Genomic DNA, 72,089 nt, shown 5'->3' on the forward strand with positions numbered 1-72,089 from the left:
ACATGACTTATCAATCATACCTCAAAATTTTGTAACTCCCCTTAAGTTGTTTGTTCTATTCTAAATCTAAAACTGAATACTCATGTTGAGTAGATCTACTTTGATGGCTCTGTTTTTGTAGTCTCCCCCAAAAATTATTCATTCTCCCCCTTTTTGACACTTATGTCATGGGTGGTACATGAATAGTGTGTTTGTCTAAGAATGATTTATGGACCTCCATCATAATCTTTAGTGCTACATCCCAATTGTCACACGCTATCTCTAAAGATTTAATTTGAATATCCAACGTGATTGCAAGGTTGACTTGGCCTAATGTAGCCCTAGTTTTGGCATCTTGAGCTTAGAAAACTACTAACTAACCTTGTTTTGACAAACAATTTCTAAAATGAGATTGACTTTGACCAAGAGATTGTTGTACAATATTACCTATTTGCTTTAAATCTCCCTCCAGGTGGTCAATGTGTCTCTACACTTCTTGTGTGAATAGGGGAACATTAGGCAACTTGGTGTAAAGAGATAAAATATTCTCCAACATCTTCTTCACACCATCAATTATAGTTGCTAACTCAACCCAATGTAGTGTAATGACACTAGATATCTTTTCATTCACCTTGGTTTGAAATTTATTTTTAGACCATTCTAGTAATTTCACATTTGTGTCCAGGTCTTCATCATTGATCTTCTCCATAATATTTACCAACTGCTCAATGATTGTATTTTTTTCATCAGGTGCAGGTAGGCTGAATGCATCAAGAAATATGTCCTTGATGTCATGTAATTATTTTTTTTTCCTATGCTCCCTTATGAGTAGTTCTTGGTGTTTCTTTCTGTCTAGAGCATCCTACAATATGTTCATTTTCTCTATGGTGATTGATGCAAGATCAAGCTTTTGTAGTTCAATCATGTCATCTAAGTTGATATCACCATAATATGTAATCCCATCAACCTTAGATGTAATAGGTTTGGGCCTTGATGTTTGCAATGGTGTAGCTTCTGCACTTAGTCTATGAAGTGCTTGACTAGGAATAAGAGTAGTAGTATCTTGTAGGATAAATAGTGTCTGAATTGCTAACTATTCCTCTGGTTTTGTAGTCGAGATTGAATATTTATTCCTATAACTAGTACATTTTGGAAAATATGTGACAAAAAAATTAGTCACACAACTAACACTCTTAGTCATGTGACTAAAATTGATCACATTCCATTATTTCTTTACAATTTATAGGTATAGGAGACTAACTAGGTGACTAATTTGGTCACTAGGTAGAATCACAAGATCAATCATATAGAAGATACTAAATAAACTACCAAATAAATGAATAAATAAGTGTTTGGATAATTAGTCACAAAAAACAAGTCGGCTCACCATAAGTGACTAAATAGACTGCTAAATAAGTGACTAGATAATTACTCACTAATAATTAGTCATTTGTACTTTCTCTCTTCACTTTCTCTAAGATTTATTTATGAATGGATCATGTTAATTTTATTTTTCATAACTCATTCATGACCCTTCTCTTTCTCAGACCAATTGTGGTTTCACTTTTCACCTTTCCAAATACTAGACACTTTGTTAAATGGCTTAGGAGATTTCATTCACCATTTTGGACTCTTCGATCAATTTTGTAAACTACTTTAGTTTTCCTCTAAGAGGTATATCCACAAATGGGTGGATTAATAATTTTTTTCTTAAATTAGTTTTCTTTTATTTATTTTACTCATTTGGATTCTTAATCATTTATTCCATTATTCATAATTTAAATAATTATTTATTTGTAATTAATTATCTTGTACTTTAGGAAGGACTTGGCAATATGTGAGGTGGAAAATGAATTTATTCCACAATGAGTTTGAAGTGAATCAGGCCTTCTAAAATAGAGCCAAATATGGGGACACCCTCAATAATGATTTCAATTATAATTTAAATATTTAAATTTAACAAATTTGATAAATTAATAATAGATTAAATATTTGATATAATAAATTTAATCTAGCAAACATTAATTTTTTAATTTTTAAAATGAAATAATAAAATAAAAATAATATCAAATTTTAATATTGTAATTAAATTTTTACCTTCAAATCAAATTATCTTGGTAATTTTAATATTATTACTAAAGTTTTCTTTATATTTATGACATAAGTGTTGAGATTTGATTGAAAAGATCATTGCTGAAAGAGATTGTTGAAGTAATATGTGTTTCAATCATTGTTTTATCACTGATGTCAAACCTGTTATTTTTTGGTGAGGCAATTGCTTATAAGATCCAAGAACTATCATTTAGTTGATTAATGAAGAGGATTTAATCAATAAGATGTAAAAACAGTACCTAGAGGAAAGGTTGAGTTATGGTAATGTAATGAAGTACAAGGATCAATTAAGACAATGGTGAAAAGATGTATTGATAATCTACTTGAAGTTACAAAGGTTTTCAATACTTAGAAACTTTAGAAGAATAAGAGATACTAAGACTATCTGCAAAGCTTGACCAAGTTGATAGTAGGTGTCGAGCAAAGACAAGTCATGTTAAGCAGAAAATTAGTTGGTGCCAAGTAAAAGCAAATTCTAGTATATGTCGAGTAACATAGTTAATGTCAAGCAAAATATAATAGGTGTCGAGCATTAGAAAAATGTAGTTGATTCCAAGCTACACAGTACATGTCGAGCATCAAAAGATTGATAATGTCGAGCTGCTACATTATTTTAAAGATCATGAATTTGATGAATATAAGCTGAAGAGTTTGTTTTCTTGTATTTTGTGAACCAAGTGGAAGATAAAGATGGTGAGATAGTGGTACAAAATTCTAGGTAAACCATTTTTGGGAAAATTCAAATGGATTCTAGAGGAAGTTTCTAGAATAGATATGTAATATGGGGTAGATACATTGTATCCTAGCTAACCCATCTTAACCCTAATTTTGATGATGGAGAATGAGCAGAAAAATATCTTAATTTCCTATTTATAGGAATGTCGAGTCATGAAGCATCATTATCTTTTGCAAGAACCCAAGGGAGACAGAAGGTCAAAGGGTTTTGCTTCATCAAGTGAACTAATAGAATAGTTTGCAAATGGCATGTTAAGAAAGAAGGCTTAAGGAGATATATTCTTGAAGGGTGAACAAGCTATCAAAACTACAGAGTCAAATGAAACCCAAGCAGAATGCAGAATTGAATAGAGATCTGTAATCTACAAAGTGAAGTTGTAAGTTGTGTCAAATCAAATACTCTAGTACTCTCTCTAATAATTGTATCATTTAGGGTAAAATATTTTAGACTAAGGTTGACTTAATAGTCATTAGAAAATCCTTTAACAAGGTGACATTCCAAGTGAATGGCCCAAAGTCCTTTAACCAAGCTCACGTCTAATAGGGTGATTGAAATCCCTTAACCAGGTCACATTTAACAGTGTGCATTGTAACCTTTAATAGGGTTGGCCTTTCATAGGGCATCACTTCAAAAGAGTGAAAAAGGAGTAGCATGTTACTAGTGGTTTTTCCTAAATTGGGTTTCCACGTTAAACCACTGTGTCAAGTGTGTGGATGAATTTTTATGTTTTATTGCTACATGTTGATTTAACATTAACTTGCAAGTATTGGTAATAAGTTTTGATACATGTACTGATATGAATGTTCAAATGGGTTCACTAAGCTAGTGAAAAGTTTTATTGGTACATCTAGACCTTGAATAAATGATTCACCCCACCCCCACCCCCACCCCCTCTCAATTATTCTAAAGAATTCTAACAATAACGTGTTTTTGAAAAAGAGAAACATTAATATATTATTATTTTAAAAAGGTTAAATTAAAAAGTTCAAGATGTAACTTCAAAAAAGGGAATGTGAAAAATAATTTTTTTTTTTTATGGTTATATTCCTTTAAACAAAAAAACACATTGGAAGTAAATTTAGAGGTAAAAACTTTCATTTCATTTTATGGTGCAATATTATATGCTTGAATGACAAGTTGTAGTAAAGCTTTTGTAGACAAACACATGATTTCACATGATGAAAAGTTCACTTGAATGATATCAAGGGGAATTTTCTTTATTGATCAAGGAAATATATTTGGATTCCTTTGAACTTTGGATAGATGAAGAGCATTTGAAAAAACTTGTATAATTTGTGGAGGCTTTTGTTGATCTCGATCAACTTGATAATAATGGAGAGTACATGAGCTTAGCTAGTTGGGTTCTTAGTCTCATGAAACTTAATAATGAACAAGATGTGGTGGAATAAAAAATTTAAAAAGCACATCATAAAGTAGAATATGGTTTGGATGTTCATGTTGACAAGGATTTCTCATGGAAGGGAGGATTTTTTTAACGGGAGTTGTAGATCCGCACTGAAGAGTGAGTTCTTGATTGATGAATCATCAAAGGGATTTTATTAATGTGAGATTAGAAGTACCCTTACAGTGCAAAGATATATTTATCAAAAAAAATTATTAGTTTTATTGTAAGAGGTAAGGTTTCAAACCATAGGCTTACAAGATTCAACTTCGACATCTTATTTTTATGTTTGTCTTGTTTGTATCAAATTTTCTTCTAGATGGATTTCTTATTATTTAGTTTTTATGAGAGGGGCTTTCATGTTTACCTTTCAAAGTATAATAGATTTTAGAAGAGGTTTTATTGTTGTCCCTTAAAATTTTATTGATGACTAATAATATTGTTGTCAATTATACCCTCAAGAATAATCTCATAGCTCCATGCCCTTTTTTAATAAGTGATATAAATCTAATAGGTTTATGTCATTTTCAAACTCGCACAACTATTAAATACATGATAAATAGTTTTAGATATTATCTCTTCTACACCTCAAGGTATTTTATGACTCAACAATATATTGAAATCAAATTAAATTAAAATCAAAATAAATCTAATAGGTTTATGTCATTTTCAAACTCACACAACTATTATCAATACATGGTAAATATTTTTAGATATTATCTCTTCTGCATTTCAATGTATTTTATGACTCAACAATATATTGAAATCAAATTAAATTAGAGTTGCTATTTATGACCTAGAAACCTTACTTGGTTGATGCTATACCTATGCTGAGTCTTTGAATCTTCTAAAATTGCTAGAATATCTTAGAAAAAACCTCTATCAATAGTTATCATATTTACTATATTTATATATTTATTTAATTAAATTCTTATATATTTTATGTTGAAAAAGACCAAAAATGGCTTCTATTCATCAATTACAATATATTAAATAATAAAAACTATTGACTACTTTTTCAATTTGCCATTAAAATGATTGATTATACACTTTGGAGGGGGAATAGAGAAAATTTGGAGGGAATTTTAGCCAATTAAAAAAAACAAAACACATTTGCTAATAATGCTTTCTTTTGTTGGCGGATTATTGTGTAAATGAAAAAAGCCCTAGACGCTTTGAAAGTAGAAACCCTGGTAGCTGACCCATTCAAAAGGGTTGTTGTTGCTACAATTGTAGGTGCACTTCCAAATACCAACAAGTAATACATTTTAAAAAGACTATTCTTGCTATGGTTTCTAGAAAGTGAGAGGTGAGTGATAGATTTTCAGGTATTTTTTATTCTATAGTATTCTAAGTTTATTATTTGATTCTATCTAGAGTGAGATGGTAGAAAAAGGTCTATTTTTCTGTAATCAAAAGATTTATTACCTTTTTCCAATACCATCACTAGTGTAATACTAATTATTCCATTTATAAGAAAAATAATTTGATATTTAATGTAAGGGAAAGGGAACTTAAATCTTGCATATCTTAAAGAAGCCTTAAGTGATTATCTGTACATTTCCCTTTTTTTTTTAATAATCAATGTGAATATTTAGAAATAATTTCATTTCTTGCAAAAAGTAAATGTTATTGAAGGGTTGATTAGAATTGGATACATAACTTTTCTATAGGTCCCAATAGAAGTTAAATTGTTTGAGTAAAAGAATGCCTCCTGAGATTTGTGATTTGTGATATCAATTGCTTTTTCTTCAAATAGAATGGTGATGGCTTTTTTCCAATTCTTGATTTCAATGTCATTTTATTAATGTAACTTAGCAACATTAATTTCATCCACAGGGTATGATTTTAGTTGCCACAATAATCACAAAATTTATAGAACACTAAGTTAAAATTAGGATCCAAAGTATGTGTATCCTTAGGAAAACTCATAAAGAAATAATCTAAAATACACTAGAATACAAGATATTGTTGGATAGAATTGATTAATTGTGTGTTGTCCTTGATGTTACACAAATGTCATATTAGTTTCTATCAGTGAATGTCAAGCTAACTTGGGCCATAAAGATAGTTTTCTATGTCTACTGAGCATTCCTATGTTTGCCAAGTTTAGAAGGTAGTGTCTACCGAGTTCACTTCGGAGACAAAGGAAACTGTGCTGAAGATGAGTGTTAACTGAGCTTACTAGGTTAATGAAAGAAAAGTTGGATGGAACTAGTGCTAACCGAGCTCACTTGGTTGCCAAAGGATTTTCATAAGTTTTTAGTATTAACTGAGCTTATGTTGGTTAACACAAGAAATCATCTCTAAGTTAGTGTCTATTGAGATGAGTCAAATAATGAAGGATTTACTTATTTTGGCATATTAATCTTAATTGATTTAACTATTGATTCTAGCCGATTCAGATGATGAATATTGATTATTCTAAGTTATATTTTAGCTGACTTGACAATGTGGATGATATAAGTATAAGGTCAAGTTGTCAATGTAAAATATGGATGTATGGAAAATGTGCATGTGTGAATTGAAGATATGATAATAAGTAGAAGAAGCTAAGGATAAGCAGAATATCCTTGTGGAGCTAACAAGATATATTTGATTGGAGAGGATCAAGCATAAGCCCGAACAAAGATCTATAATCAGCAATTTAGTTGCATTCAATTCAAGTCATCTCATTGTTACTTTCTTACCATTGTAGTAGTGATCTAAATCTCTTAATAGAGTTGGTTTAATAGCCATTTATAAATCCTCTAACAAGGTGGCAATTCTATTGAACTGTCTCAAGACCTCTTACAAGGCCATTCCTAATAGGGTGATTAAATCCTCTAATAGGGTCACACCTAACAATGTGTTTTGTAACCTTTAATAGGGTAGGCTCCTAATAGGGCTCACTTCAAAAGAGTGAAAAATAGTAACTAGTTGCAATTGGTGGTTTCCCCAAATTGGGTTTCCATGTTAAATCTTGGTGTCAAATGGGTTCATGTTGTTTACTTTTAGATGTTTGCAACTAAGTTAAAGTAATAGTAATCATAGATAACATCTAAATATTTTCATGTTTACCATGCAAACATAGTGTTTACCAAGTTACAACATTTTCATTGTTTATTGAGCATTAGCAATATTCAGCTTCTAGAGTTTGTTTTAGCACTGACATCTAAGGGATCTAGGATTTATTTTAGTGGTAACTAATTCACCCCTCCCCTCTTAGTTACTCCTCTTATATTTCCAACAATTGAAATCAAAGCTTTTGGTGCTTGCAAAGAAGGTTTCAAGGGCCTAAGCTAAAGATCAGGATGTCTTGCAGAAGAGAGATTCCCAAGCTAAACATAGACAACTTTGTAGCATGGAAAGGACTAATGAGACTACATATAGGTAGTATCAGTGATTCAAGTTGCAAATATCTTGATGCTGAATACAAGACTCCCATTGGAACATTATCACTTAAAGATATTGCTCAAAAGAAGAGCCATAACATCATAATGATTGGCATTTCATCTGTTCTTAGTTATACTGAATTTGATGAGGTAAGGGACTACAAAATTGCTTTTGAAATGTGGAACAAACTGAAAGATATCTATGGATGAGATGACAATGTAAAAAGAGCCAAAGCAAAAAGCCTTAGAGGACAATTGGATCAAATGAAAATGAAAGAATATGGAAAAATTGCAAAATATGTGGAAAGAATCAAGGCTAGTGTAAGTGCAATCAAGGCATCAAGAGGAGACATCAAGGAGGAAACTGTTGTAAGTTAAGTGCTCAAAACTCTTCTTCCTATTTATGCAATTAGAGTATCTACTATTCAAGAAATGAGATGTGATGCAAATTGTAAAATGTCATTGGATGCTCTAGTTGGAAGATTGACAGATTTTGAGTTAGATAATTTTGATAACTATGTTCCTGCTTCAATGAATATTGAGTCTACATTTTAAGCTAAACTTGCACTCAAGAAAAAGGGTAAAAATTCAAAATCTAGTCAATCAGGAAGTGAAGAAGATGGAACATCAAAAGAAAGTTCAAATAGTGATCTTGAAGTTGTTGAATCCCTACTTGCAAAAAAATATTCCAAAGGTAGAGGAAAGTACAAAGGTAAAGTTCCTCTAATCTACTTTTCTTGTGAAGAAGTTGGTCACATTGCTACAAGGTGTCCAAATAGGGAAAAAAAAAAGATGAAAAAAAAAGTCATAAGTACAAAGGCAAGAAGGATTTCAAGAACCACAAGGACAAAGGTAAGAAATCTTGTTTTATGGCTAAAGATTTTGATAATAGTGAAGATGAAATGGTATACATTGCTATAAAGGATGAATCTGATGATGAAGGAGATAAGATGGCACTTATCTCTCATGTTAGCAGAAATGATACATGGATTATTGACAATGGATACTCACATTGAATATGACTAGAAATAAAACAAAATTTGAGAATATGGAACATTATGATGAAGGTAGTGTAAGATTTGAAAACAATGAACCTTGTTGCATAAAAGGTAAAGGGTGTATCTTATTGACCAATGAACTTGTATGTGACAGTGCTTATTGGGTTGAGGGATTAAAAAATAATCTACTGAGTGTGGCACAATTGAACAACATTGAATTCAAGGTAGAATTCATAAGAGGCAAGGCCAAACTACTGGATGGAAAAGGAAGTCTGGTTGGATCTGGCAAACAAACAAAAGGTAAGTTATTTTATTTTGACCTCAACGAAAGTTCATGTTTTATTTCTCAATTAGAAGAAAGTTGGTTATGGAACAAAGGACTATGTCATGTAAAATTTAATAATATAGTTAATATTAGCAAACATAAGAAAGTAATAGGTCCTCCTAGTTTGAAGAAACCTAACATGGGTCTATGCAAGAATTGCCAAATTCGTAAGATGGGAAAGATTAGTTTCAAAAGAAAAAACTATCAATCTAAAGAAGTCTTAGATATTATCCATTCTAACTTATGTGGTCCTATTGGAATAGAGAGTTACAATGGAGAAAATTTTTTCTTTCTTTTTGTTGATGATTATTCTAGAATGATGACTCTAATGTACTTAAAAGAAAAATTTGAAGCTTTTCAAAAGTTCAAAGTGGTATCTGGGAAGAGTAGAAAAATAAACTGGAAAGAAATAAAAAAATGTTTAAGATCATATAGAGGTGGTGAATTCATCTCCAATGAATTCAATAATTTCTAAATAGAAAATGGAATCAAAAGATAGGTATCAACACCTAGTACACCTCAACAGAATGGTATAGCTGGAAGAAGGAATAGATCCATCATGGATTGTGCAAGAACATTGATGATTGAAAACAATGTTGCTCTCAAATATTGGAAGGAAGCTATCAACACTACAGTTCATACCTTAAACATAGTACAGTTAAATAAAGACTCAAACCAAATTCCTTATCAGCTATCATATGGCTACAAACCTAATGTAAGTTACTTGAAAGTATTTGGTAGCAATTGTTATATCTTGAAAGAATCTAGAAAAGGAAAATTTGATGTAAAAGGTGATGAAGGCATATTTCTAGGATACTCCTGCAGAAGCAAAGAATATAGGTGTTTGAATCTATCTACTCATAAAATCACAAAAAGTGCACATGTAAAAATTGATGACTTTGTAGAAAAGAGTGAAGAAGAAAGCTACAAAGAGCCAAAGGATTATAGAAGATTTGTTTACTATGAACCTGATACTTTGCCAAACACATCTGAATGAAATAATGCTTCACCTCCCAAGTCCCCAAAACCTCCAACAACTACCAAGTTGTATATAGTGCAACTTTAGTCATTGTCTAAAGAACCTGAGTCACAATCAGAGGCTACTGAGCTAGTTCAAACTAAGTCTAATGGACCTAAGTCATAGAAAGTGGGATCTGAGCTTGACATTGAAGTTCATGATGAAATCAATGAAAGTCATTCATTATCCAAAGTGCCCATGTTAGCAAGATATGTCAGAAGGCATCATGCACCTGATCAGATCATTGGAGACAAATCTGATGGAATAATGACAATAAGTAAATTGAAAGGTGCATCTTTATTTTCTAATTTTGAACCTAGAAATGTTAAATATGCATTAGATAATGAAAGTTGGTTTGAGGCAATGAATGATGAAATAGAACAGATTAAGAAGAACAAAACATGGACTCTTGTTCCTAGACCCAATGATAAAAATGTAATTGGTACAAAATGGGTGTTTAGAGATGAGTTGAGTGAACATGGTGAAGTTTCAAGAAATAAATCAAGATTAGTATGTAAAGCCTATTCTCAAGAAGAAGGTATTGATTATGGTCAAACGTTTTCTCCTATTGCAAGATTACAAGGTGTTAGAACTTTGGTAGCATATGTAGCACACAAAGGTTTTAAAGTATATCAAATGGATGTTAAATCTACATTTTTGAATGGAATTATTGATGAGGAAGTCTACATTGAAAAACCAAAAGGTTTTGTGGATCCTAATAAGAGAGATATGGTTTGCAAATTACACAAAGCATTATATGGTCTCAAGAAAGCTCCCAGAGCTTGGTATGAAAGACTACATAACTATTTGTTATAGATTGGTTTCCAAAGAAAAAATGATAACAATAGTTTTTATATCAAAGAAGGGCCAAAAAAAAATATTGTATTGGTAGAAATATTTTTTGATGATACTTTGCTCACAGGGAATGATGACTTATGCAAGGGATTTTTAGAAGAAATGAGCAAAGATTTTGAGATGTCTATGTTTGGTGAGATAAAATTCTTTGTTGGGTTGCAGATAAAATAGAATAAAAATGGTATCTACATCACTCAATCTAAGTATATCAAAGAGATACTCAAGAAATTTGGAATGGAAGATTCAAAACTAGTTGGAACCCCCATGTGTACTGGACTTAAGCTTACCAAGGATGATGACTACAAAGAAGTTGATGAGACATTATACAGATTAATGATTGGGAAATTATGATATGTAGTACATACAAGGCTTGATATTGCGTTAGCAGTTGGGATAGTGGCAAGATTCTTAGCAAAACCCAGAGAAAACCACATGATGGCAATAAAAATAATCTTGAGATATCTAAAAGGCATTGAAAACTATGGCTTATGGTACAAACTTGGAGGTAATCTTGACTTAAAAGTATTTACTAATGCTGATTGGGTAGGGAATCTTGATAACAAAAAAAGTACTGGTGGTGGAGTATTCTTTCTTGGCAAAAGACTAGTATCTTGGACAAGCAAGAAGCAAAATTGTACATCTCAATCCATAGCAGAGGTAGAATATGTGGTTGTAGTAGTGAATTGCTTTAACATTGTTTGGTTCAAACAATTGTTGGAAGGAATGAAGGTTGAAATCAAAGAGCCAGTTGTCATATATTGTGATAACACTAGTGCAATCAACATATCAAAGAATCAAATAATGTATTTTTTTTAAAAAGAACATCGCTATAAAATATCATTTCTAAAGAGAATTGGTGCAGGACAAGGAAGCCAGATTGGAATATGTGAATATAAAGGATCATATTGCAGACATATTCACGAAGCCATTACCCAAGGATGCCTTCTTGTATCTAAGAGGTAACCTAGGGGTTATTCCCCTATCAGAAGCTCACTAAATAAAGTTTAGTGATGCATCAACCAAAGCATGTTGAAATCAATTAGTTGATGCAGAATTATCAAAGGCTCATTGCAAATGAATCAGTAATTGAGGTACATTGATATAAATAGAGATGTTCTCTTTGGCATGTGTTGTTAAAGAGGGAGAAGTTATACTATCATATTTCATAAGAAATTTCTCTAAGAGGGAGAAGTTTGTAGTAAGAGGGAGAATAAACTTGGGCAGATGGAATTTTTATGACAGAGGGTGAGATCTAAAGACATGAAAGGAGCTCACATTGATAGAGGGAGTTCTCATGTTGAGAATCAGAATGAAACTAAGGATATGTTTGATAGAGGGGTAGTGTAAGATTTGAAAACAATGAACCTTGTTGCATAAAAGGTAAAGGGCGTATCTTATTGACCAATGAACTTGTATGTGACAGTGCTTATTGGGTTGAGGGATTAAAACATAATCTACTGAGTGTGGCACAATTGAACAACATTGGATTCAAGGTAAAATTCATAAGAGGCAAGGCCAAACTACTGGATGGAAAAGGAAGTCTGGTTGGATCTAGCAAACAAACAAAAGGTAACTTATTTTATTTTGACCTCAACGAAAGTTCATGTTTTATTTCTCAATTAAAAGAAAGTTGGTTATGGAACAAAGGACTATGTCATGTAAAATTTAATAATCTAGTTAAGATTAGCAAACATAAGAAAGTAATAAGTCTTCCTAGTTTGAAGAAACCTAACATGGGTCTATGCAAGAATTTCCAAATTTGTAAGATGGGAAAGATTAGTTTCAACAGAAAAAAATATCAATCTAAAGAAGTCTTAGATATTATCCATTCTAATTTATGTGGTCCTATTGGAATAGAGAGTTACAATGGAGAAAAGTTTTTCTTTCTTTTTGTTGATGATTATTCTAGAATGATGACTTTAATGTACTTAAAAGAAAAATCTGAAGCTTTTCAAAAGTTCAAAGTGGTATCTAGGAAGAGTAGAAAAATAAACTGGAAAGAAATAAAAAATGTTTAAGATCAGATAGAGGTGGTGAATTCATCTCCAATGAATTCAATAATTTCTACATAGAAAATGGAATCAAAAGATAGGTATCAACACCTAGTACACCTCAACAGAATGGTATAGCTGAAAGAAGGAATAGATCCATCATGGATTGTGCAAGAACATTGATGATTGAGAACAATGTTTCTCTCAAATATTGGAAGGAAGCTATCAACACTACAGTTCATACCTTAAACATAGTATAGTTAAATAAAGACTCAAACCAAATTCCTTATCAGCTATCGTATGGCTACAAACCTAATGTAAGTTACTTGAAAGTATTTGGCAGCAAATGTTATATCTTGAAAGAATCTAGAAAAGGAAAATTTGATGTAAAAGGTGATGAAGGCATATTTCTAGGATACTCCTGCAGAAGCAAAGAATATAGGTGTTTGAATCTATCTACTGATAAAATCACAAAAAGTGCACATGTAAAAATTGATGACTTTGTAGAAAAGGGTGAAGAAGAAAGCTACAAAGAGCCAGAGGATTATAGAAGATTTGTTTACTATGAACCTAATACTTTTAAAACACATCTGAATTAAATAAGGCTTCACCTCCCAAGTCCCCAAAACCTCCAACAGCTACCAAGTTGTATATAGTGCAACTTGAGTCATTGTCTAAAGAACCTGAGTAACAATCAGAGGCTACTGAGCTAGTTCAAACTAAGTTTGATGGACCTAAGTCATAGAAAGTGGGATCTGAGCTTAACATTGAAGTTCATGATGAAATCAATGAAAGTCATTCATTATCCAAAGTGCCCATGTTAGCAAGATATGTCAGAAGGCATCATGCACCTGATCAGATCATTGGAGACAAATATGATTGAATAATGACAATAAGTAAATTGAAAGGTGCATCTTTATTTTCTAATTTTGAACCTAGAAATGTTAAATATGAATTAGATAATGAAAGTTGGGTTGAGGAAATGAATGATGAAATAGAACAGATTAAGAAGAACAAAACATGGACTCTTGTTCCTAGACCCAATGATAAAAATGTAATTGGTACAAAATGGGTGTTTAGAGATGAGTTGAATGAACATGGCGAAGTTTCAAGAAATAAATCAAGATTAGTATGTAAAGGCTATTCTCAAGAAGAAGGTATTGATTATGGTCAAACGTTTGCTCCTATTGCAAGATTACAAGGTGTTAGAACTTTGGTAGCATATGCAGCACACAGAGGTTTTAAAGTATATCAAATGGATGTTAAATCTACATTTTTGAATGGAATTCTTGATGAGAAAGTCGACATTGAAAAATCAAAAGGTTTTGTGGATCCTAATAAGAGAGATATAGTTTGCAAATTACACAAAGCATTATATGGTCTTAAGAAAGCTCCCAGAGCTTGGAATGAAAGACTACGTAACTATTTGTTATAGATTGGTTTCCAAAGAAAAAATGATAACAATAGTTTTTATATCAAAGAAGGACCAAACAAAAATATTGTATTGGTAGAAATATTTGTTGATGATACTTTACTCACAGGGAATGATGACTTATGCAAGGGATTTTTAGAAGAAATGAGGAAAGATTTTGAGATGTCTATGTTTGGTGAGATAAAATTCTTTGTTGGGTTGCAGATACAATAGAATAAAAATGGTATCTACATCACTCAATCTAAGTATATCAAAGAGATACTCAAGAAATTTGGAATGAAAGATTCAAAACCAGTTGGAACCCCCATGTGTACTGGACTTAAGCTTACCAAGGATGTTGACTACAAAGAAGTTGATGAGACATTATACAGATTAATGATTGGGAAATTACAATATGTAGTACATACAAGGCTTGATATTGCCTTAGCAGTTGGGATAGTGGCAAGAGTCTTAGCAAAACCTAGAGAAAACCACATGATGGCAATAAAAATAATCTTGAGATATCTAAAAGACATTGAAAACTATGGCTTATGGTACAAACTTGGAGGTAATCTTGACTTAAAAGTATTTACTGATGCTGATTGGGTAGGGAATCTTGATGACAAAAAAAGTACTAGTGGTGGAGTATTCTTTCTTGGCAAAAGACTAGTATCTTGGACAAGCAAGAAGCAAAATTGTACATCTCAATCCATAGCAGAGGTAGAATATGTGGTTGTAGTAGTGAATTTCTTTAACACTGTTTGGTTCAAACAATTGTTGGAAGGAATGAAGGTTGAAATCAAAGAGCCAGTTGTCATATATTGTGATAACACCAGTGCAATCAACATATCAAAGAATTAAATAATGTATTTTTTAAAAAAAGAACATCGCTATAAAATATCATTTCTAAAGAGAATTGGTGCAGGACAAGGAAGCCAGATTGGAATATGTGAATATAAATGATCATATTGCAGACATATTCATGAAGCCATTACCCAAGGATGCCTTCGTGTATCTAAGAGGTAACCTAGGGGTTATTCCCCTATCAAAAGCTCACTAGATAAAGTTTAGTGATGCATCAACCAAAGCATGTTTCAAAATCAATTAGTTGATGCAAAATTATCAAAGGCTCATTGCAAATGAATCAGTAATTGAGGTACATTGATATTAATAGAGATGTTCTCTTTGGCATGTGTTGTTAAAGAGGGAGAAGTTATACTATCATATTTCATAAGAAATTTCTCTAAGAGGGAGAAGTTTGTAGTAAGAGGGAGAATAAACTTGGGCAGATGGATTTTTTATGACAGAGGGTGAGATCTAAAGACATGAAAGGAGCTCACATTGATAGAGGGAGTTCTCATGTTGAGAATCAGAATGAAACTAAGGATATGTTTCTTACTTTATTATTGCTCTAGAAATTTCACTATGCTATGACATGTTGTTTTGCCATCAATTCCAAAGAGGGAGATTGTTGGATACAATTGATTAATTGTGTGTTGTCCTTGATTTTACACAAATGTCATATTAGTTTTTGTTTGTGAATGTCGAGCTCACTTGGGTAGTAAAAATAGTTTTTTGTGTCTACTGAGCATTCCTGTGTTTGCCAAGTTTAGAAGGCAATGTCTACGGAGTTCACTCAGGAGACAAAGGAAACTGTGCTGAAGATGAGTATTAACTGAGCTCACTCAGTTAATGAAAGAAAAGTTGGATGGAACTAGTGCTAATTGAGCTTACTTGGTTGCCAAAGGATTTTTGTAAGTTTTTAGTGTTAACTGAGCTTCTATTGGTTAACATAGGAAATCATTTCTAAGTTAGTGTCTATCGAGCTGGGTTAGCTAATGAAGGATTTTCTTATTGTGGCATATTAAGCTTAATTAATTTATCTATTGATTCTAGTTGACTGAGATGATGAATATTGATTATTCTAAGTTATATTTTAGTTGACTTGACAATGTGGATGATATAAGTATAAGGTCAAGTTGTGAATGTAAAATATGGATGTATGGAAAAAGTGCATGAGTGAATTGAAGATCTGATAATGAGTAGAAGAAGTTAAGGATAAACAAAATATCCTTGTGGAGGCAAAGAGATATATTTGATCAGAAAGGATCAAGCACAAGCCCAAATAGAGATCTGTAATTAGCAATTTAGTTTTTATTCAATTCAGGTAATCTCATTGTTACTTTCTTACCATTGTAGCAGTGATCTAAAGCTATCAATAGAGTTGGTTTAACAACCATTTATAAATCCTCTAACAAGGTAGCAATTCTATTGAATTGACTCAAGACCTCTTAAAAGGCCACTACTAATAGGGTAATTATATCCTCTAATAGGGTCACACCTAACAATGTGTTTTGTAACCTTTAATAAGGTTGGCTCCTAATAGGGCTCACTTCAGAAGAGTGAAAAATAGTAACTAGGTGCAATTGGTGGTTTTCCCAAATTGGGTTTCCATGTTAAATCTTAGTGTCAAATGTATTCATGCTATTTTCTTTTATATGTTTGCAACTAAGTTAAAGTAACAATAATCATAGATAATATCTAAAGATTTGCATGTTTACCGAGAAAACATAGTGTTTTTAGAGTTACAACATTTGATTTGTTTGTCGAGCATCAATAGTATTCCATTTTCGGAGTTTGTTTTTGTACTGACATCTAAGGGATCTAGGATTTATTTTAGTGGTAACTAATTCACCCCTCCCCTCTCAGTTACTCATCTTATATTTCCAACAAATATGTCATTCTTTATTTCTCATTTCAAGGCTTTTAAAGCTAATTTCTTTTAGGCCATTTGTGGGTCTTTGATTTTGCTAACAAAATTGGTTGCCTCTTGATTATTCACCACTTTTCATAAATCATAACTAGCAATACTTAGAAACTTTTCTTTTGATTCAATGTCCTATACCCTCACATTTGGATCTAACCATAGATGTGACTTGAGAATCCTATCTCAAATGTCCCCAGGAAAATTTGAAGTGAAACCACCACTATCCTTAATGCTTACATGTTTAGTACTAGGCTCATGATCAATGGAGAGATGAATAGCTCTTCCTCTTTAGAAAATAAAAAATCTAAAGTCACTGACATTTGCAACCAAAGATTTATGGCATCTATTAAGATGACTATGATAGCAAGGGAATCTCCTCAAGAAATGTTCAGAATGCATCTAAGAATGGCCTTATCTCTATTATTATAGGCTTTGGTTATGTCCCCAACAAAATAAAACCATATTTCTTCCTCACATGAGTGTGAATGCATGGACAAAGAGTTTTCTAGGTATGAGAATAGCCTTAACTAGTGAGCTTGATACAAAATATGAAATGAATTACTCTAGAATGGAAGCCAATAGGCTTTCATATGTATGTGAAACATATCTAACAACAATATATCCATCATTTTTTATAGCTATGTTTTTACTAGAATCCTTCTTCTCTACCAATGGCTACATGATTTGACCTCCTTTGGAATAGAAGCCAAAATAATAGGTTCTTCACTAGATTCATATGCATGTAAACTTGCTTCAAGATTAACCACTGGGAAGACCAAGTTACCAAAAATGAATTCTTTAACATACTTTCCATGCTTATCTAATGAAACATCTCCATCAAGAGTATTTAGGTAGAGGGTTTCTCAATCTTGAACCTCATCATCAATGGGAAGACCAAGTTAAACCAGTATGAAGACCAAGTTACCAAAAATGAATCCTTTAACATACTTTCCATTCTTATCTAATGAAACATCTCCATCAAGAGTATTTAGGTAGAGGGTTGCTCAATCTTGAACCTCATCACCAATGTCAAAGAGGTATCAACACAATATGAAAAATATGTGAGGCTTTAAAGAATCAACCAAGGCACCAATTTTTTCTAGTGCACTCACAACACTTTCCCTAATTGTTGGGTTTTAAGAATAATTCTATTGTATATATAATGAATATACTTGCTAGGGTCTATAGTCTTTGATCCTTTGTGAACAATAAAATGAAGAATGTGTGTTGAAAGATAGGTGAATTCACTATCTTCAATAAATTCACAAAGATGATACATGCCACTTTACTTTGCTTCTAAAATATTCCTTATATGAATAAGAATAGAATCTATAATAGCTTTCTTATACTCAATCCATTTTCATGGAGTATATTACTCAAAAAAATTTATTAGTGTGTGGTATTTCTTTGGGAATTTCAAGCACAAAGATGTAATAGCTTCCACAACAATAATCTTGATCTCATATTCCCTATCAGACATGAAATTTCTAATTTTGTTCATCAAATGATCCACACTTGATTCATTTCTTCTTTTTAATAGTGTGGTAATAGCTAGAGTGGTTTTGAACTAGTTTTCGTCTAAAATTAGTCTCTCGATATCAATTTTGTAGTTTGTAACTGCAAACAAATGTGTCATTACCACCTTGTTTAAAGTACAAATAGTTGAAAACCAAAGAACTATCTTTGATGAGCTTAAAAATAGTTGTAAAATAGTAATAGCTAGTGTGAACTCTTGAATTGTCACCCCATTCAATTCAATTATATACCTTGTAGCTTTAAATATGACCATTTCCACGTTGTGGTACAAACATTCTTCTAAATAATCATAGAGTGAATGTTGACTAGTTTGTGAATTTATATTTGTTTCTTATATAATGTGGTAGGTGTAATAGATAAAAGAGGCATTGAGCTAAAGGTGAGTGAATTGCTCCTCTCATTAGACTAGTCACAAGCTTTATTATAGCTAAGTAGCCATTTTGTCAAATGGAGCAAGGCTAGTGCATGCAATTTTACAAGAGAAATATTGGACTGAATTACTTCTTGTACCTTGTTATTCAAATGATTAACAATATATCGAGTGGTTTGATGTAAATGAATTCCACTAATAAGAGAAGTACTAGAGACAACCTTTTTCTTTTTCTTTTTTATCAACAATGACTTGTTTTAGATATCTCTTAATTTGTCTCCTTGAGAAATAGCAGCTAGGAAAAGTTTATTCTTAGCACATATCCATCTATATAAAAAAAAATTACATTTGGCAATTTTTACAACTTTTTGGCAAAATCTGTATAGAAATGTTTTTACATTAGCAATTTTGATTTAGGCTGCCTTCATCTATCATTATGATGAAATGATTTGTTGTGTACAAGTATTTTTAAAACTATTTTAGAAGTAACATCCTTTGATCCCTTTATGTAGGTACCAATGAGTTGTTTCCTAACATTGTAGAAGGTTTCAAGGCCTTCGTGTCAAGATTTGCATTGTTGATGGTATGTTATTTCTTTTGTTTAAGCACCCAAATGCTCCAATATTGTATACAAATTTCCTTGATGAGTGTTTCACATGTTTGTGTAAATTATGAGAATATTTGTATATCATAATTGTAATTTAAAAAAAAAATCTTAGAGAATAGCATAAGTAGTTTTAATGTAGTTGTGAGTGGTAACTTTGCATGTGATAAAGATCTCATATTGTCTATAATACTCCTTTTTCACATGTTGCCTTTTTGATAGAATACTCATAAGGGATTTATGATGCAATTATTCTAGATTATTTTGATCCTATAGGTATGATTTTTGGTATGTATATAGTACTATTTATTATAATTTTGTTTGAAATACCCTTTCAAAATAAAAAGTAAAGTGAAATAAACATTTTTTAGTTTCTATGATAATTGTGTAGTGTGACTTGAGTATTTCTAAATGGACATAGGTATAGCATGTTTGAAGTGAGGGATTGAAATATTTTCAAAAAAATCATTGCAAAATACTCTCATTGTCAAAGATGCACAAGAGCTGGATCATTTCAAGATTTCCAAGCATATAATGTGACTATTGCAATTTCAGCCAACACACAAAATGAGACTCTACCATTATGGGCCATCTTTTCACAAATGATTAGTCCCCATTAAAACCAATATTTTGTTAATGAAAAACAATGAACTAGCACAATTGAAATATTTTATGTCCAGGAAAGTAAAATATAAGATAGGTGTAGTAAAATATGTTGGAAAAAAGTCAGGATGCCCACATGGCATAGATCTATATATGAAATTCTTATTTATATGGAAGCATTTTTTTTATACTTTCATTTCCCGTCAATATTGAGTTTATATGTTCTATGCAATTAAGAATTGAATTTCCTAATCGAATCTACTAGTACTTAGGACTTAGGTGCAAACCACTACATAAGCTCATCCAATTTGGGACCATCCTCTCCACTAATTAAATGATGTTCAACTACAATAAATAAGGTAACTTGTTGCACTACTTACATTATTTCCATTTGTGAGACAAAGCATCCCATTTCTCAGGTGTTTTCAAAGGAAGATAAGGGACTTGACAACTAGGGGACTTGAGCTAGTATGCTATACATTCTTATGAAATGCTTCTTGTAGGATATTAATTACAAGGTTTAGCCTCTGTTGCATGACTTTGGTCCGATATAGTGGCCATCTCAATTAGTTTATCCAATCATATTGCCATAGAATTGCTTGCTGCTCAAATTTATGATAGCGATAAAGATAAAGTAGTTCAGGGTAAAAATGGAATTTGGCTAGTTGCATATTATTATTGTTTCCTAACTTTAATTTTAGGATTATCATTTATTTCTATAAAGGGTAGTTACCTCTAGAAAATTCATTCATGATAATCTTAGTAGCATGATTCATTCATTTCTCTTTGGAAACGATAACACCAAGGTCTATACCATTTGGGAGACCTACAAATCTAAGGCTCTTAAATCCTGGTTGATTGTAGCTTGCATTTGTCAACTTGAATATGTGTTGGGTAGGAAATATTTCAATGTTGGAGTCGGAATGGTTGTGAAAAATTGTGTTGGTGTCTTTATTACCAAGGTTATATGTCTTAGATATCATTTGCATGGTCCACTCCCATTGTTAACCCTTCATTTATTTTCATTATTTCTATATGGCTCGCTGTAATATACATATAGTATTCCATAGTCCTTCATTTTAGGGGCTCTAACATTACCTTTAACTTTCACTTTGTCATTATATCTATTTTTATTATAACTAGTTTATCTAGATTACCAAGTTTTCATTTCCATTTTTGTGGTCTCATATATGGTAACCTTGCAAAAGGATAACTTTGAAATACAAGATGATAAGTACTTCCAAAACATATCCTGGTTATGAATCTTATCAAGAATATGTGAGCACTTGACACATCCTTGCCAGTGTATCTTTTAAAAATGCAAAATTTGTGAGAGTATATAGGGTTGTCTAATGAAATAATAGTAAAAAAATATATATTAAATTTTGCATTCTTAATACTAAGTTTCTGGATTAGATTGTGTAAAGATTTTTTTCATCAACGTTTTGAACCACACTACGTGATCCATCATTAGGATGAGAGAGCACGAGGTGTAAAAAAATGTTTACATTGTTTTACACCTCTTGTTTTACATTGTTTTACACCTCTTGCTCTCTCATCCTAATGATGGATCACGTAGTGTGATTCGAAAGGTTGATGAAAAAAATCTTTACACAATCTAATCTAGAAACTTAGTATTATGACTATCATGGATTGTGGAAATTTGATCACATTAAATTTTGTATTATTCAGGTACATATAAAATGAAAGTCTAATTACAAAAGATAAATAATTAATTAGAAGCTGTCTTTGTTTCTGAACTTCAAATGAAATGGTAACTGAAATTTTCATAAGATTTTCACTATTTTGTATATAATTCCACAACACATCAACATCATTTCCTATCATTATCTCATTTTTAATTCAATTCTTGAAGCAGACAATCTTATAACTATATTGTTTTACATAGTATTGGACTCTATAGGTTTTCCTTGCGAAAATAACATAATCTCTAAAAGTGTAGGCTAAAAGAGGAAAGAATAAACCTTTTATACAAATCATAGATTGAAGCATAAAACAAACTTAAATTCTTTTTAAATAGGAGAATGAAAGACACTGATGTACATGTTGCATGTGCAAATTATAAAATTATGTTTTAGAATTAAAAGAATTGGTCTTTGTACAAGCTATAACTGCTACAGTGGCAGAGAAGAGAAACGCTATAGGAGGCAACATTGTTGAAAATGTAATAGGAAATTTAATGTTATGTTTTAAATGCTTTTAGTTTTTGAAGTTTGTAATAACGTCCTACATGTGGTGGCATACCTAGAGTAGCAGTTCGATAAGCTCTCTAGATATAGCCACCTAGGACCAGGTGTGTGGATCTTAAATTAGAATAGTTTTTAATTCGTAGGTGGAGTGTTTAATGATTTTCAGAATCCAATAATAGGTAGTAGGCAGTTTTTTGGAATATTCTTGATTTAGACTGTCTAATATTGGTAGGAAAAGAACGTTTTAGATTCTTATCCTTTTTCTGGATAGAAGACATTTTTCTTTTCTAGATAGAAAGAAAACGTTTCACATCCTTTAATTAGGAAAAAGAAAGTCAGTTTTAAAAGAAAGCCGATCGGCTATGTAAGAGAGGAATCGAATTTGGAGAGATATGGAATATTTTTTCATTTTTTCTTTGTGCAAGTTTTCGATGGTCTGAGTTTTGAACAGATTTTTCTTATCTTCTCACTGGAAACAAGTTGATAGTTTGCAGAAGATTAAAAAGTTTTAGTTTTGGGTCGAATTCGGTATGTTTGCAGAAAATTAATCTCAGTGCGTGGGTAATATTTCCCAAATACACCATTGAATTTTCATGAGCTTTGGATATGTTATTATAGGCCTAATTATGCCCATCTTCATTAGAGGGATCGAAGAGTTTTGATCTGGTTCAAAAGTTATACATGTCTGTTCACAGGTCTATCTAGAGACAGCAAGAAGCAATGTTTTATAGAAAAATGTACTCTGATGCGGGGTCAATATCTCAAGTTTGAACCGTTGGATTTCTCTAAAAAAATTATATGTTGTTTGAAACCTAGTTATGCAAAATATTAATGGTTGGATTGAGAAAATATTGTCTGGTTCAAAATTTATACATGTATGTTCACGGGTCTATCTAGAGATAGCAAGAAGCAATGTTTTGCAGAAAAATGTACTCTGATGCGTGGTCAATATCTTGGGTTTGAACCGTTGGATTTCTCTAAAAATTTTATATGTTTTTTGAAACCTAGTTACACCAAATATTAATGGTTGGATTGAGTAAATAGTTTTTGGTTCGAAAGTTATTCATGTCTGAGTGCAGGTCTATCTGGAGGCAGCAAGAAGAAATTTTTGTGGGCATTTATTTTCAAAGTTTTTCTTATTGAATCTAGTGGATGGTTATAGGAGTCTTATGAGTTGAGTCTAAGGTATCTCTGGTTGTGTTCTCATAATAATAATAATGATAAGAATAGTTGGTTCAAATCACAATGGGTGGTTATAATATATCCTGTGTGATCCTGAAGGTTGTAGATACCCCTTGAAGCAACTTAGTTGAGTGAGTTTTTTCCTCCTGAGTTTTCCAAGGTGTGGCTCTGCATCAATAACCAAGGTCAACCAAAACCAATCCTAGCTAATCAAATATATATTTCAATTCAACTACTAATATGGCTTGCTATTCATACCTAATGATACTTATGCACATCATGATTCTCTATAAGAATTGGTAGCTCAATAGTAAAGAAGACAACTCATCGTATCTAGTTTTGGATAACTTATATAAGCTTCACTTGAGCATCAAACATTGAGAAAAGAAATATTTTTGACATGTTTCCATATGTCAATAAAAAATTCCTAGCATGCAATGCTATGATAAAAGTGTTGGTGGAGAAAGAAGAAAATTAAAACAAAGCTTATACCCCAAATGATCAGGTGTAACTGTGACCTTTCAAGAGTATGAATATTTTTTAGAAACATGAAAGGTACAATCCTCATATACAATTAAGTAGGTGGAAAGAAACAATGTTGCTAAGGTGAAAGCAATTTAGATACGACTCAAGCTCGCTAAAATAAAAGTATCATTGAGGTTAATAAATGAAGGTCACTCCCAAGTTATAATCAAAGCAATTGCGAAAAGACCAAGTCACAAATAACATCGCGAAAAAATTGTACAGGAGTGAATTTTTTTTGAAATAGTAATAACAAAAAACAATTATATTCACTTAATGGGCTAAAAACAAATTTCCTCATTTTTAATTATTTAGCTAACATTGGTATGAACAATAGGTATTGGATTGGCCTAGTAGCAAATGTACTCATGGAAAGTGCAATTATAAATATCTAGCTTTAAATGATGAAGTTTATATTCATAAATTAGGGTTCCCTAAAAATCCTCCTCCATGCAATCATCATAATAAATTTCACAAATGAAAAATCCTCCCCACACTTTGTCTACTAGTTACTTTAACTCTATTCTCAATCACAAGAAAAGGAGAGTCTTAGATACAAAAGAAAGAAGCATTGTTTAATAAATTGTTTTTTGTAGACCATTTTTGAAATACCAGTAAGAATCGACTCTCCAATTCTTTTGACTTTTGCATTGAAATATTAGAAATTGTATTTTTTTTGTGTTGGTAAGTTGCTTAAATTAAAACATGAGAGGGAAGTTGACATTTTTAGCACAAGGAATATTGGGTTCCTTCTAGAGATTTTTTTCTTTTTCAAAATCTATATCCTTGCTCTCACTTGATCATTTACTCTTTTGATCTTTCTCCATGGATTCCTCTTCATACTGACACTTCAAAAGTAAGGGGTTGGGAATCCTTTTATACTATTTTTACTAGCCTCTCCTACCTTAGCTTTTGTCAGGGGGTTAGGAATTCAATTTGATGAAGAAACTGGATTCCCTTAAATAAAAATGACAGGTTCAACATGATTCATGTATCTTTTATGATTCAATGAATGTCCATACCATTTTACAATTTCCTAATTTGGTATTGAAAAGGAGGATGCTAGAATATGTTGAGCAATTTGGTTTTACACTTGCCAATTCCATTTGTCTTAAAATTTTCTAAAGCTTTTTTGAAAAACCCCCTTGTACTTATCCAATAATCATTGAAGTCCATGAGACCACATTTATTTGAGGCATTTTTAAAATAGTTTATGTGCCTTGTCTATGTTTCCACATTTTTTATCCATGTCTAGAATGGAAGTTGTAACTACAACATATGATGAATATCCTCTATCTAGTATTCTTTGATGAATGTCAATACCCTGTTCTAAATCTTCCATGTTGGCACTAGCAAGAGACTAATTTTACAGCTACCAATTGCATTTTACTAGTTTGTAGTGGCAGTGAAAGCATATTCACCATGATTGATTTTCTATGTTCTATGGTGACATGTCCTTGACTTTTTTGGACACATCCTTGAATTGATGACATTTTGGGGATGTGGGGAAGACTTAGGACTCCCCCACCCCCACCCCCCCTTACCACCCCCCACACCAGTTATTTTATTTATTTTAATCTCACCATGTTAAACATATTTTTGCATTGATCTTATCATGTTAAACAATGAAAGTCTTCCATATTTGATTTTTTAATTTTTAATGCAGGTTAAGGACAAAATTTCCAATTATAGTATCTACTTATGTGCCTTCTTATGCTCGTGGAAAATTTGTATGCCTTCCTATGTAGCTCTAATTGATAATGAAATTATGAATGATGGGAAAAAAGGTTGTAGAATATGGCCTTGGGTTTTTCAATTGCATTAACTTGAAAGTCTCTATATATTTTCACCAAATCCACTTTGTGCACATGCTGCATTCATTTCTTTTCATTCCTTGCAATGACATTGTCAAATAGTTGTATTATTTATGATTTCATATTCATTATACCACATTCTTGTGAGACACTTTAACAAATAGTTTTCTTGCATTATACTACTCCAACTATACCTATCACTACTCACATCACCATGACCATGGCTCCCATAGTCACATTGATGACACCAGTCATAACTCCTGTTACTACACCAATCACAATGTCCACCACTCTTGCAACTCATGTAACAACACTATAACATCCCCCACCAATGCAACAACACTGACAACTAGATCAACTTGGTGCATAACAAAGCTTGGTGTTGCATATAAAAGCTTGCAGCTTGCCATAGATTATGCCTATGGGCTTGGAGTCACAAACTGTTCAACAATACAACAAGGAGTTGCCTACTATAATCTAGAAATTTTTGCATCTCACACCTATACTTTTGATAACTACTACAAGAAGAACGAAACAACTCCTACTAGTTGCAACTTTGGTGGAAATGCAAAGATGACTACTCAAGATCCAAGTAAGCTTCTCATTTAAAAAATAAAATCAACAAGCATATGGTATCAATCTCTATTTCCATCCAAAAATACATGATAATCAAAATATGTCCCCATGATGAGTAATTATCTCCAATAGTAAACCACCATTCCAAATGGTCAAATATAGTTCCCAGGTAATATATTTTTTGATCCGCTCCTAAAATTAATTCTTTAAAAGTAGAAAGACCATGAAAGAATATATTCACCTAGATTTTCCATTACAGGGCATCCTAGTTCACTAGCTTGCTACCACAAAATCCTACATTATAATAGAACCTTTAAAGAGATTTTTTTTTAATTTTGAGATGTTCTAGTTGTTTCAACTTGGCCATTGCTTTAAGAACTTGAACTTGAATTTGTAGTGACAAGATTTTTAGTTAGATAGTGTGATGGTTGTTTATATCCATGATTTGTATTATGCTCATTTCGTGGCTGCCCATAGCTGACCAACTCATTGTAGGGATGTTGACCATAACCTTGTTGCCCACATGTGCCATATGCTTGTTGATTGGCTCCATGTTTCATGTAAGTAGGTTGGGTAGAGACATGTTGTTGAGTATACCCAACAGGTGATGAGAGTTGTTGCTCGTACCTTCTTCATGTTGAATCCTACTGACCATAGCTAGGTTGAGTTGTGCCTAAATGGGCATATTCCTATAAAGAGATTTGTGGTCCATAACTTGCCTACGTCAACCCTTGCTATGGATATATAAGTTGGGTTCATTCTTGTTTCCCATAGCATAGTCAAGAAGATAGTTGTTATCCAAATCCTAATAGTGGTATAGGTTGTTTTCCATAGGCAGTTTGAGATGGTGTTTATTATCCATATCCAAACTATGAAGCCCCTTGTTGAGGATAGCTAAACAAAGCAGGTGTTGATGAAGCCCCTTGTTGAGGATAGCTAAACATTGCAGGTGTTGATTGGCTATAACCCTGCTAGGGTGTAATTGGATATCATTTTCCTTGTGGCATACTCCCTCGATTTGAAGAAAATTGGGGTGGTCCATATTCTTGTGATGGAAGTCAGTCTTATTGAGTAGCTGCAGTTTGTGTAATTCTCGACGGGCCATAACCTTGATTACAATAGGCTTACTGATCATATCCTTGTTGTACATCTACCTATTGTCCATATCACTGCTGCGATGTGCCTTGATTCCAATAGGCTTGGTTCTCATAACCTTGTTCAAGATAGCCCTGCTAGCCATATGTACTTCCTATTAGTTTGTGGTGACTTATTAGGAAAGTACTATACATACTTCAAAAATTCTTTGGGGTTCGAGGCATCAACCCCAATTTTTTTTTTGGCATGTGGCTAACATTGTGGTTGACATACAGTAGACGTGTTATAACCTAAAGTGGCATAAAATTACTTATATAAAAGGGCTTAGGGTTAGGTATTTTTATTAAGTTGTGATGAAAAATTGGTTCTTGTGGTGGCATTGAGCTGTAAGGGATTACAAACTATAATCAAGTTATAATAACTGGATTGTAATAATATCGAACTTGCTATTTGGTGGATGTAGCTTAGGGATTGGGTAAACCACGTTAAATCTTGGTTACTTGTGTTCTTTTTTGTGCGATCTATTATTTTCTATTATTGGTTATAGTTGCATGTAATTGTCATTTTCTATCCATGGTTTAATCCTAACAAGTGGTATCATAACAAGGACATTTTTTAGCTATCCTCTACAGGAAAGTCTCACAATTAAGTGGGAGTCTCATGGTTGAGTGGGAGCGATGGTAGACAAGGGTAAGCTGAGGGTTGACAGGTTTAACGAGTAGAACTTCTAGTTATGGAAGATGCAAATGGAAGACTATCATTATTAGAAGGATTTATGGAAGTCGTTCAAAGGAAAAACCAAGAATAAGGGATCTATCTCAAATGATGAATGGGATCTTTTAGATAGAAATACACTCAAAAGAATTTGGTTATGCCTAGCACCATCAATGGCATTTAATATTAAAAAGAAAAGATGATAGAAGATTGATGCAAACCCTAGCAAAACTAAATGAAAAGCCCTTCGCTTCAAACAAGGTATTTCTCATGAAGCATTTATTTAATATGAAAATGGTAGAAGGTGGATCTATTGTAGATCATTTAAATGAGTTTAATACTATTACTAAGTAGTTATGTTCTGTGGGTATCAATTTTGATGAAGAAATTAGGGCTCTCTTGATTTTTTGTTCTTTGCCTGAAAGCTGGAATGGCTTGGTAATGGTTGTGAGTAATTTTGTTCCTAGATCTAGTATCCTAAAATGTGATGATGTGATTGGTGTTCTTTTGAGTGAGGAAACTTGTAGGAAAACCTTAGGTGGATCTACATCAGGAAGTGCTTTGAATGCACAAAGTAGGGGCAGAATGACTAAGAGAGGAAGTAACTCTAGAAATCATGGGAAATCAAGAGGAAAGTCAAAGGGGAGGAGGTCTCAATCAAGAGGACCGAATGAATGATGGTACTATGGGAAACCAGGGAACAAAAAGAAAGATTGTTGGAATCGAAAGAAAAATGAAGGAGATAAACTAGATGGAGACAAGGAGGCAAATGTGGTAAGTGAAAAATCCAAAGAGGATGCTTTTCTTTTGTCTTTAGAAAGTGTTGATGATTCATGGGTTTTAGATTCTGGTGCTTCATTTCATGTTACACCTCATAGAGGTTATTTCATTGATTATGTCCAAGGGGATTTTGGACTTGTTTTTCTGGGGGATAATGAACCTTATTAGATTTTTGAAAAGGGAAAAGTTAAGATTAAGTTGCAGAATGGGAATCATTGGCTACTACATGAGGTAAGACATGTTCCAAGGTTGAGTAGGAATTTAATTTTAGTAGGGCAACTCAGTGATGAGGGTTGTGTCACTACTACATTTGACCTCAAATATCTACCAAAATTTTGACCATCAATTAAAAAGGTTTTGGTTGGTCAAATTGTAAAGGAAAATTTTCATTTTTTTAAATCTAAGCCTGTGTTGGTTGAAATTTCAACCAACACGGGCTTAACTTTGAAATGAAAAATCATTTTTGATTTGATTGTTGGAGCGAGCGAAGGAGCTAGTGTAAGGGTTTTCTTAATTTGGCATTTCATTCACATTGTTTTCTTCTACATTTTTTACTTGTGCCCCCCAACTTCTCCCTTTTTCTCGCTATTGGGGTAGTTGCATGCATATCACTAGAAGCATTCCTTCATCTTTAAATCAAGAAAAAATGAAAAGTTACAAATGAGAGTTTTAGGGGTTTTACTAGATCTCTTCCATTTCTAGATGATAAGATGAGAGATCGCATCTCATATTTTTTGAAAGCTTTGAAACTTTATATATGTATTGTAAGCTTAAGGATAGATGCAACTTGCAGAGTTTTGTATCTCTTAAATTTGAAGTTTGGTACTAGGTGCAAGCCAAGTACTGTGCCATTTTCCTTGACTACTATTTACTGATTTTTTAAAACAATATTATACTAAATTTAAGGAGAGTATTAAAAACAATGTGGAAGTAGTTACAACTCTAAATAATGTGAAATTTAGCAAGCCAACAATGAGCATAATATAAAATTAATTACAAGATGCTTGATTTTTTCCCATGACCTTCCCAAATGTGGAATGGCAAACCATGTTGGGGAGGAAACTCAAACGCATGGCAAAGATAGAAAATAGCCATTGGAACTATAATACAGGATTAGTTGCTACTAGAGAAAATAGGATACTGTTAATTATTCCTCGTATGCAACAAGAGCTAACAAGATCCTTCTGGGACAACTATGGAAGACAAATGCAAAGTACTATCAAAATGTACCAGCTCATCACAAAGGAAATACCAATTATTCAAAAGTTACATCATAATAATGGCCTTTAAAATAGCAAACCTAGTTCAATGGGCAGCTCCATCCATACACCATTATTTGCAATATTAAAAAGATTAGCAATCTAAAACCCTATCCATGGTGGTAGCATTTCAAAAGTAATTAACTGGCATTAAAAGAGGAAACCCCTCAGAAGTCCCCATAGAAAGTTCCAAAGAGGAGATTACATTGCATTTATCATCCACATTATTGTTATATAATCTAGATGGAATCCCTCTAAAAAGCATGGGATATGTACCAAATGGAGTAGGAAAGGGCAATCAATAGATGGTATTGTGAAATGGTGGAAACATATGTTCCCAAGCTAGGTAAGTATCACTCTACTCTTGCAGGTAATTTTTAATAATAGATTGCAAAAAGGAATCAATGAAAAATGAATTTCTAAGTGGAAAACCAATGTTTTTTGAAGGTGACAACTTCCTATTTTTAGACTGGCAATCCAATTTTAATACTAAAGTATTCAAAACAAGTAAATCTCCAAAATGAGTTACAATAGCATATTTTCTCATAGAACTATTATCTAAGAAGCCAAATTTGTCCCCTATTGCCTAGATTTGAGTCTAGGTTCACACAAGTCTGAATGCGCATCCAGGTTTATTGCAAGTTTGAGCAGGGTCCTTAGTTTGGATTGCAGGTTCATGCGAGTCCTTGCTAGAGTGAACCTGGGTGAACCCATAGCAAACCCAAGAGGACCCAAGATAGTAGAGTCCAAAATGTAGCTAAAAGATGAGAGAAACTTCACTAGGTGTCCTTTTAAGTTTGAGAACATGTGGCTGAGAGATGAGAGTTTCATCAAAATAGAAGAACAATGGTGGAAAGGATAAAAGTTGGTGGGATCCAAGATTTTTTGTTTTAAATCAAAACTAAAACCTATGAAGAAAAATATGCTCATCTAAAATTAAGAATAGTTTGACAAATATTTTTGAATTAAAAGAACAGATTGAAGAAGACATAGAGAAGTCAAACAATGAGGTAATAAAGAAAGGTATGGATCAGACTAAGTAGCTAAAAGAAAAATTAACTCTGAAATAGATATGAAGACATATTAGCCAAATAAGAATTTTTTTAGACACAAATATCTAGAGAACCTTGGCTAGAGGAAGGAAAAAAAGAAGGAACATGAATTGAATCAATAAGACAAGCCTTTAGAGATAACCAAAGAGATGGTGTATTATTACCAAAATATATTGAATGGGGAAGGGTCGGATCTAGAAGCCAAAAAGGACATGTTATCAAATATCCACAAGGTAAAAATAGTAGAACAAAACAAGATGCTCAAATAGAAATTCATAAAATTAGAAACAGAAAAAGTATTGAATCTAGAGAATCAATTACATCTAGAAAAAGCTCCAGGCCCCCAATGGTTTTCTAGAATTCTTCTTTCAAAATCTTGGAATTTCTAGGGGATGAACTAGTAGAAGTGATAGAAAATATGAAAAATTTAGGGAGAATTCTAACAGAGATCAATAATACATTTATCACCTTAATCCCCAAAAAAGAGAAATCTAAACAACTTGATGACTTAATACCAATCTCTTTATGGAACACTATAAAATAAGATTCACTAAAGCCCCAGCCAATAGAATTGAGAAAATTCTTGGAGAAAAAATTTCTTGTGAACAAACAAGATTTGTCCTTGAAAGATCCATCTTTGATGGAGCAATAATAGCACATGAAGTAATCTACACCATTCAAATAAAATTAGAAGCCTAGTATATTAATAAAATTAAACATTACAAAAGCCTGTGCTAAAGTAGAATGGCACTTCCTTTGTGAATGCTTAGACTTTTGGCTTTTCAAAACAATGGCTAAACCTTAGTTATAAATGAAATACTAGCCCAAGAGTTTACGTTTTGATTAAGGGATCATTAGAAAGCCACTTTGGTATATCTAGAGGATTAAGGCAACGTGATCCAATTTCACCCCTTTTATTCATCATAATGGTAGAAGCACTAGGAAAATCTTAAGCTAGAGCTTAGAAAAGAAATCAAATTAAGGGGATAAAAGTGACGAAGGAAATGGCACCCATTACTCATTAGCAATTCACTGATGACACAATGGTGTTCAGGGAAAGAGGGGTATAGGATGCAAAAGAGCTCAAAAATATGTTAAACAAGTACTCAAGTCTCATGGCAATGGGTTAGTCCTAAAAATTAGAAGTTCTCTTTTTCAATTCAAAACCCAAAATAGAAAACATAAGTGATATTAAATGTTCTAAACAATAGAAAAGGATAAATTCCTTGTAAATATCTAGACCTCTCTCTAGATAAAGGAAACTGATAAAAATATTTATGAAACCAAATATTGTCCAAATTGGCCAAATATAAACAATAGTTGGATGAGCACCAATGCTAAAAACAATTATTTCAACGATATTGATTTACCAAATGTCATGTATTTCCCTCCCCTCTAAAGTGAATGTGGAGATAGAACAAAATTTATTGATCTATCATGCATTACATCTCTCATGCATAAATATACATTCTCATAATAAAAGCAAAAACAAAATGACCAATTGTATGTTTTATCATGGAAGAGTGTCCAAATAAATATTGTATTTAGTACATAAGTGTAATAGAAATATTTTAAAAATTAAAATTACTCTACGACATTCTTCATTGTTCCTATTTATAATTTAACCAAGCAGACTTTTAAGAATCCTAAGTACCAAAATAAATTGGACTACATTTTTTTGAACAAGTGCTAAATGAATAGCTGAAGTAAACCTGCAAAGTAGAAAAAGAGGAGATATTTGCACACTAATCCAATATGAATGATATAGGTAAGGCAAGGCTGAACTATATGATTATCCTTTATCAAAACAAAATTATGCAATTCAAGATGCCCTGATGACTATTGGTACTAACTCCATAGTAAAGAGAAGAAAAACGTTTATTGTTCAAACTATCTACAAATAGAACAACATGCTTTTCCATAGTATAGGTACATATGACATTAAATATGTTTTAATTCTCAAGGTTCAATTGATAACCTTCAATCACATCATCATAAGATGAAGCCACAATTGAGGATATGACTTTTTTATTTCTTGATTTTGCAAAAATGGATGAAAACAAAAAAACTTGTGTGAAGGAAACATACTGAGTTTCTATTTCTATTGCAAGTTCAAATAAATTATAAAACCTAGCCTGTTTGTATGCTTGGCCTTCACTACTATTCAATTTCAATATAATTGACCTTGAAAATTCCTAGAAGAGTGGTCCTAAAGAAGAGTAGAAGAAAAAATGCATGAAATTATAGTGTTATCGTGATACATTATGTTTTGCCAATTACATTGTTTGGTTAAATTGTCATGTTTTTATTGGTTCTTCTGCTAAAAGGTAACAATATTTCTAGGAAAAGTTTAACTTTCTATTGAAAATATATCCATACTACTCTCTTTTTATTTGTAAATTTAATGGATAATTATCACCAATTGATGGAAATTCTTTTGTAATCAGCACCGAGACATTTGACAATTTAAAGGCTGCTATGCTACTACTAGTCAATGTCAAGAGTTTGTTAATAAATTCTCATCTCTATCATAGGATATATCTGTTGACATGCAGCTGAATGACATTATAAATTTTATCTTTTTGCATGTAAGAGATTTTGACTATAAATGCCTTCATACTAAAGAAATTGAAAGAGCTTTGACCATGGTTTGACTAATAGGGGTGATTGGGAAACTGAGCATTAAGATTTCCCAGACTAAACTTGGTTGGGACCCAATAATTATTGCTTTGGAAGATGTATTCATATGCACTTGAAAAAGAAGTGATTCAGAGGCGTTGTTTGATAGATTTTGCATTGTAACTTTGTGAAAGTATTGATACATTTGGAATAATTTTCTTGTATGGAAGTGTAGATGTAATAGTGCTACAATATCCTAGATACAAATCTGTAGTAACTACCAATGATCCTGCTAGGTTAAAGACTAGGAATATGTCAGATTCTCATAATGTTTCTCAATTACATTTGTGATTTTTGGAATGATAATAGTGGGGTGTAGAGGTTGTAGAGGTTAGAGAATGGGCTAGAAAGAGAGAAAATCTTTTAATAGTAGACCTTGCAAAGTTGTCAAGACATGTTTGTGGTAATTATTACTTTGGTCTATTGGCCATTGCTTTAAAAAAGGTCTAGTGTGCTTGACAAAAGCTATTGAGGTGCCCATAATGCATTTTATTTTCTATGAGAAAATCTATTTTCATTGAATTAGCCATTTTTATGGAAAATGAGAATGACTCTACAACTTATTGAATTTTAACATTCTTCTTAGTGAGGATAAATTGTGGTTGATTCATAGCTCCAAAAGGTAGTGAAGTTATGAAATTAAATCTATGAAGGTATTGGGTTAATAATATAGGTGATAATACATAATGTTCTAATACCTATTTTACTTTTGAGAAGATCTTTAATTTTTTTGTTTGATTGTATCAAATAATCAAGTTGGCCGATCTTTCATTTCCCAACATTCAGTAAAGGTGAGTTTAGGACTTATGCTTATTCATTTTTGACAATTTCCATATAGTATGTGAGCAAAAATAATTTCTGGTCAACATTGCTTTAGTTTTGAGACACCACTTATTTCTTGGAACATTTTGTGCTATCTAAATATTTGATTGTCTTCAAGGTTTATTGCTGATTTATGTTTATGCATCTTGGTTAGATTATTGACAACATTCCAGTAAAAATCAAGAATGTTCACATTCGATATGTCGATCAAGATCCTGCTTCTAAGGCAACCTGTGCTTATATGCTAATGATTGCATTATGTTTTTCATGGATTGATTATTAAGTGTACTTTGGAGGGTGCTTGCATAGAATGTATTGAAACTCAGATACAAAAAAGCTTTTGATCACTTTGGAATGGCATTTTGTGACATTCCCTAGTAGAAAATTCTAATTCCCAATGAGTAATCGTATGTCACTATGCTTTTAAATAAAATTAAGGAACAATCATTGATTCATAATACATATGTCCTAATTCATTACTTCTCTCCTAGTCACTAATCTTAAGAATGATGATAGATTTACTATGTCAAGGGGGCATGAAATAGCCTACAAGCAGGTTCCCTCAAGGCTCTTACCTTCATATATTAGTTGATGGTATACTGAAACCATTGTTTTTCTCTTTCCTTTGAATGCGATTTGTGATGGATATTTTGTAGTTGGCTTTAGACTTAATGCAAAAAGGCTCAATTATGGAGAAGATAGATATAATTAATGGTGCTTTGGAATCCCCTGGACTAGGTGTTCTTGATGGTTTTTTTGCAAGTTTGTCTATGATCATTGTTAGTGAGGTAGTATTCTTATTTTGAACATTTTTCTTTTAAATTGAATTCACTAGGATCATTGCACCATAATTTCTTCTTGTAGAATGACTTTTAAGACTTCTAGTATGTTGATTACATATTTTTTTCCCTACAAGATTGGAGATGAGACTTTCATTATTGTTGCACTCATGGAAATGTGTCATCCAAAGTCCATTGTCTTGTCTAGTGCTCTTAGTGCACTTGTTGTTATGACTATAAGTAAGGTAGTTACTCTAGTATTATATATTTATGGCTTTAGTTGTGGAATACAGTGTTCTTAATGGAAGTGATTTTGGTAAAGACATCTTTGTCTCATTCATATGGGGTTGGGCTTGAGCAAATACTGAATTGATTCAATTTTTATGATGTTCTGAGTGAAGGTGCTATCAACTGGATTAGGGTGAATAGTTCCAAATTTGATCTCGAGGAAGCACACAAATAGTGTTGTTATAGGTAGGGAAGTGTACATACTATTCTGATGAGATACTATTCGACTTTCTTTTTGCATAGAGCTTTTTAAATATTTTATCATATTAGAATCTCTTAGTGCCCTGAATTACAACCTCACCATGTCCAAAGATTTGTGATACTCAGTTCTCTATTATTTGTTTGGTTGTATACTATGTGTTCCTTACTTATTTGATATTTCCTTTAGAAATCTTAAGACATCTATGTCCTATGGTATTCATCATTTTCCATTTGAATGCAGTGGGTGTTAGAGGATCACAAATATAATCATAGAGTAAACATTTTCCATCAAATTCCAGTAATGAAACTAGAGTGCTAAGTGTTCCATTTATTCTCATGAGAGATGGATTCATGTTGAATCACTACTCATGAAACATGGGTCATTGAGTTTGACTCAAAAATCACACAGTTAAATCCTGATATTCACATCACAATTTGACTAGCTGTGGAAATCATCTCCTACTTATCAATGAAACTAGAGTTAGAAATTGGTCAGACGTAAACTGTGACAGTGGCGTGCACATGCACACACACACACACACACACACACACACACACACACACACACACTATATATATATATATATATATATATATATATATATATATATATATATATATAATGGAAATGATGATAATAAAATAAATAAATTATAATCTACAATATATAATAATGGTTAGTAAAAATGATAAATATGTATTACTATTATATAAATTTCCTACCAAAAACATTGTACAAGATGATGTGCATGCACTTGAAGCTCTATGGATCTATGGAACACTCCAAGCTATCTAGATTTTTTTTTTCTACACCTTATATGTAAAGAAGTTTGTGCACTAAGTATTCATTTGTTTATATTTTGAGCATTCCACTAGTCTTTCCTGAGTATTCTTTTCTCTTTGCTATTCCACATCATATCTAGCTCCATGCACCAATATTACACACTTTCAAAAGCAACTATATTATCATATTGATTAAAGATTTATTTATGAATATTATCATTAGCAGAGGGCACCTCAGAAATATCGAGCCTCTTTGAGGAACACATCCCATAATAGGAGATGGCATTTCCTTGGCATATTGGCCTTCTAAGGATCCCCTCCTGTTGGAAATAAGAAGATTTAGGGATCATGTATCCCTATGGAACACTGCTATTAAGGTTACTTGAATTGGTAAAATTGCAAAGAATTTTAGTAGCTACCAGTAGTATTCCTATAAATATTAAGGCTAGGTATATCTAAGATGAGGAATTATGAGTGTTGGTTATGGGAGAGTCAATAATCTCTACCCAGATAGAAACTAAATCAAACTAGAAATGTTTTTACTCTCTTATCTCCAGCTCTTAATCTCATCAGTTCTAGGTTCACAATTTAAGTGACACCAATGGGCCATAACAATAGAATTCAAGAAAGTACAAAATATTTAAGTAATCAAAGTTTAAAATAAATTAAATATGAATGAGAAACAACATAACATAAATATTTGGTGCATATACCTTAAGCTTACTTTATGTGGACATAAAAATGTTGAATTAAGTATACATATACTATTTAGTATTTACAATTGATATTTTCATATCAAACTAAAGTTCAATGCATCCACTTAAATCAAGATAACTACTCAAAGATATCACGCACCTCATCTTAATAGTTTCTTCATCACATAAGTATGCACGAGGAACAATTGTATCCCTTATATGATTCTCAATGGAATCAAAAGGATCCAGAATAACACTAATACCACATTGTGCACAATGACTACCACAGACCCATGTTTTGCAACTTCAAGAGCATACCTAAGACTAGCCAGTACACTACCAATGATAGAAAAGTCAAAATATTTGACAGGATTGCCCCTTGACACAAAAACTTGATTTGACTTTGAATGATTTTTCACTCCATGATCAAGTGAGGCATCTATTCTTCTAGTACATCAGTGGTTCATTCAAGTTCCTTGAGTCCATGAGTAAAATTTGCAAGACATGTAGAAAAATATATTGATCACAAATTTTTTTTTTTTTTTATCATTCTATAGTTTTTTTATATAATTATAATAGTATTATATCATCCAAGTAATAAAAGTGTAGCCAAATTTATACATATAAACTGATAAAACCTCTAAGAATCATACATGCTATATTTTAAATTCAGCTTAAGCTATGCCATTGTACTTCTCAATAGAGTGGTTAAACTTGATATCTTGTGGAGCCCACTAAAAGAATTCAAAAAGCAAAGAAACTTTTCTAAATCAGATATTAATAATCAGAGCAATTTTCCCCTACCACCAAATCATCCTAGCTAACTATACAAACCTTTAAGAAGCGATTTCACTTTCTTTTTGCCTATAGAAATATTCCGATAAAGTTGTGTATACAAATATAAAGCATATGTAGTTGGTACCTCACTGCTTATTGTGTTTTAGTTGTGTTTCACAAACCATCGAGATGACTTAGTTAGAGCACTTGTCTGTAGGATTCTAATGCTCCTTTATGTTTACATAAAATTAGTTAGGTTTAATTGAATTTGATATATTTTCACATATGCTTGGTTAGCAATTTTGTATGGGTTATTGTTGCCTATAATACTATTGCAAATCTATTATTTTTCCTATGAACTTGTACTAATATAGGACTACCCTGTACTTGTAAGAGGCATCTAATCATTACTACAAAGGAAAAATACAAAGTCTTCTACCATTAGAATAAAGAGTGATAAAATGAAGGTTCAAAAGAACATTTGCACTACCTTAGTCCCTAAAAAATTTCTCCAAACATGTGATTTCCAATGGTACAACAATGTTTGATATCATCTTTAACAATAGGAACATGGCTTCTCTAAGCTATCATGAGTGGTCACTCATACAATGTTCCATCTCTAATGGGCCTAGTTCCTTATTATCTATGCATCCTAATATCATATTTGACATTAACCCATATCTCATTTAGTATTTAAGTTAGTGTCTATAACCCATATCTCATGGGTTCATTCCAATGCTCTTTCCATTCCTAATTCTTCGCTATTTTGCAAATCTCTCCATGTTGATTGCATTGTACCTAGGGCATGAACTAATTTCCGAGCCAGTCAAATAATCTACCTCAAGATGTTAAACAAGTTTTGTGATGTTTGAATAGTTCTTCATTTTCTTTGTAGGCATTTGGAAATCTTCCTATAAAGCATTATATAACAAAATATAGTATCTTGTAGTTCTGAAAGAGCTCACCACATTCAATTCCAGTTGTGCATGGTTGGTGTTGATTACAATCTGCAGGTGACTTTGACAAAATGGATCTTCTCTATTGTGGTCACATGGCTGAATGGAAAGAGACATTGCAGTTCTACCCTCCTCTACCCCCTCGAAGGCAATCTCTTGCAAAGGAATATTAAATTAGTAAAAAATTAGGCAAGATGACTTTTTTGCATCCTTTCTTGTCTTCATTATCAGGTTCAAAGTGCTATTTTGTTTATCATACAAGCATGTTGTTGTAAAAATTGGTGTCAGAGCTTATGGCAAGGTGGAAAATTTGAAGTGAACGATTAGAAGAACATCACCATGGTCACAAACTATGAAAAAGAAGTGGAAGATCATATACAATGTAATTTCAAAGACAAACCTTATAGAAGAAAGTTTAAAAAGAAGAAACATTCTGGAAAAGATGAGGAATTCATTTTTCTAGCTCAACAAATCTTAATTTTAAATTAATAAATTGAGCATCTTGACAAATTCTATAACATTTGTTGATACTAGTAGCCAAAAGAACCCTAAATGAAAATGTGATGACCCATTAGAAATATTTCGTCAACAAGAGATAATTGTAGAAAGTTGTGATGCAAGTACTTTTCTTTTTCTGTATTCTATTTCATTACAATGGCAAATTGAAATTCATAATTAGAAAAACAGGTCAATACTAAATAATGCAGGAAGAGCTTGAAATTAGAGTAAATATTGTTGTGTGCATTTGGAAAGTGAATATTGTTGTGCACTTCAGCTATGAGTTATTTCTTCAACCTATGTATGTGATAGTGTTGTTACTGTAGCTTGTAGTGACTTCCATAGTTGGTCTAATTCATAAGTTTTGCACACATGTTGGATTTGTCAAGTTTGTCTATTTGGCAAATTGTGCAAGAAATTCAAGATTGCTAGCCTTAGTTTGCATTATCTTCTTTCCTCTTCCTGTTGTACTATATAATCTTATGCTTAGATTAGGATTAGTTAATTACAGTTTTGTTTCAATTTTATGATTTTTAGTGTTAGGTTTTCAAAGAAACAAAATGATGACTATTTTTTAATTTGAGCACAAAAAATGATTCTGTTGTTTATCATGAATCTTAATCATGCTAAGTTAATGGGTTTGTCTTATTTTTTTAGAAATATATAGTTTAGTTTATTCATTGTGGAAAGAAGTTCGTTCGGATCAAAATCTACGAAATTTTTGTTGTTTAAATACAACTCTGTATACTTTTGGATGACACAACCCTGCTTTGTTGTTCAAGCATCATATAAATTTGTAAACTTTCATAGCTCTATGGATTTAAAACCTTTTTAGGGTAACTTCGGATGTCCAACTTGGTATGTCAAAATGTGCAACAGGATATAAAATAGATTTGGAAACAAATTCTAGGCACATCAACTTAGGTCCACTGTGAGACTTCTCACTATGTCTCAAATCTGTGATACCATAGACACTTTTCTTCAATACTTGGTCACTCAGATCCAAGCATATCAATATGCAGCAAACAAAGGATCCTATGTGTAGGTACACATTGGAAATCAGTAAGAATAGATGAGTCATTCAATTTATGATCCTCAAACCAACAAAGACTATCCTCATCTAGGAATTAGTGAAGTACTTCAGTGACCTATAGGATTTAAATTTTTTATCTTATGTTCTTATTAAACATAGGTTTAAAAAATTTAAAAAAATTGTTGGTGAATGCCCATTTTCTCAAATGACATGTAGAATAGCTTGCGCTTTTATTGCTGGCAATGGTATGTCTCTCTAGATCCTAAGATTGGTGTTTTTTTTTTTTGAAATTCTTTTTACAATACTGATACAAATTTCTTACATGGAGGGTTTTGTGAAAACAATAGTCTTGATTTGGATGGATCAACAGTTTATGCCAAGCTTTTCATCTAGAGAGCGTTCAATTTTAGAAGTAGATGCTTGTGTTATGATGTGTAACAAACTAGATTTGATCATGGAAAGTGACACAATATTATTAATTGATTTAAAAATTCTATTCATATAGGTAGGATTTTCATATTTATATTATTTTGTACGTGAAGAAGATGAAAGGGTTGAAGTAGAAGAAGGCTCACCTGATGGAAATCTAAGTAAATGGTGGAACAATCCCAGAAAAAGTAGATTATGCATACAACTTTTTTGAGGAGGTACCCATTGATGCTCTTTTCTAGAAAGATGAAATAATTAATATCATTAGTGTTACAAAGGGCAAAGGGTATGAAGGTGTTGTAACTAGGTGCGGTGTATCAAGGTTGCCTTGTAAACACATAGAGGTTTGCGAAAGGTTTCCTGTATTGGTGCTTGGCATCTAGCTAGAGTTTCCTTTACTATTGTCAGGGCTAGGTAAAATGGATACCAGCATCATATTGAAATGAATAAGAAGATCTATAATATTGGCAAGTGAGACCAGGAATCTCACACTACAGTCACTGATTTTGACTAGACTGAGAAGGATATCACTCCAATAGGTGGATTCCCTCACTATGATATTGTGAAGGATGATTATATCATGATCAAAGGATGTTGTACTAGTCCTAATAAGTGAGTTGTGACTTCGAGTTAAGGTATTATCCACAACTGGTTAAGGTATTTGTGTGTATAAGTAACCAAGAATAGTTTTAGGGTAGCCTAATCATTTTATAGAAATATAGGATCCATCCACAACTAGTTAAGATATTTGTGTGTATAAGTAATCAAGAATAGGTTGAGGGTAGTCTTTACAAGATAGCCTAAATGATCTTATTAATTTATTATGTTTTCTATAGTGATTTGGCTTTATAATATTAAATTTTTTGTAGTTGATGTAATGTGCGTGCACTATTATTATCTAAAAATTTGTTTTCCATGTTGAAGCATTCTTCACTATTAAATCACTTATTCTAAACTTACAATCCCATGGGAACTCTGATATAGGATAAAAATGATTTTTGCATTGATGGAGGAATGGCTGCAGAAACTTTTGAACCCAATTTTGCATTGTTTAAAAATCATGTCACAAATATACTAGGTGTTTAGTTACCAGAAGTTGAGGTAAGTGAGCTGATATTCACCTATTTTTAATTATTTTTAATTTTTCTTGACTATCAATTGTTTTTCTTTATATATGAAGTGATTTCTATTGAGACCATACAAGTTACCATCATAATCTTTTGATTTTCTGTTGTCCTCAATTAAATATGAAGTTGGGAAAGAAGCCTATGGCTTAGTATTGTTCATTTGGATGTCTTGGTTATCATTTGCTGAAATGTATTCTTCACAAGTGGGGAGTTATCTCCTCAAGTCATGCTCTCAAGTCTCTATAATATTAATAATAAAAGTAGAGATTTGGTGGTTTTAATGTTTTTAATTGTGTTTCATTTCACTAGTAGTTTAAGCATTTGTTAATGGCAGCTATTGGCATAAAAGGTATTGGAGGCATTCTTTTCATCTTTGGAAGCAGTCTAGCAACTTATTTTCTAGTTTTTCTTTCTTTTAGTGTGCCTCAACTAGATTCTAACTATGGATCAATTCCTACATTTTTTTCCAGACATTATGTTGAGTAGTATTTCTTTTTGACTTCCTTGCAGCTCATTTACTTAGCAGTTGTGACACCAATTATTTATGACTTCTACAACTATGACATGGCCTCATCTAACTATGTAACTGATTTCATTGAGTTCTTGAAGGTATGTACTTTTAAAATCACATGTTTCTAATCTTTAATTTAATGCATGATTTCATATGCAGTTTGTCTTAATGAGATGCAATTTGGATATGAGTTGTTTGTAATGAAGTTTATATTTTTGCAAATCACACGTTGCTATGCAAAAATAATTTATTTTGATAATTTTGATTATGGGATTTTTCCTGGTGCTGCTAGTTATTTGTGGCATCTCTAGGATTTTCTATTATTTATGCTTTCTACTAATTTCTCCTACCTTGCACTTTCTTATCCTGATGATGGATCATGTAGTGTGATCCGAAACATTGATGAAATAAACAAACACAATCAAATCCAGAAAACTTAGTACTTTACAAATGGATTGTGGAAATCTGTTACTGTTAATTAATTTCTCCTTGTTCATGCCAATTAAAAATCATTTCTATCCTTAGATTTTTTATTAAAGTTTATCTGATTTTTCTTGTGCTTGACTATGGAATAGGGCATTCTTTCAGATGGTAAATTAATAGTAGTGAAGCAACTGTCATCTAAATCTAAGCAAGAAAAATGGGAGTTTATAAATGAAGTAGCTATAATATCTGTAGTGCAACATAAGAACCTTGTTAAATTGCATGGATGTTGTGTAGAAGGAGATCATCGTATTTTCATCTATGAATGTTTGGAAAATAACAACCTTAATGCACAAGCTTTATTCGGTAACAATATACAGTCACCCCACTTACCTTGAGTTGTAAGCATTATTTTGTATCCACTCACATAGTATCAATGCAAATTAGAAGGCAATCAAAGATCTAACATCCACCTAGACTAGCCTACTCGGCTCAACATCTACATCAGAACTGCATGTGGGCTTCCTTATCTTCATGAGGAATCTAGTGCCTAAATACTGCATTGAGACATCAAAGAATGTAATATCCTATTGGATAATTGTTTGAGCCCCAAGATAGCAGATTTTGTGTCATTGGATCTCAAGCTAGTCAAAGATGCTATCTTTGGGTTCTCTTTCAATCACCATGACTTTGCTTTATTGCTACACTTTTATCATTGTGCATTTGAAAGTAAATATTTTGCTAATAAAACTACAGCCAAGGAACAATTTGTAGTGGTTGAAATACCCTTTTATTACCTCTTAATCAATTCTTCAAAGGACTAAACAATCTATCTTAAGAAAACTACTAATAAAAACTTCAAATGAGTGTGAATGAAATCTGAATACAAAGACAATAGACCATGGTTATCTCAAAGTCAAGTCCTGCTAATGGACCAAAAAAATGTGGTTTTGTATTTTGATTCTCTTATCATCAGTTATTGTGATTTATTTGTAACATTATGGATTGTGGAATCTTGAAGTGTCTGAGTATTCATTTTCCCAAAATACTACTCAAAATACATCCACATCCTTGCAAATGTCAAATTCTCCATGAGATGGTTCCAATATCATAGACACACTTTTCTTCTTTGTTCCATGCTATATCAAGCAATTGTTTCTTATCCAAGCCATTTAATTTGCAACCTTTTAAATCTCTACAAAGATAAACTTGGAGCAAGAGATTTTTTCTTCTCAAAGGTGTCTTCTAATTGTAAAGCGTCCATTCCATTATCTGTTGAACTAGATATGTCTTGTTCATTGAACAGATAATGGAATGGATGCTTTACAATTAGAGGACACCTTTGAAAAGAATTTTTTTTTGCTCCAACTTTATCTTTGTAGAGATTTAAAAGATTGCAAATTAAATGGCTTAGATAAGAAGCAATTGCTTGATACAGCATAAAAAAGAAAATTCGACCAAACATTGGTGGAAATTTCGATCAATGCTTGTTAGTTTTCTACGTAACATTTTTCAAAATTTCCATCAACTAAAAAAAATTTTGACCAACCATTGGTGGAAATTTCCACCAATGCTAAAAAAATTCGACCAAACATTGGTGGAAATTTTGACCAATACCTGTTAGTTTTCTACCAAGCATTGGTCAAAATTTCCACCAATCAAAAAAAAATTGATGAATGGATTGGTCGCAATTTTGACAAATGGATTGGTCAAAATTTCGACCAACATTGACAAATCAGGAACACCAAAAATTAAATTTTTTTGACAACTATATTGGTCAAAATTTTGACAAGAAAAAATTCAACGAATATCTTGGTCAAAATTTGGACCAACCTGGATGGAAATTTTGACCAGAATTTGTTGAAAATTGAGTTCAAATTTACTAGTGTAGTTACTTTGAATGATAAAAACTGGAAGGTTTCAAAAGGTGTGAAAGTAGGCACCTTATATCTTTGTACAGGTCATATTGTTCCTTCTACTTTAATTGTTCTAGAGAAAAATGAATGTTCAAGAATAGTTGTTGTCGTTGAGCAGGGATAAAAATTAGCTGCTATAAATTCTAAAACAATGATGTGGCACAACATACTTGGGCACATGAGCGCGTAATGTATGATAGTACTTCATTAAAAGAAATTTTTTCTAGGTCTAAAATGTGTTAATATGGATTTCTGTGAAAGTTGTGTGAATGGAAAACAAAAGAGACTGAGTTTTGTGAAGACTGGGAAGGAAAACAAAAAGGAGAAATTAGAGCTTGCGCATACTGATGTATGGGGACCGGCTCAGGTATCTTCCTTTGGTGGCTCTCATTATCATGTTATATTTATTGATGATGCAACTACAAAAATATGGGTTTATTTCCTTAGAAAAATATGATGTATTTCAAACTTTTAAGAAATGAAAGTACTTGGTTGAAAATAAGCCTGGTAAGAAATTAAAATGTCTCAGATCTAATAATGGTGGTGAGTATTGTAGTCATGAATTTGAATATTATTGCTCCACTAATGGTATTCATATATAGAAAACTATTCCATGGATTCCACCGGAAAATGGAATGGTTGAATGCATGAACATGACTATAATGGAACATGCAAGGAGCATGAGGTTTCATGTTGGGCTGCCCTTACACATGTGGGCAGAGGCTATCAATACTATTGTACATTTGATTAATAGAGGTCCCTCTACTCCTTTGGGCTATGGTACTCTAGAGGAAGCATAGATTGGTAAGAAGGTGATGTATTCTTTCCTCAAAACCTTTGGTTGTGAAGCATTTTCTCACATAGATTCTGAAAATAGAACCAAGCTAGAAGCTAAGTCAAAGAAATATGTATTTTTTGGATATGGCATTAATGAATTTAGTTATAGGCTTTGGGAATTTGAAAATCAGAAAATTGTAAGAAGTAGGGATATCATATTCAATGAGAAAGTGTTGTACAAAGATCTGTTGCAGCAACATGAGAAGAAAGAAGATGATTATGTAGTGTTGGATGATACTCCACAAGATGATGTTCCAACCATTCCTCATGATGTGCAACAACCACAACCACAAATACCACACACACTAGTACATGTTAGATGGTCAACAAGGAAAGTTAGACCTCTAGAAAGATTTTCTCCCTCTTTGTATTCTATTTTATTAACAGATGCTGGTGAACCTGAATGTTATGATGAAGTGCAGGTGGATACTAAGATCCAGTGGGAGTCTACAATGAAAAATGAAATGGACTCTTTGCTAAAGAATAAGACATGAGATTTATGCAAGTTGCTTGTAGGTAAAAAGGCTTTATAGAATAAGTGGGTTTATTTGTTGAAAGAAGAGGAAGGAGGTAAGAAAATATTTAAAGCTAACTTAGTTGTAAAAGGATATGCACAGAAACAAGGAATCGATTTTGATGAGATATTTTCTCTTGTTGTTAAAATGACTTCTATCCATAATGCTTTAAGTATTGCGGCTACTGAAGATTTTCATTTAGAGAAACTTGATGTTAAAAAAGCCTTTCTTCATGGTGATTTGAATGAAGAGATATATATGGCTCAGCCTTGGGGATTTGAGGTCAAAGGTAAGGAGAACTTAGTGTGCAAATTGAAGAAAAGTTTATATTGCTTGAAGCAAGCACCTTGGCAATAGTATCTAAAATTTGACAGTTTTATGCATGAGCATGGATACAATAGGTGTCATTCATATCACTATGTTTAATTTAAGAGGTTGGATGATGATAACTACATTATTTTATTTTTATATGTTGATGATATGCTTGTAGCTGGGTCTTACATGGATCACATTAAGGGGCTGAAATGCCAGTTAGCACATGTATTTGCTATGAAGGATTTTTGGGTAGCAAAACAAATCCTTGGTATGAAGATTTGCAAAGATAGGAAGAACATTAAATTGATGCTATCTCAGGCTGATTATGTTGAGAAGGTGTTGCAACATTTCTCTATGGATAATGCTAAAGTTGTCAACACAGCTTTACCTAGTCTTTTGAATTTGACTAAGGAGATGTGTCCCAAGACACAAGAAGAGGAGGATAAGATGTCCAAGGTGTTGGCATTAAGTTATTATTTCCATTAGTGACAACACTTATCTACATTAGTGTAGCCACTAAGCATTCTAGTGTTAACTGAGCTCTGTAGTTCACATCGAGCATTCTAGTGTTAACCGAGCTTTGCAGTTTACACCAAGTGTCTACAGTGTATACCAAGAATTCAGTGGTTACCTTGTAGGCTCATCACTTACCAAGCATTCATGAAGCTATTGAGTGAATAAGAAATCCAACAGTGTCTACTGAGTTTACAGTATTCACTGAGCTTCATAGCATTTACCAAGTGTTGAAAGTACAGTGTTTACCAAGTAACGAAAGTATAGTGTTTACTGAGTGAAATCAAGGTAAATGAAGGATCCAATTTTTACTGAGTGACACTATATCTACTGAGTCTCTAATGGTTACTGAGTTCCAAGATACGTTGTGTGGTTAGTATGGACCGAGCCTCTACTTCTACCGAGTGCATGATGATGCCGAGTAATGTAGTGGATGTCGAGTATCAGAAGGTCACCAAGTCAGCTTGAAGAACATGAGTTTTCTACTATTTGACCAACTTAGTAATGTTTTTTTCACTTGTGTTTTAGCTGACCTTGCAATTGTAATTATTGGAATGTTATATATGTAATGTAATATATCATTTACAGAAGAAGAGATGTATGTGAAGGTATGGATATGAAAAGCTTTGAATGAAAATGAATCAGTAGAAGAGCAGAGTATTCAACAAGGTCTACAAGGAGTAGTAAAGACTCATCAGTCACAAAAGGTGATCTATATTTTAAGGATCTAATCAAGTTGTAAGTAGATCCACTGTTTCATCCTAACAAGTGAATCAGTTTTGTAAATCTTTTAATAGGATAGACTTAATAGTCTTTGTATAAATCTCCTAATAGAGTGCATACTTCAATGTATATTTGTAAATCATCTAACAAGGTGGACGTAGCAATCCTTTGTGCTCCTAATAGGGAAAATCATCAGAAGTGGTCAATGTAAGCCTTAACAGGCCAACTTCATACTGTAGTAACGAAGTTTTGTGGGTATCATCCCCACCCTAGTTTTACTTTCTATTTGGAAGGTTTATGGGTCACCAAATCACTGTGTACATGTGTTATAAATATTTTTTCTCTCACATATGTAGTAGATTAGATGAATGAATGGTGAATAGTATATATGATTAAAGTGTTGAATTACTTTAAAGTTTTTGAGGTTACTGATTCACCCCTCCCCTCTTAGTAACCTATCATATCTTGAATATTTTCAACAATTGGTATTAGAGCTTAGTTTGGTTCTCAGGACAAAGCTTGACAGCTTGAGCAAAGATCAAGAACAATGGAGATATTTAGACTTGACAAAGCTATTGAAAATGAAAAGCCAGATCTAGAAATGGCCAAGACTCAACTCAAAGAAGCTAAGGAGCATCTTTCTCAATCCCTGAAGAGAAGGAAGGAACTTCCAAGACAAATGAATGACCATCAGTATGTTGAAGAGAAGATTGAAGACCTTTTACCATCAAGTAGCTCAAATGAAGCTAATGAGGCTATCAAGGAACTCCTAGCAAAGAAGGGCTCTCTGTAGAAAGAGGTAAGAAAGCTTAAAAGAGAACAAGAAATGCAATGAATTAGGCTATGTGAAGCTTTGGAATAGAGAAACAAAGAAAATGAAGACTTAGAGGCAAGAAATAATCAATTCCTTCAGCATGAAGATCTTGTAGATCAACTATCTAATGCAAATGAAGAAGTTAGGAATATGAGATCTGAGAATGAAAGCCTGAGGAATGATTTAATCACTAAAAGACAAATCAATGAAAGCTTACAAAGTGACTTAAGATCTGAAAGAAAAATCAATGAAAGTTTGGAAAATGACCTAAATGCTGAAAAACAAATCAATGAGAGAATGATGAAATCTCAAGCAGACATGACTCAATTAAATCAACAAAGTGAGCAGAATCTTCATAAACAAAATGGTAAAGCTAGACTTGGTTATAAGGAAGAAGGTGAAACCTCCAAACAAGGTTCCCAAAGGAATCAAAGACCTACTTGCAATCACTGTGGTAAGTCAAGTCCTACATCAAACAAATGTTGGAGTAATGGAAAAGCTAAATTCAATGGTAAATGCTACAATTGCAGTCAGCATGGTCATAAAGTTAATGAATGCAAGGAGAAACTAAAATTTGAAGGAAATTGTCAGAAAATGCAAGAAGCATGGTCACAAGGCATTCCAATGTAGATCCAAATCATTCAATCCAGCTGAACAACTTGTTAAAGCAATATTTGGATGGGACTACAATACCTAGTGTAGATGTCATTATTGTGGAGAATATGGACATATTGGTATAAACTATGCAAGACATCACCTAAGGAAGAAGGACACTACTGTAAGATGTTATTCATGCACTGAACTCAGTCATATAGCTAAAAACTGCATGAACATAGGAAGATTCAAAGATGAAAAGAAAACTAAAGCTGATAACATTCAAAAATAGATGAGGCAATAGTGGATTCCAAAATCTACCAAGCACGATAGTTCAAATGATCGCAATGTCACTCAAGAAGTGGGTGACTCCACCATTTCCAATTAGATTCATAAAGGAGATATGGAACTACATCTTCTAGTGATATCTCAAGCAGTTCCAAAATAAAAGAAAGAAAAATGATCAAATCAATATTCCAGATACACAAGGATAAAAGAAAGCGTATCTTTTGCCAAGTTGCATCTACTGAGGAAAGTCAATTAAAGACCTTATCTAGCTAGTTCGGGAGCAAAAATGGTTTTATTCAATCATCGAGTTGCAAGCTTCTACCGAACAAGTGAATGATAGCCTATCAAGCACTATGTCATCTCAGCTACCTTTGTACCAAACATTTATGGAAAAATTTTTGTCAAAAGGGTAGAATTTGATTTCATTTTTCACCACGATTATAGAGCTAAGAAATTTCCAATGATTCCAAGAAAATTCCAAAGAAATTTCAAGCGATTCTTAAGCGAAGAATTTGTTTAGAATTTTCTTACACCTACCAAGCAACAATGGCATCCAGGAGTAGCAGTAGCACCAAGGCAAAATGAGGTTTAGAAATGCTAGTTAAAGGTGTGGAGTGGAAGGCGCTGAATTTCAAACTAGTTCCAACAATTGCAGAATCACTCGACCCCAATGGAGCTCAATCACAAACTCCACCAAAGGTACTTCTTATAAATGAAATTCGTACTCATTTCAAATTTTCTGTTCAAGAGATTGGAAACCTAGAGATGGATAATTCCCTAGGAGAAATAAGTGTTGATGGTTCTTTGAAACCCGAGCATAAACATCTGGGGACAAAGGGTTAACCCACATTTTGCATATCCCAAGAAGTTTTCAAACTAAGTGGATCAAGTACATACTTAGTCATGTTCACAATGGGTAACTATGGTTAGAGCAGCCAGTGTTAATCACCAAAAAGATGATTCATAAGATTACTGGTCTCCCCATACTCCGCAAAGAAAAAACCATCAAAACTCTAGGTCGAGAGGAGTTGCAGAAGAAAACCCTAGCTAAGTGGGATGGGAGAGGTTTAAGGGTTAGCACTATTTCTGATGTTGAACTAAGGTTTGGCATTCATGTCATTGCCCACAAAATTTATAGCTCCAGTCGCCTGAACAGTGTGCCCTGTGAGGCTATGGATTTGGCTTTCAAAATTGTGAAAAAGAACCTTGAATTTGACCTATTAGAATTATTGTTGAAATAATTGAACAAAAACATGGACATCATAAGGACTTCAAAGAATAATCCCTGTAAATTTGGTTCCTTATTGACTTGTTTATTTTTCTATGTTCAAAAATTATTTTCCATGAAAAGGAACTGTAGTGTGGAGAAAAGACATTCCTATTCTATATCAGATGAATGAGTTTGTAGTAGAAATGGGTGAAAACTTTGATAGCATCATGGACAATTATTTTGAAGATTTCAAGGAAATGATGAATAATAGGTTTAGAATTCCACCAAAACTTGTTGAAGATTACAAAGATGATGTATGCTTTATGATTGATTGTGATAAAGTATACATTCAGGCAGTCAGGCCCCAAGTAGCATGGGAGAAACCTCTTCCTTATGAGGTTAATATTATGAAGCCAGGGATATCATTGAAGCACTAGTGAATGAGCTAGTAGACCCAAAGCAACTAATTTTTGGAATATATGATGAGGCAAAGGCCAGAATTGAGCTTGAAATCAAGCTACCCCAGGCCATAAGAAAAGGAAAAAGGAAGATAGCCAAGTTGAAAACTGAAACCGGCCCTCTTATGCTTACCAAAGGAAAAGGTGAAGACAAAGAAGAGGAGCAGGAACCAGAAGATAGACAAGAAGAAACAGAGAAGGAGGTAGAGCTAGTCAAAAAGAAAGGCAAGGTAATCATTACCAAGCCACCCAAAGCCTCCATAGTTGTCTTCACTAGGCAAGAAAAAGGTAAGAACAAAGGTGAAGTAGTGTTCAACAAGCCCCAATTGACCTTCCAAGATAGATTGAAACAGTTGGAAGAAGGAACTAGCATCATAAATTTCAAGGCATAGAAATTTGAAACAAGGATAGATGCAAAGAAAATGCAAATTGAAGAACTGGTACTCAATAAGATAGGAAAATGGAAATACTCCCCAGACCAGCTTGCCCCTCAAATCTCCAAAGAACTATTGTAGAGATTGCAACCTAGGTGGGAGTTAGCCACCCAAACGGCCAAAGATATAGATGAGAAATCCTTAAAGAATCTTCTACTAAGTCTTATTGGACCAGACATCAAGGCAGCAATGAAGAACCATGAAGGTAAAATGATGATTAGATTTCACACATGTTTGATTTTAACTAAGGACATTGAGCATGTTGTAAGTGATGCAACAAACATGTGGAAGAACATCTATCATCTGCACAAGCCTAGTAATGACCCTATTGAAATCAAGGATGATGACAATAGTGACAGTGATGATTTTGCTAGCACTCCATCCATCACAGTTACTCTAGGAGAGCTGCATGCACTAATGGAAGAAAAAGAGGAAGAAGACAAGGAGGAAGAAGCACATGAGAAAGAAATAGATGAAGAAGATCCAGTAAAAATTACAATAGAAGTTATTGCATCCCTTCCTCACTCTCCACCAAAGAAAGTTACATCTACTTTGGAGATAACTTCTACGAGTGAGATTGTGAGCACACAAGTAACATCAATTGCTCAATCTTCACCAACCTCCTCCCAACTCCAGGTATCTAAAATAGATGTGCCAAGCACTTCATCTACCAAGTTGTCTGTCACTTCTTCAACCATCGAGTCAGCCTCCTTAACTCCTTCATCATTAGTGAGTGTAACAGTAAGTTCTACAATTTTGTTTTCATCAATTCTAGTAAGTTCTATAGTTTTGTTTCCATCAGCATCATCTGTATCCACTTCTATTACAATTAGTTCAAACTCTACTATGGGTACTCTACCGAGTGTGATTCCATTTTTGGGAAGTGTTTTAGTTCTTGATCTAGATAGTACTTCTATTGGCATTCAATCCTTGAGTCCTATCCCAGTTCCTACTGCTAGCCCTTCTATCTCCACTATTGCCTCTATACCTAAGGTCAAACTAGTCACCACAGAAGTCAAACAAAAGCATCTATTAAAACTTATGATCACTAGAAAAGAAATTGCAGAAGACACTGACTTAGACACAGAGATAGTGATTCCAAAGATTGACTATGACAATGCTACCATTGAAGAGATGAGGTTAGCCAGTCAACTCATAGAGATGCAAGCTAGGCAGAAATAGTTAAGATTAGAAAGGGATAAGGAATATAGAATAATTGAAAATGCCAAGAATATAATTACAGATGCTATAAATATTGAAGTGGATTCTACTCAACACATTTTGATTCAGTTAGAAGAGGCTATACAGAAATTTAATGAAGATTCTTCCAAACAAAAGAAACTTACTAAGAAAGGTGAAAAGAAATTTGATAATAAGGTGCTAGAGAATATTGCTTAAAAGATAGCAATCAAGCAAGTTGAATTGTCAACATTTTTGGGAAATTTTGAAAATTCTTTTAATAATGCAGCATCGCTTTTTGCCAAACTTTGTGATGTTTCTGATTTTACAAAAGAAATAAAGGATGAGTTAAATAAGATTGACATTGATATGCAATCAAGCACTTCAAAGCTAAAGGTGGACTCCTCCACAACCTTCCATCACACCAAAATTAGATATTTGGTAGATGTATACGCAAAACTATTAAGAGATGAAGCAATGATCCAGTCTACACTCATAGACATCGAAAACATGATCCTTCCTATCTTGGACACAATGCCAAAACATATTACTCATTGCAAAACATTGGTCCAAGATCAAAACTTCTCAGTGGCTGGTCACTTGATCCAATTATCAGCAGAAGTTCAAATTGCTCTCTCCACCTATCAAATCTTGCAACAAACTTGGGATAGTACATTTTCCACCATCCTCAAGGTACATCAAGAATTTCTATCTCACTTTGGTGTAGTCATTTAAACTTTATATATGTAGTCTTTTGGCATTATTGTCAAAAAGGGGGAGAGATTTAACATAATAAGTGAGGAGAGTTATCACTATGAGTGTTAGGGGGAGTTAGCACTCAATAGAGTTAGCATGTGTACATAAGAATCTTTATATATACATTATAAGTCTTATAGAAGATATATAGAAATGTATATACAACAGTTCTACAAAGATCAATTTTGAAAAACAAAAATTCATTGAGTCATGTACATATGTTCTGGCTTATGTGTTTTGTCACTAATGCCAAAGGGGGAGATTTTTGGCATTAAGTTATTATTTCAATTAGTGACAACACTTATCTACATCAGTATAGCCACCAAGCATTCTAGTGTTAACTGAGCTTCACAGTTCACACCAAGCATTCTAGTGTTAACTGAGCTTCATAGTTTACATCAAGTGTCTACAATGTATACCGAGCATTTAGTGGTTACCTTGTAGGTTCATCACTTACCAAGCATTCATGAAGCTACCAAGTGAATGAACAATCTAGAAGTGTCTACTGAGTTTACAGTATTCACCAAGCTTCACAGCATTTATCGAGTGTTGCAATTACATTGTTTACTGAGTAAAGGAAGTATAGTGTTTACGGAGTGAAATCAAGGTAAATGAAGGATCCAATTTTTACCTAGTGACACTATATCTACCGAGTCTCCAATGGTTACTGAGTTTCAAGCTATGTTGTGTGGTTAGTATGGATCGAGCCTCTACTTCTACTGAGTGCATGATGATGCCGAGTATCAGAAGGTGACCAAGTCAGCTTGAAGAACCCAAGTTTTCTACTATTTGGCCAACTTAGTAATGTTTTATTCACTTGTGTTTTAGCCAACCTTGCAATTGTAATTATTGGAATGGTATATATGTAATGTAATATATCATTTATAGAAGAAGAGATGTATGTGAAGGTATGGATATGAAAAGCTTTGAATGAAAGTGAATCAACAAAAGAGAAAAGTATTCAACAAGGTCTAAAAGGAGTGGTAAAGATTCATCAGTCACAAAAGGTGATCTATATTTTAAGGATCTAATCAAGTTGTAAGTAGATCCACTATTTAATCCTAATAGGTGAATCAGTTTTGTAAATCCTTTAATAGGGTAGACTTAACAGTCTTTGTATAAATCTCCTAACAGAGTGCATACTTTAGTGTATGTTTATAAATCCTCTGAAAAGGTGGACTTAGCAGTCCTTTGTGCTCCTAACAGGGTAGATCACTAGAAGTGGTCAACGTAAGCCTTAATAGGCCAACTTCATATTGCAGTAACAAAGTTTTGTGGGTATCATCCCCACCCCAGTTTTACTTTCTATTTGGAAGGTTTATGGGTCACCAAATCACTGTGTACATGTGTTATAAATGTTTGTTCTCTCATATATGCAGTAGATTAGATGAATGAATGGTGAATAGCATATATGATTAAAGTGCTGAATTACGTTAAAGTTTTTGAGGTTACTGATTCACCCCTCCCCTCTCAGTAACCTATCATATCTTGAATATTTTCGACACAAGGTACCCTATGCTTTAGCTGTAGGAAGCTTGATATATGCTATGGTATGTACTAGGAAAGATATTGTAGATACAGTGGGAGTCGTTAGCAGGTATATGATTCATCCAATAATTAAGGATTAGAATGCAGTCAAATGGATTCTTAGATATTTGAGAGGAACATCCAATAATTTTCTACACTTTGGGGGCTATACTACTAATTTACAAGACTATGTTGACTTAGATTTGGCAAGGGATATTGATATTAGGCAGAGTACTATAGGTTATGTCATTATTGTTGGTGGGGCAGCCGTGAGCTGGGTTTCTAGGTTATAGAAGGTTAATGCTTTATCCACTACAGAGGCAAAGTATGTTGCTACTACAGATGCATCCAAGGAGATGATATGGCTTTATTTCTTCTTGCAAGAATTGGGACACCCTGTAAAGGATAATTATTTTTTCATAGTTAGTCAGAGTGCCATTCATCTTGTGAAGAATTCAGCTTTGCATTCAAAGACCAAACACATATAGTTGTGGTACCATTTCATTCGATCAATTTTGAAGGTTGGATAGTTAAAGTTGGACGAGATACATATAGATGACAATCTCGTATATATGTTTACAACGGTAGTGACAAGGGAGAACTTGAACTCCTCTTTAGCTTTGGTTGGTCTTCTAGACTACACCAAAATAAAAGAACAACAGAGTCTAGGGTGGTTTGATCCAGTGGGAGCCCCATGTGGTAATTTCTCCAGGATTAGTCTCCAAGTGGGAGATTGTTGTCTAGTGTGGAGACTGATCAGTCCCCAAGTGGGAGATTGTTAATTTTTGGTGACTAATCATGAAAGTACTGTACATACTTCAAAAAAAAATGGGTTATGGTCGACATTGTGGCTGACATATGGCTGACATATGGCCAACATGTTGTAACCCTAAAACAACATAAAATTACTTGTATTAAAGGGCTTAGGGTTAGGTATTTTCATTAAGTTGTGATGCAAAATTGGTTCTTGTGGTAGTATTGAGCTATAAGGGATTATGGATTGTAATTAGGTTATAATCACTAGATCATAATAATATCAGACTTGTTGTTTGGTGGACGCAGCCTAGGGATTGGGTGAACCACGTTAAATCTTGGTGCCTTGTGTTCTTTTCTATGTGATCTATTATTTTTTTTTATTGGTTATATTTGCATGTAATTGTTATTTTCTATCTGTGGTTTAATCCTAACACTTCTTTGCCCATAACTACCAACCTAGGGCTACCTAAAGCCATAGTTTCTTTTAGATGAACATGCACTAGTATGGCTTTGTTATCTATAGTAATCATAACCTCCAAGCTATTGCACTAGTCAACCATATGGTTGACATATGCATTATTGAGGTGGACTGGAGTAAGGTGCTGATTAATGATACCAATATCCTAGTTACTGCCTAGGAGGTGCATGTGGTGGACCCCATTGTGGAGGAGGTTGAGGGGCACAATAACTCTGTTGTTCATTGCCACAAACATGGGAGGACCTCTAAAACAATTCTCATTATTTATAAATTCATTGATCATTTCTTGAGTACACCCAATTTTATTTTTGGTGTCAGTCATCTACAACATCCTTTAAGTGAATGTATCCTCCTCAAGAAGATGTAACTGTAGTAGGAAGATGTTTCTCATATTATCATTATGTTAAGTTTTTTCATTCTTTGTTTCAAGGCATTTGATTCCTCACCTTGCATAAATTCCTAAGAGATATTTTGTTAAAAATGATTTAGTCATTATGCTTGTTCAATGTTTATCAAATTTATCTCAAACTATTGCATAACTGAAATTTTATTTCAAACAAGATGCTATTTCAACTTAATTTATTCTAACTAAATGAGCATCATATGGTGATCATTGGATTTCACGGTTTCTTAAGAAGTTTTAGTATCATGTCTCTTTGCTATAGAATCTCCATGTCAGGTGATTAAATTTAGACACTTAGTTTTGATTATTTCTCTCCATGTTCCATACTAAATTTATTTTTTTGATATTATTCTCCATGTCTTCTCCTTTTTGGCACCCAATTGCAAATATATATATATATATATAGAGAGAGAGAGAGAGAGAGAGAGAATGCTTTAGAATTATTCTAATTTATCTCTATTAAATAAGAATAGAGGATGATCCATTTATTTTTGTTAGTTGATGCAAATAGTTGTAACACTTGAAATATATGGTATCAAGCACAATTTTCTCCTTTCATTAGATATGATCTCAAGCTCTCTTCATTCATGGAATGGGTGATGTGTTCAGGCATCCATAATTGGACTCCAACATGGCTGCTAAATACATTGAAGATGTCGGTGCTTGTAATGGTAGTTTCACTATCGTATTTGAGGATTGATGTTAACAAAGCTCTTGAAACATTCAAACATGGCTATCAGACATATTAATCACTATTGCTTAAGATTCATAGTCTCCAAGATTCACATTATAATTTATTTTACACATTCTTAAATGATCTATTGTAAATGCTCTCTAGTTTTCAAATTATCGAATGCTATACCCTTGAATTGTGCTACTGCAAGATATACTTGTCAAAATATGGCCTTGGGTAAGTATTTGGAGTTGGGATTGTATATTTAAAGGTACTTAGATAGACACTCAACACATATTCCAATGAGAGCATTGAGTTGGCTATAGTTTTTCTGAAATGAAAGGATTCATAGTTTTCTAACTCTTATAATCGGGTATTTTTTGTATTTGTAGCTAGTCATGCTCTGGAGATCTTGAATTATAATGGTCTAGACTATGCCCGTGGACTTGGAGGTGTTGACTATAAATAGATTCTGAATGGAGGTGCATGCTACAATCCAAATATAGTTGTAGGTCATGCTTCCTATGCTTTTAATAGTTACTATCAGAAGAATAGCATGGCACATGGAACCTGTGATTTTTGCGGCAATGCAATGATCACTCAGACCAATCCTAGTAAGTATAATGTGTTGTGATTGCCTTTTATTTTCCAAGCTACATGATTCTCTGTAGAAAGTAGAAACTATAAACATTCTCATAGTGGAATTTCCCTGAGAGGCAAAACAGAGTATGAACATTAACAAAAGGCATTAAAGTAGACTCTATGTTAGGGGGGATTCCTTATCAAGGTTGTATGTATGAAGTTGAATTCATACCTATAGTGCCTCTACATGGCTAAATTTGGCACATTTGCAATGTTCATATGGTTAAGTTTGGCCCATCTATTACATTTTATAATCTATATACCAACATTCATTAAAAATTAAAAAATTGTATTGTATCGGGCTCCAAGACAACCACAAACAATCCTCGAACAATTTTCAACCTCAAATGTTATAAAAAAAATTTATTAGCCTAGTGTTTGAGTTACATGACAATTCAATAAGTTTTCACTCTATTTGAAACTAAAAATTTGGAAAGTACTATTTAGGTCTGGTGCATCTTTCCTACCATTGTGTTTCTAATCTACCTTAGTGGTGAAGTGGGGATGTGCTTTTATTAGCTTACTACAAAGTAAAACATGATTAAGGAAATGTGGACTTGATTTTTAAAGAACAAAACTGTAAACTTTAATAATAAGTTTCTCACAAATAGTCTTTAGTTGAGGGCTTAAATTAGACATTTCATTTATTTGGTAACTGAGTAGTTTTGTATGGGGCGATAGGAACTAGGGTGTCATTTATAAGTTATAACTTAAAAAGAAAGTAGAATTTAATCAAACACTTCATTTCTTTTCATGGTATGAGGATTTTGGGCTGGGCTATCTTAATAATGCCTATCTTGTATCTTTGATTATAGGTTATGGCACTTGCGTTTAGACTAAAATCTCAAGGTACTAAATGTTAGGCTATATTCCATTCTTTCTTTTCTATTATTTGATAAGAAATTCTATTGACAACACTATGAATTTAAACTTACAGACTTGAGGAACTAATTGTTAGGCTGTATTACAATCTTTCTTTCTATCATTTGATAAGAAATTTTATTTGACACCACTATGAATTCTTTGCAACACTGCTACCCCTACAACCCCTACAACCCCTATCACTACCCCGACAAACCTTGTGATGACTCCTACCACTACTATGACAACTCCAACCACTCCTATTATGACCCTGACGACCCCTGTTACAACTCCAACAATGCCTACTACTACCCCATTGTACAATTCTAGTAGTCCCATTGGTAGTATTACAAGTCCAATAGGTGGCATCACTGGAATCCCCACTAGTTTGGGACCATCTAGTTCATTCAACACCACATCATACATTGGCACTTCATCATCATTTATATATCTAGGCTCACCACTTACACTTCTCATGGGTGCAAGTGTTCTAATATTGTAAATAGTTGGAAATGGTTCACTCATTTCCTTATTTAGGGTTTTAATCTAACATTTTGTAATTGATTTCTAGTGCTACATTTGCTAGTACATCAAAGCACAATGATGTTGCTGACAAAAAATGCTCATCATATTACTCCATAATTTTTTTTGGATTTTTCTAACAACTATACATGATTGTGATGGGAGGATTTTGGGATGAGCATGCCATTAGGTCTTGTCTATTCTTTCTCAGATACATCAGGGAGCATATTGTTCCCATATGTTCTTTTGTACAACATCCTAAATAGAAAAAAAAATAGGTGTCACAAGGGGAGAGACAAGTAACAATGAAAACAAACTAAAAATGCTTTTGGCTAGAGCATAGAACCCAAAGAAGTCCACAAGTTTTGAGGAACAACAAGGGACAACAATAGACTCTCAAGGGGGTCTGAAACTCATCAACATTCAAGGTATCTAGATAGGGGGAGGGTTGGGATTCAAAGTCATTACAAACTCATTCATAGAAATCTCAAGGACATTTGTAAGTTTTCTCTTTGACCTTACAAGAGGATTCTATTCTCACATCAACCTTAACAAAGTAGACTCGACAATTAGATTCTAGCTCCTTCCCATTAAAAGTAAAATATAACATTCTGAAAGAAGGTTTTCAATAGAGGGTCTTTCAACATAACGTGTTGGCTGCATAAGGAACTAAATCCCTTCTCCAAATTCTGTAAACCAACTAGCTCCATCTCATACTTCATGATAATGTTTAAAAGCACCTTCCCATGTTGGCACAACATAGAGAAGTGTTCGGCCTAGTGGAAGTGATGCAATTGAGAGGCCAAATGATAAAGTATCTGATCCCATACACCAAGCTTGGAGAGCAGTTTAATCTTGTTGGCTAACTCCAAACCAACTTCAATACAAACACAAAATCTAGCACATAGAAAACTTATCCTATATTTCATGACATCTATGAAAATAAATTGACCCATATTATCTAATGGGGACATAACAAGGTTATCTAAGTATCATTGTCATGTTCTTTATTTGGCCACAAGTTGATATTAATATGTTTTTAAGGAATATTTCTACTTTAATTCAATTAGTTAGTGGTTGGAACTTGTTTGCCAATGTGAGTGATGTATATATCGTAGATGGTATTGTTAGCATCATTAACAAAGGGTATTGGCTATGCATTTTTTTTGTGTGATTTTATGTGTTTTAGACCATATGGTTCTGGATAGTAAGCATTACTTTTTAATATCTTGTGCCATAATCTTGTATAATTGATTTATAAGAGATTAAAATGGTAGTCCTCAATGTTTCTACTACTATATATGTTTTGAATAAAATAAGCTAAAATTATTAGGAGATACCAAGAATATCTCAAAAGTTTTTATTTCATCAGTAAATAAACAAATAATTAAGCAGAAAATAAGTCTCATACAAATGACTTGAAGGACATAACTTAGTAACTTCTTTTTTTCTTATTTTGATTAAGCTTTTTTCTGATTCAGTTGCATTTTTCATCAAAAGAGTGTTTAGATATGACTTTTCAAGTGTTTTCTTGAGAATTTTGACTAGTAGTCATGGGGCAGGAATCTTTTTTGAATCCTGAGGCAAACAATCCTACTCTATTGGTAGCATGTTTGTCACAGTTGTGCCCAACTTGCAAGGTGCTTCACTTTATATCCTTTCATACAGATTCCTACATAGATTTAAGTTTGTTAAAAGTTGTGGATTCTTATATCTTTAACTTAATTATGTCTTTATTATTTATTTATTTTGTTTTATATTCTCATTAATAACTTTATTTTCCAATATTCAGATAGATAGACATTTGCGTTCTAAGAATTTATCTATTTGCAACCGTTATGTTGAGCAATTTGTGTTAGAGTAAATAATTAATTTACTAATTATTTATTCTATTACTTAAGATTACTTAGGTAAATGCATTTCATTTATTAATTGTAGTCTAGGAGTTAGTTATAAGTTGTTGGCAATACGTGAGTTTGTTCTCTCCTAAGTCATACTTATTCTCTCTCCTTGTTCGAGGACTTTCCACCTTATGTGGATGTATGCTTAGTTGTCACACTTATCTCCTAGCATCTTCTAACTTGTTCTAGGAGATTCTTTGAGGCCTTTATAAGCAGTCTCTCCCTCTTTGTATTTCATCAAAACATCACTTCTTGCATATTGTAAATACATATTTTATTATGTTTGCATATTTTCTCTCTCATGTCTATTTAGGGTTTTTCCCTTGCTCCATGTTCTTCTCTTCTTGGCTTCTCTTTGATAATTTTTCGCATGCAGGTGATCTTGGGCATCTTTGGAATCGTATTTCATCAACTCCAATATGGTATCAGAGCCTCCCTACTATTGCTTTGTTGAAGAATTTTTGAAGCTGTGATTTGGAGTCACAAACCCTAATTTGTTTATGCTTTTTTCTTCAAATCGGGGGAACAAAAAATTTTCAAAGAAATTTTAGCTTAAATGAACACTACCATTGGATCCGAAAGGCGCTTTTTAGCTAGGATCTGTATAAAATTCATCGATTTTGGAGACAGGGCTTCGGGAGGCAAATTTTTTTGTTGTAGGCCCCTTTCGTACGGTCGTACAGACGATTTTTGGAAAAAAAATTTAAAAATATAAAAAGCACCGCCACTACGAGGTTGCCTGCATGCAACCGGCATCTCGCCAACCCCAAAAACATCTCTTGTTCCTTGCTATGGAGCCACCACCTCATGTGCGTCGCCTATCCCCAGCGGTGCCTCCCACTCTGCCCAATTGCTGTCGGTGTCTGTATTACCTCTGCCATAGCACCTCTCTAGTTCACTACCTCCACTGGTACTCTCAGCCTTGTCACTACTCTAGCCAGTCAGTGGACCTATCAACGCCGTGTGGCATTCCTTGAGCACAGTCAATGCAATATCCTCCTGACACGTGGTAGCCATGTGGCACCTTTTTCTACCGTGACCAGCAGTAGTCCATCAAATTTAATCCCACAGATTGATGACATTAGGATGACATCAGCGCTACATCATCATCCTTGCTTGCACATCTCTAGGGTCAGTTTTTGACCTACCTTCAATTTTTTGGCCATAACTTGAGCATACGTAAGTATTTTTTCAATCTGAAAGAAGTGCCAAAAAGCTAGTTCCAAGAAAGAGACATTGGTGTAGGTATTTTTAGGTTTTGATGCTTTTTCATTGCCCATTTTTTCAGTTGAAGTCCAAAGTCCTATTTTTGACTCCCGTATGCATATCTTTTGTGTCCCATGTCCATTTTTTGAAAATTTTATATTTTTAGAAAGCTGGTTTTATCACCTTTTCAGAAATGTGGTCCTTTTTTTTATATTTTGGCCCATGCTCTTTCTATCATATTTTTAGCATTTTTGCTATATGGTGGATATCTTGAGTGGTTTAGGCCCAAGGATCATTTTCCTGACATGATTTCCTTTGTTTTAGGCTGTACTATATTTTGTATCATCTTGTTTTTGGTTTTGACCATTGTAGCTATCATTTTGAAGCACTTTTATGTATCACACTAAGATAAAGTGCCACTCTTGCATTCCAGGGGTCATGAACGTTGTTTTTGATTCAGTTGTACATACACTATTTTCATAAAGCACCATGGGGGGATAGTAGTTGCAATGTTTGTGTCATCTTTCTTTATCAAGTGAGTGTCCCTTCCATGACATTAGCCCCATGTAGCGTTAGTGTGACCATGCCTTTATAGGTGTCTATACCTCTTCCTCTCTCGTCGTTCTTGGTTCGTTTGTAGGAGACTTTGGCCCACCTTTTTAGTTGCCTATCATCTGACCCCGTCTGCATTAAGGGGGGGTTATGTTGTTGTTTTAAAGCATCTGTGGTTTGATGGTTCATTAGTGTGAGCTATGTATTTAGTAGTTGATCCTATATACAAGGCGATTGCAGTGGCTGGCTACCTATGCATTTCGGTGAGATGGATCATCTACCGTATAGACAAGCTTGGTTCGTGCCTTCTTCTTCCATGGAGGTTCTTTAAATCAGCAGTTTTCTTTCTGATGACAGATTTTGCAGCTTCTTCATGCTTCAGTGATGCTCTACATGATCACTCCTTGTTCCTGTTTTAGGGGACATTCCCCTAGTTGGAGGCTTCTTCAGTTCTTCACTAGGTTACCTCTTTTTAGGGGAGGGTTTTTCCCATGTGGTTTTCTCTCTTTCCCTATTTTTAGAGGTTGTTTTTTTTTGCATTGTTCATGGGTACCTAACATGGCCTCATTGCTGGGACCCATTTCTGCATTTTGCATTTCTTAGTTTTGTGAGCTTAAGGCATTTCCCTAAGTTTCACTTAAGGGGGGGTGTTAGAGTAAATAACTAATTTATTAATTATTTATTCTATTAGTTAAGCTTACTTAGGTAAATGTATTTCATTTATTAATTGTAGTCTAGGAGTTAGTTATAAGTTGTTGACAATACGGGAGTTTGTTCTCTCCTAAGTCATATTTATCCTCTCACCTTGTTCGAGGACTTTCCACCTTATGTGGATGTATGCTTAGTTGTCAAACTTATCTCCTAGCATCTTCTAGCTTGTTCTAGGAGATTCCTTGAGGCCTATATAAGTGGTCTCTCCCTCATTGTATTTCATCAAAACATCACTTCTTGCATATTGTAAATACATATTTTTGTGTGTTTGCGTATTTTCTCTCTCATGTCAATTTAGGGTTTTTCCCTTGCTCCATGCTCTTCTCTCCTTGACTTCTCTTTGATAGGTTTTCACATGCAAGTGATCTTGGGTGTCTTTGGAGTTGCATTTCATCAACTCCAACAATTTGATCATCATTTCCCTTGGATATCCAACTATGTTGGTAAAGTGAGATTCATCTAATTGTGACATTTGCAAATTTTTATCACCTTTGGAACTTAGTATAATGTTTCATGTATTGGAGATTTATCTTTAAAAAAGAAGTGATATTTGTGTTGGTTATTGTACTTATGGTTGCAGAAGAGTAAATGGGATTTTTTCTTGTTTCTATTTATGGAAACATCTGCAATGTTGATTGGTGGCATTGTTACTTTTCAACATATGTCTTCTTCACTACCAAATAAAATCAAGACCAATTTACTAATTTAATTTTATTGTTGATCATGTTTAAGGTTTTGATGGTTTGTAATTATCATATTTATTTGGAAACATATAACTAGTAACAGATCAAAGTTTTCCTTCCTCCTTCAGGCCATAGATGAACCATTTAACAGCTCAACATCCTAGTGCATTAGCATTTTTAATCATGGACTTTCTCCTTGTATTTGGTGTTGCAATGTTGATTGGCATACAAGCATCACAAGTAAGTAGTTATTAACAGAAGAAATAAATAAAATAGATTAAATTTGGAAATTTTAAATTGGGGTGATTTGATCATATTAACTTGTTGAAATTAAGAAACCACATCTCTTATAATAGAAAGATTAATCGATAGTTTGAAGTCCCTCTAACATTGTCCTTCTACAAATATTGAAAAATGATAAATAATATTTTCTCTGTTATTTAGTATTAGGTTGGAGTTAATTCGAAGGTCAACTGATTGAGATTCATATTTTAGTGTTTGTCTATGAGAGGATCCCATTTTGAAAAGGAACAATTTTTGTAAACCAAAGCATAGCTTGTATCATGACACATGGAAAATTTAAGCCATGCAAGTTCCATCTAGAAGATAGTCATAGGACTACAACATTAAGACAAAAGTTTTAGCTTTCTTGAGAAAAAGAAAATAAAAAAGTATGAGTATATACAGAAGGCACATGAATACTATAGAATTGAAGGTAAATAATAGTAGACATGAATATATACAACAAAGTTGACATGAATATATACAACAAGCACATGAATACTATATAATTGAAAGTAGAATAATAGAAGACATGAATATATACAACATGTACATGAATACTAGATAATTTAGATTTGAATATGTAGATAGAATACGAGTCTATATTTGATATGCAAACTAAGTTGTACAACCTTCATAACAGATCATGTTCAAGTAAGGAAGGTTATAGAGACCAAGAGGCTTGTCAAGTGTTTTCTAAACTATCTAAGACATGATAAAACTGAAGTAGGGGTTCTATTTGATATGTTATATATCTTCTTGGTCAAAACTCACATCAACTACATGTTCTTAAAGGATTTTACATGATTGAGGTTTGCTCATTATACCTGTTTGCTCATTGTATTTGGTTGATTTTAAACAAATATGTTATAGATGATTGTATATCTATTTTCTTTACTAATTTTATTTTCTATAAATGGAATTGTAGCCCCAAAAGTAGATGGCCATGCTTTCTTTTTTTATAATAAATTTCTATAGTGGTAGTGGTTAGTACATTATAGTCTTGTACAGTTGAATTAAATGTAATTTGCAGAGACTTTGAAATATTATGGTTATGCTTGTGTAGAGTATTACTCTCTAAAATTCATAAGACACACTCAAGGGTATAGTATTATGTTAAATTTAAATTTATTCATGCCACATTTCTTTTGGAAAAAATGAGTGTTGTATACATGTATTTAATGTTTATCTAAGGTTGTACCTACTAAGATATGTATATCTAAATACGCGTTTCACCTAGAAGATTATTTTATCTCCTTATCTTCTCATGGTGTAAAAACATTTAAATATACAAATTTTAATAAATATAATATTATATAAATTAATACTATGGTGTCACCTTATTTTTATATCTATGTGCACATACATAAATATGTATTATATTAAAGTGATGAGAATGTCAACCATAAACCATTAAAGGTATGTACTTTGATTAAATTGAAATGTTAAAATGTTTTAAAGGTTATGCAGTAGCTCATGTGTGTCCAATGATTGTATCATGTTATACAAGTCACTAGGTCCTTAACTATGGTAATTCAAAATTCATACCCATTTGCCTAGTGATGGTGATGCTCATATGGCCAATTCTTTTATAACAATGCTTCCACCCCTTTGACGTGCTCCCTACAAGGAAATTCTCCACAAGTAAATCATATTACCATAACAAGTTATTATTCATAAATGATCATAATGGCTTATTGACTTTTCAACTCCCATGAATTCATGATAGATAACTAACTATCTGCAATGGCTTTAAAATATCATCATAACAGTTAACTAGCATGTCACCTTCATATGAAATTATAATGATTAACCATCTTACCATTTCACATGATTATAACAAATTTCAATTGTCAACTGACTTCATGTGAAACCTCAATGACTATATGAACATTTTAAATTTGGTAAAAAATTGTGACGTCATAACAACATAAATTATTTCTAGCTGATATTTTCATTGCATTGACTATTCACCAATATGGTACCACACAATCATTGCAAAAAGTTTATTTATTTTTATTGGAAAAAAACTATACATAACTCAATACGATTGTAATTGTAATTTAATGCTATTTCTACTTTATGTTTCACTAGTCATTTGAATTTAGCTTGGACAACACTTATATATGTACGATTGTATTGAAAAAATTTAAACTTGTTAAAATTATTTGTTTTTAATGTGACATGTCTATATTGTTTTACATAATTATTTGGTAAAAACTAAAACAAAGGTATGTAGGATGAATTTATTATCTATTTGAGAGAGATCTAACAAAATATTTATTTTAAATTATTATAAGTATTAAGCTAATACATTTAAAAAAAAATTATATATTTCGTACAATAAAATTAGTAAAAAGCTTTAGTGTTTTAATTTAAATTCATTATTAAAATATATATTTATGTATAAACTAATGACTTCTGCTCTCTCTATATGTAATTTATTAGCTTTCTTCAATATTAAAAAGAAAAAAACTAATAACAAACAATCAATCTTTTTAAACAATATAGATAATATCAAATTTTACACTTATATAATATAAACAATAAATGATATTTGTATACCATAATAAATGGACTTTAAATAAAATAATATAACAAAATAAAAAAGGATCAAGGTTGGGGTTAAGGTATATATCATAAATATTGTTATTGTCAAGGTTAAAAATCAAGGTTTACATAAGTTTAATTAATATAATATAGTCAATTAGGATTATGGTTGGGATTAAGGTATATATCATAATTATTGTTTAATATTATCATTTGAAGCTTATTAGAGTTTGAGTTTTAATTAAGATTAATAGTTAAGGTTAAAGTAAGTTAAGAGTTTAGGTTTGTACCATGCTTAGGGTTACAGTTTTAATTAGGATTAAAGGATTTCATATTCAAATATATATTTTTTACATATAAGAAAATTTTACCTTTTTTATTTCTTCGGCGTACCTATTGCAACCTAAGGTGCAATTTCTAGTTTACATCTAATTTTAGCTTATTCATTTATGAACAAACTGGGTTTAAAACATGCAGTCTATAGGCATTGCAGTGCAACAATGAGGCTCATCCATTGTGATGTGGTACTAACTATAACTTACCTTTCACCTCTTTCTCTTTCTTATCATCCATTATGCTAATGATGATTTCATGGAAGGCTAGTCATATTCTCTCTTATTTTGACTGCTAGAGATATCTTCTATTACTATCGTCCAGGGATCTGATGCATTTGTGCCATTGAAATCTGGGAATCTTTCCTCATCTATTGAATAATACAATTTTGTGGAAATAAAGTATGGAAAATACCATGTCTTTCACTAAGAACAATAATATCATTCTATAAAATGATGGCCACATTCAAGCAATGAATAAGGTTGAAGAATCTGTATATAAAATGATGGCCATATTCAAGAAAACACCAATTGAGCTTGCCAACTCTTTACCTAAAAGTTTATATGATAAAGTTGAGCAAAGATGACAATATAGTCTAACAGCTGAAAGGAACATTAGGGAGACTACTGTAGCTAGAGTAATGCTAGAATTGGATATGTCATCTATGACCAAGTCCATGAATAAAGACAAGGGGTAATTTTCTCCCAAATATAGAGCCTTCAATATTTTATAGAATAACATTGAAGAGGTTGTCTAATAGAGCACCCAGATATGGAAGGTTATCTATGGGCTGACAATAAAAAAGGCTATTGAGAAAGCACCTGAGGAGGTATGTGAGCAAAAAGATGAACAAGAAGTTGTAGAGGTTAGAAAAGATGAAACTATCAAGGATGGACACAAGGGAGGTATTGAGAAAGAAGTAGATGCAATGGAAATAACTAAAGAAGAGTAGCAATAAGATTAGAATGTACCTAAGGTACATATGATGAGTACCATTCTCCCTCATGTGGACCAAGAAAGTCAAAAGGATACAATCAAGATAAAGAATGTTTCTGATAATACCATGCAAAACATCAATCCTTTGACAGAGGATGATCTGAAAATGATACTGCATGATTTAAAATTAGCTACTAAACTTTGCACTAATCCTATATTGGTAAGTATAGATGAAATTGATAAAGTAGTAGTAGAAGAGAAATAGGAAACTATTACATCTAGTGTGCCCCTAAGACTTACAGAGGTAAAAGGTCCAAAAGTAGAACAGAGTGTTACCACTAACACTCATGTTTCAACGCCAATTGTTGTATACCAAAGGAAGGACACAATGATATCAAGTGTCAACACTTTAGTGCCAAATGTACCAATGCAAGTAGCATTAATAGTTCAGAAGGATAGGACACGAGTCCAAGCGAAAATCAAAGAGAAGGAGAAGAATAGCACTAAAGAGTCAATTTTGGCTACAAAACTAGAGGAACAAATAGCCATTCAGACATTGGTTACTCTACCATTCTCTTTAACCATTTTTCCTAGACAAACTATTCATAGGTCGAGTGTAGAAGCTACACTACTGAAGTCATCAAGGCCTAGTCCTGAAGCATCTAAGGTTGGAGAAGGTACATCTTATGGAGATGTCAACTTAGATGAGGTGATTGAACTACCAAAGTTTGATCTAGCAACAATCACCATTGAGAAAATGAGCATATTGTAAGAGGCTCTAGCAAGGAAGAAGAATCAAGAGTTTCTAAGAAGGGAGCACAAGCAAAGACAAGTGCTATATGACATCAAGGACATATTTGTTGATGTGTTCAACCTCCTAGAACCTAAAGCAGATAAACCAATTATTAAGAAACTAGTGAATATGGTGGATAAAATTAGTGATGCAAACCTAGATACAAACACCAAACTTTTAGAATGGTCTGAGAAAAGGTTTATAACAAAGGTGGATGAAATATTTCCAGTGCCATTGCACTCAAACAGGTTGATTTAGAAACCAAAATGGAATATGTGAGGAAGTTGTCAAAGAATATATTTTCTCTATACAAAAAGTTGTGTGATGTGAATTTCTGCACACTAGAAGTTCAAAGACATGTGAGTCAACTGGAGGGAGATTTGAATGTCACAAGTAAAACCTTACAAGCATCTTCTAGTCAAATTTAGTCACATTTTCATAGACAACTCTCTATTCAAGGTCAATTAGTTGCACTACATGCACAAGATATAAATATTTGAGCTACCTTGATTAGTATTCAATCCATGTTGACCCCACACATGGAGGTGTTCCACAAGGAACTAGCATTTGTGGAAACATTGATGAAGAAAGATCTGAATCTTTCTACTCATGAAGGCCTAGTAGACCTTGCTGTCAGCTAGATGTTCAAATTCAATCTCTAGAGATAGCATGCAACAAATGAGATGTAGCACTTAAGATAATCACGGAGGTCCATAATTTTTTTTGGAAAAACACACTATTCATGTACAACCTAGGACATATGTGTCAAAAAGGGGGGATATTGAAGAAAAAGGGGAATTGAGATAGAAAACTAGATCATACCCATAGGGGGAGCAAATGAAGAAAATAAAGTATGCCAATAGTTGAAGAAAATTTACTTAGTAGGAGTATTAGATTTAGAAATCTAGATACAACATAGAACAATTAGCTTAGGGGGAGTTATAAAGTTTTGAGGTATGACTGATAAGTCATAAGTTTTGCAAAATTTTGGAATTTTGGAATTTTGTATGCAAGCCAAGTAAAGTATATACATTAACTAAGTTATGCTTAAGTTAACATATGCATGGCAAAGTGTTTTTGCCACTCATGTCAAAGGGGGAGATTGTTAATCTCAGATTGGTTTTGACATATGAGTGAGTATAAAATTAGTCATATTTACAATATGCATGTCAAGCAAGTAGTGCATATCGAGCATAAGTTGTCAGATAGTGCATTTTGAGAAAAATATGTAGTACATGTCGAGCATCAATATGTGCTGAGAAAATAGTTAGTGTCGAGTCACTACAGTGACGAGCAAGTTAGTATGTGATGAGTGAATTTAGATGTCAAGTGAACAGTGGATGTTGAGTCATTTAGAGGCTAAGTTACATCATTGAAGATATAGTGGATGCTGAGCATCAGAGGCTTCAAGTGCCGAGTAAACATTTTTTGATATAGTTGTTTATAATGGTATAAACTACAATGTAAATCATTTTTGAGCCAACTTAAGGATTTTTTTACAATTCTAGAAGATATTTTCAAAGGAAAATTAAGAATCCATATGCAATACATGCAACCAATCAGATTGAGGGATGTTCTAAGTGGAAAAATGCGCGAATCACAATTGTTAAATCATACCTAACCCTAAATAACCTAAGTCTCCATAAGGAAATAATACAAAAAGGATGTAAGGGGAAAATAGAGAATTTTGCATTTGTAAACAAAGAATTCATGGTGGCTAAGGAATTGTGAGTCAATGAAAGGGCAAGGAATTACAAAATCAGTTAGAGAGAACAAAAGAAAGAAGAGAAGAGGATAGAAGTGATACATTTGATCAGAGAAGATCAAGTACACACTAGGAAAGAGAGGATCTATTATCTAGAAGAGAAGTTCTAACCAAAGGATCAAGGCTAAGTCATTCTAATAGGTGAACTAGTAAAATATCTCAGTCGATTAGTCTTAATAGGCTTTTGTAAATCCTTTAACAGGGTGCTTACTTTATTGTAAGTTGAAGCCCTTTAACCAAGCACACTTCTAATAGGGTGTTGAAATCCTTTAACAAGGTAAGATCTAACAATCTTGTAAGCCTTTAACAAGGCATACCTTGCACATGGTAAATCATAATTTATGATAAAAAATTGTAACCTTCATTGGATACACTTTATAACTGCAATCATGAAGATTTGTGGGTTTCATCCCCACCCTAGTTTTACCTTCTCCTTGGAGGGTTTTGTTAGAAAAAAATTCCACCAAGATAAGTGAGAGGGCGGGGGGCTGAATCAGTTATCCAACAATTAAAACATTTATCTTTTTTAAACAAACTTAACCATTCAAAAAAAGTAAACAAAAACCATAATAAGATGCACATAGATCATTACACTAGATATCTTAAATAGGGAAACCCTTGATTAGAGGGAAAACCCTGGTGGGAATGATGCCCATAAGATGATGTACTAATATAAA

At 32.9% G+C, this 72,089-nt stretch overlaps 3 pseudogenes; 1 reads left to right on the forward strand and 2 right to left on the reverse strand.

The window, feature by feature from the left end:
* Nucleotides 1-16,914: 16,914 nt before the first annotated feature.
* On the reverse strand, nucleotides 16,915-17,459 carry LOC149540992 (putative protein phosphatase 2C 41 pseudogene; annotated as a pseudogene).
* Nucleotides 17,460-17,633: 174 nt separating this feature from the next.
* On the reverse strand, nucleotides 17,634-20,493 carry LOC149540993 (coatomer subunit gamma-2 pseudogene; annotated as a pseudogene).
* Nucleotides 20,494-41,118: 20,625 nt separating this feature from the next.
* Nucleotides 41,119-41,859, forward strand: LOC149540994 (large ribosomal subunit protein uL3-like; annotated as a pseudogene).
* Nucleotides 41,860-72,089: the final 30,230 nt, after the last annotated feature.

The sequence above is a fragment of the Cupressus sempervirens genome, chromosome 9 (assembly GCF_028749045.1).
Source record: "Cupressus sempervirens isolate cs-2001-9-10 chromosome 9, ASM2874904v1, whole genome shotgun sequence".
Lineage (NCBI taxonomy): Eukaryota > Viridiplantae > Streptophyta > Pinopsida > Cupressales > Cupressaceae > Cupressus > Cupressus sempervirens.